At 41.5% G+C, this 72,089-nt stretch overlaps 2 protein-coding genes and 1 long non-coding RNA gene across 4 annotated transcripts in view; 2 read left to right on the top strand and 1 right to left on the bottom strand.

The window, feature by feature from the left end:
- The first annotated feature begins 18,346 nt into the window (after positions 1-18,346).
- b3gnt2b (UDP-GlcNAc:betaGal beta-1,3-N-acetylglucosaminyltransferase 2b) lies at positions 18,347-53,775 on the top strand. The gene is made up of 3 exons (XM_034100693.2): positions 18,347-18,642; positions 39,827-39,999; positions 49,876-53,775. The coding sequence occupies exon 3, from the start codon at positions 49,901-49,903 to the stop codon at positions 51,092-51,094; it is 1,194 nt and encodes a 397-aa protein (XP_033956584.1). The 5' UTR covers positions 18,347-18,642; positions 39,827-39,999; positions 49,876-49,900; the 3' UTR covers positions 51,095-53,775.
- A 4,511-nt stretch (positions 53,776-58,286) lies between these two features.
- On the top strand, positions 58,287-59,591 carry LOC139435224 (uncharacterized). Its single transcript, XR_011644508.1, has 2 exons — positions 58,287-59,272; positions 59,493-59,591. It is a non-coding gene; the product is annotated as an uncharacterized lncRNA (long non-coding RNA).
- Positions 59,592-67,382: 7,791 nt separating this feature from the next.
- Positions 67,383-72,089, bottom strand: part of LOC117459377 (putative leucine-rich repeat-containing protein DDB_G0290503) — a 5,851-nt gene continuing 1,144 nt past the window's right edge. Inside the window, exons 2-3 of one of the 2 annotated variants that reach the window (XM_034100160.2) lie at positions 69,543-71,993; positions 67,383-68,631 (exon numbers count right to left, since the gene is read on the bottom strand). In XM_034100160.2, coding sequence (XP_033956051.1) covers positions 68,527-68,631; positions 69,543-71,993 — 2,556 coding nt within the window. In that variant the 3' untranslated portion in view covers positions 67,383-68,526. The other variant, XM_034100159.2, reaches the window with a different exon arrangement.

The following is a 72,089-nucleotide window of genomic DNA, read 5'->3' as shown; positions in this document are numbered from 1 at the left end:
CACTGAGAGCTGTCAGTTTATTGATGCTTCATATTGTCTGCAGGCTTGGGGAGTAACGGATTACATGTAACGGGATTTATTCAAAATTGGGGATAACCCCTTACAGACGGATGCTACTAAAACCCTTAAAAAAAAGCATATAGATATGTTTTGAAATAATCTGATTTATTTTCTTCTTTGCAAGCTGTACTGTTCTGTAGGCTAATCATTTAAGTGTAAATCCATACGCCTACTGCCTGAATCTGATTTATGGTTTTCACTTTCTTTGTGCCCTGATGAACCTGGGGGCTGTGTTGTCTGGAACCTTGTGTTCCTGGTAGGGTCTCCCATGGCAAATTGGTCTCAGGCAAGGGGCCAGACTAAGATTGGTTCAAAAGACCTCATGAAAGACGACACAGGAAGTGAGGATACCCGGCCCGGAGGAAGCCCGGGGTCCCCTTCTGGAGCCAGGCCCAGAAGGAGGACTCGTCGGCGAGCGTCTGGTGGCCGGGCTTGCCACGGAGCCCGGCCGGTGGACTGTCCACTCCAAGTAGGGAATGAGTCCTTACCCCAAGTGAAGGAGTTCAAGTATCTCGGGGTCCTGTTCTCGAGTGAGGGATCAATGGAGCGTGAGATGGGCCGGAGAATCGGAGCAGCGGGAGCGGTATTGCAGTCGCTTTACCGCACCGTTGTGACGAAAAGGGAGCTGAGCCGGAAGGCAAAGCTCTCTGTCTCCCGGGCCATTTTCGTTCCTACCCTCACCTATGGTCATGAAGGATGGGTCATGACCGAAAGAACGAGATCGCGGATACAAGCGGCCGAGATGGGTTTCCTCCGCCGGGTGGCTGGTGTCTCCCTTAGAGATAAGGTGAGAAGTTCGGTCATCAGGGAGGGACTCGGAGTTGAGCCGCTCCTCCTTCGCGTCGAAAGAAGCCAGTTGAGGTGGTTCGGGCACCTAGTTAGGATGCCACCTGGGCGCCTCCCTAGGGAGGTGTTCCAGGCACGTCCAGCTGGGAAGAGACCAAGGGGTAGACCTAGGACCAGGTGGAGGGATTATATCTCTTCGCTGGCCTGGGAGCGCCTTGGGATCCCCCAGTCAGAGCTGGTTGATGTCGCCAGGGAAAAGAAAGTTTGGGGCTCTCTGCTGGAACTGCTACCCCCGCGACCCGACCACGGATAAGTGGGAGAAGATGGATGGATGGATGGACTTTCTTTGGTTCATTTTTCCCTTTTTAATTGAGTAGTATGTGCTCATGTGTTTCATTGTTGGTGTATAGCAGGGGTGTCAAACTCAAGGCCCGGGGGCCACATCCGGCCCGCGACTTCATTTTCTGTGGCCCCACAAGATCTCTGAAAGAATATTATATGTTTATTATACGGTCACATGGCGATTTACAGAAACACGTTGCCCATAAACTACATGTCCCACAATGCATCTCAAATTTGACTTTTTTCCTCAGAATTTGGCTTTTTTTGTCACTTTTTTCTTTCCAAAATGTCACTTTCTTTCCAAAATGTCACTTTCTTTTCAATTATTGTTTTTACTTTTTAATTTGGCTTTTCTTTTTAAATCATTTTGTGAGACTCTCACCTAAGAGACTTGCAATTACTTGCCCTAGACTTCTGCTTTCAGACGTAGTTAATTATGAAGTTATTACCCTATCAAATAATAATCCAATGCAGAGGCAATCATGTAATATAATACATTATTTAATATATATTATATATATATATGTATTTTTGATATAGTCTTAAAGTTACAACCGGCCCTTTGAGTGCAACCATAATTCCTACGTGGCCCGTGATGAAATTGAGTTTGACACCCCTGGTGTATAGGCTACTGCCTTAACATGTTTAATGAAAGGTAGGTTTTCCTGGTGGTGGCGAAGTCGATAGGGACTTGGCTTGGCAACTGGAAGGTCACCAGTTCAAGTCCCGGCAAGACCGAGTGCTGCCGAGGTGTCCCTGAGCAAGGCACCGTTCCCTACACGGCTCCCCGGGCGCCGTTCATGATGGCAGACCACTGCTCCTAACACTAGCATGGGTCAAATGCAGAGAAACCATTTTGTTACTTAGTACCTGTACTGTCTAATGACAATAAAAGTACAACAACAACAACAACAATAATATGTCATTTTCTTTTCTGATGTTACATTGTTCTGTTGTCTTAATACACATTAGCATTTGATATTGAAGTCCAAAAGTAATCAGGTTACTTAAAGGAGTCAAATGGAGATGTTTCAGACAGGGGGAGAAACTGTGTCTGGAGGGACCTTTGGGATTTTAGCCTTTGCAAACCATTAACATGCACTTAACCTCTACAACACACTACAGGAAAGAGACAACCACAAAAAGCATGATAGGGCCACTCTAATGGAAAGACGTCATGTATAAAATATAAGGGAGAGACAGAAATAGAAACAGGCGAGTCAGAGAGCTTGTGTGCTGCATTTGGAAATAGTGTGTGTTTATTCATTTGTTCAAACAGACGTCTGCTGTCAGGTGTCTGAATGGAAAATAAAAGAAATGAGTTAACTATTCTTTCTCTTTCATTTCTGCCTTTTCTGTTCTGGACGAGCACTCTAGGGATACGTGTGACAAAGTGTGATGACACACACACACACACACACACACACACACACACACACACACACGCACACACTATTACACAAGCAATGCTAAAGTCACGGTAAGTCACACACACCCCGGGGCATCTGATCATGTCCCATGACCTCGGAAGTCAAACGTTGAAGATACGATCAACAGCTTTTAGCGTTAAAGAGATCTGAAACTGACATCACACACTGTCTGGAAACACAGGTTTGTTTTCTGTGCTGAATACATGATGCTAGAAGAACACACATCACTGTGAGAGGAGTTTCTCTATCAAAAGATACTACATTATTTACACTGGAAGGACATCCTGTGCACATCTACAGTGGAGCTGCTGTCAGAGCTAATGATTAACACTTTAACTCTGTAAACACGCTTCTGCCTCACATGTTGGCCTTCTGTATTAATCTCCACACTGATACACACACATGAGCATGTCCACTGAACTCCTACTAGATGCTCTATCACTCTAAACCCTGATACATTATTACTGTGATGTGCAATTAGCCTCACATTATTCATCTTATTTGGTTAAGAAATCATGCAAATTAACCCCTTTTTCATCAGTTAAATAAACAGGTGCAGTCACACTCCCCCCCTGCATGAAACTCCTCCTTCGTTTACTTCTGTAACATAATGACATCACTATGTAACACTCACGCTTCTATTGGCCATCGCTCCAACACATTGTACGTGATAGGCTAAGGGGCGGGACATCTCTAAGCAGTTGACCAATCACAACAGAGCCGGCCAATCAGAGCAGACTGGGCTCTGGTTTCAGACAGAGGGTGAAAAGCGGTGCTGCAGCACAGGCAGTATGAGAAAATAAAGAGCTCTTTGAACCTGAAAGCATGGAGACATGGCAATCTGCTCTTTAAAAGAATGTATAAAACATACGACCTTAACATTATTGACACAATTTTAAAGCCACTCTAAATAATTACCTTTTTTAGCAATTCATTATAAAGATAATTTCTGTGCCTTTCAGTCTTTTTAGTAACTTCTCCATTTCAAATCCTCGTTTATTAATTATCTCCACTTTCCGAGGCTGCCGAAAGTCTTCTCCTTCACAGTTTTTATACTTTAACACTATAATTGAATAATCACATCCATTACTCACTTATATTAAAGGGCCCATGTCATGCTTTTCTGATTATTACCCGTCCCCTTGTGTGTTATGAAGGTTTTTCTGCATGTAAACGGTCTGCAGAGTCACAAGCCTCAAAGTACACCCTGTAGCGAGTACAACTCTGAGAAAAGACCTGTCTGTGCTGCCCCAGAACGCCTCGTTGGAGATTTCTCTTTTTCCATTGTTTGCTTCCTGGGTTCTGTGACGTGTGAACACCCAGATCAACAACAAATGACCGGATTGGCCCAAATGGACCAATCCGCGGAGCCCCTCACACACCAGGATCCCTTGGCTAACTATCAGGGAGTCCCATTGACTTGCATAGAGCTCGCTGGTTGGTAATAGATTAGTTGGGATGGCGGAGAAATGCTCTCCGCAGACCCATTCTCACAGCGTTATAAACCTTTTTCTTACTCAATATCAAGCCACACTTATTGTTTTTATTTCGGCTGTGAGTGTTTGTGTGCTCAGGATGAGTTTCGCTTGTTCTCGCTGTATCACCGACCCGGAAACCTGTCCGCTCCTCGCAGCAGTGGCTCGCAGCAACGAGCCTCGCAACGTCCCGACCAATCAGAGCACACTGGGCTCACAGGGAGGGGGGGGGGCAGGAGCTCCAACAAGCCGTTTAGGACAGAGAGTGAATACACAGACTATACAGAGATGCTGTGAGAAACCAGTGACCAAACTGCGAACCTTCGGGGACAGAGCCTTGGCAGCCCCCACCCTCTGGAACGCTCTCCCTGCGGAGATTCGCAACATCCCCACACTTGACGCCTTCAAAAGGGCCCTCAAGTCCAATCTGTTTGCCAAGGCTTTCGGCCCCTAATCGATCTGTTGTTTTGTCTGTCTGACTTTTGTTTTGTTATGTTTGTTTTTTTGCCCTACTACTTGTAAAGCGACCTTGGGTCCCTTGAAAGGCGCTATACAAATCAAAGCTATTATTATTATTAATGAGAGTTTGGAAAATTGCACAGTGTAAATCTATTCTAGTAGACCTCAACAATGGAAATATGATCAGTAGAAAAGGCCATGACATTGGACCTTTAAAGAATCAGTTGATGGATGCTGACATTTAAATGAATGCAGTTTCAAACCAAGTTCTGCAAAACCGTCCACTTCCCCAATCTGTTAATGTGAAGCCGTATTTTAGACAATCAAAAGTGTTTGAAAGAGGTTACAGATGATGCATTGATGTGTCTATCCAACCCAGTCTCACAAAAAAACGTATAATAGCTACGTTGGTCCACAACGTAGGACATAGTAGTTCTACGAAAACGCCTCTGAAATCGTAAGATGCCTACGGTTTTTTTCACCATTCATTCCAATGGCTGGCTTCTATGTCACGTGATCTTCAAATTTCTCTCTGCAGAAAAAGAAACATGGCCGACCTCCGTGAAGCCAGCCATTGGAATGAATGGTGAAAAAAACGTAGGCATCTTACGATTTCAGAGGCGTTTTCGTAGAACTACTACGTCCTACGTTGTGGACCAACGTAGCTATTATACGTTTTTTTGTGAGACTGGGTTGGTCTATCATAGCTGGTAAAGGTGGAGCTAATTACAAATACTCTGTATACTGCTGATGGATATCTTAACCTTTCACAATATACCATAGCTTCATTATTTGTGTATTTATTTATATGTTCTATGAGTAGATAAAGCAGCACAACTTACTATTATGAAGTCATGTGACAGTGTTTGTTTTAGACACATTTGACCTTTTGTACCTCTGGCAATAGCACTTACGCTTCAAAGTGGTGAATTGGCAAACACCTGTTTTGTTTTCTACAGAGTTATCTTATTTTTGGCAACCTTTCTAAAGGGAGCCCCTGCAATATCTACACAAATGTCGCCACTTTATAACCTGATTAGAGGTCTCTTAATAATTGAAAGACACCTGTGTGTTTGTGCAGAGCGTTTACAGGCACCTGCAATTAATGAATAATAGAGAGTGTATGGTTCACGGGCCAGTAGATGCAGGTCAAGTTTGCGTTCACTTTCCAACCGTCCGCTCTGATCAGTGATATGTTTTATCCGCGGCTTTGGTCACACATTGCTCTGATGTTCCCGCGCCGCTCGCAGCGACAGAGGGCTGGGATTGTGTTTGAGGAGCGAACAGACGGGACCCAACGTCACAGGACACAAGGACATCGCTGCCAGGATCTGGGCAAAGAGCTACAAAGCTTTTATTGTTGCTCAGAGGAACCTCGAGCGGACAAATGACAAAGAATTTCAAGCCCCCCCCCCTCCTCTTACATCCAACTGGAGTTTCTGCAGAAGAAAAGCAAACAAGGACTTTTGGGGTTTATCTTGAAACCATAACTTTCCTGCAGGGTTCATTGAATTGTGCACGTGTCTCTTTTTCTCCCACATGCACTATTCATAGGGTTTCGATGCAGAGTACTTGTGTATTTTTTTTTTAATGTAATCCAAAACAACAACCCTGCAATAAACTTGAGATCGGAATATCTTTTTGTAATATATAAGTTGGCTTGGTTACACTTCACAATGTGTGTTTATCTGTTTGACATTGAACCTGTATTTCATTGAAGCCATAAGTTAATTATTTAGAAATAATTAGGTTTCCAAATCCCCACACCCAGAGGATTTTAACATTTGCCTTCTATATTTTATAGTTACATCCTCCATTATATAGTGTATTGTTTCCAATAGTCAAGATGTACAGCATTAACGTTGGAGTAAAGGTTTTATTTTCGTTGCACAAAAATAACAATAGTGGTTTCCATTATACGGCATTTATATATACAGTCTATGGTGGTTTATGTTCTTCACAGGAAAAGCAAATTAACACTATTTAATTTGAAATATGTGTGTGTGTGTGTGTGTGTGTGTGTGTGTGTGTGTGTGTGTGTGTGTGTGTGTGTGTGTGTGTGTGTGTGTGTGTGTGTGTGTGTGTGTGTGTGTGTGTGTGTGTGTGTGTGTGTGTGTGTGTGTGTGTGTGTGTGTGTGTGTGTGTGTGTGTGTGTGTGTGTGTGTGTGTGTGTGTGTGTGTGTGTTGCACCGACTCCAAAATGATTTCCCATGGCCATGATTCTCACCTGTAGCACAAACAAACCATTTATACTGTTCCCTTGAGAGCGCTTAATGTAACAGTTCCAGGAAGTTTATGATTTAGCTGTGTGTGTGTGTGTGTGTGTGTGTGTGTGTGTGTGTGTGTGTGTGTGTGTGTGTGTGTGTGTGTGTGTGTGTGTGTGTGTGTGTGTGTGTGTGTGTGTGTGTGTGTGTGTGTGTGTGTGTGTGTGTGTGTGTGTGTGTGTGTGTGTGTGTGTGTGTGTGTGTGTGTGTGTGTGTGTGTGTGTGTGTTTATTTGACCATAAAGGTTGACCTAGAATAACATTGTTCCTGCTGCATAGAACACTCAGGAATGTCCCACCATAAACTTGGATGTCCTCACACCAGCGGTTTGACTTGCATCGCTCGTTGTGATGCTTTGTTTATTGTGTTTACAATTCACATTTTTAAAACTTCCTTTAGAACATGCATGTCAAACTCAAGGCCCGGGGGCCAAATCCGGCCCGCGGTGGAACTATCTTCGGCCCGCAGGATAATTTCTAATTACTATTAGATCTGGCCTGCCGGTATATTGCACACACTACTAATATTACAAATCCCACAATGCACTGCCAGTGCGTTGGCATGTCAATTGAGGGCCCGCGAGCGCAAGCCTTTGATCCACTTGCTCATTAGCAGCCTTAGTGAGCTAGTCACCGTTGTTAAAAAATGCAGCTATCCCTCTCTCCGAAAAATGACTAAACGAAAGGTGGACTTTGAAAACAGGGATTTCCAAGGCAGGAGGGAAGCAGAATATATGTTCGGGGATATAAAGGGCAAACCTGTTGCTCCTGTGTGCGGTGGATGTGTGGCTGTAATGAAAGAATACAACTAGGACGACACTATGAAACGAAACACTACGACAAGTTCATGCATGTGGACACAGAGCAGTAAAGAAAGACAGAGGACAGTATCGTAGAGCTGAGTAATCACGTTACAACCATTTCTAAAAAGGCTTAGCAGTACAGATACATGTGGGCTCACTATTTGGCAAGCAACCGGTCACAGTTGCCCTGTTTATCTCATGTCTTTTAAAAGCTTATTAAGGATTTATAAAGTGTTCACAACCTAACTAATACATTAATTGCAAACTATTCTTCAACCTTATATAAGGGTAGTCTTATTAAGTGGTACCAAAACATGTATTTAACCAACAGAGGAAATGTAATGCCATGGCGTTGTGTCACTGTGTGCTACTTTAGGTCAGGACACGCTTCACAAAGATTAGTATGTTCAGAATGTGTACACGCAGCGTATAAATAGCGAGAGTCATTTCTAAGCTGTTGCATCTTAGTTTCCTCCTGAGGGGGGGGGGACATTCCTCATGCTGACAGCTGTCATTCTCAACATTGTTTTATAAAGACAGGAAACCATCCATCTGCCATCTGTACCTGCACGTCAGCTCTGAGATATGTCGCCGCGCTGAGGTTTCACTTTTCTTATCTCATGTTGTCACAATAAGCTTTTATTGTGTAAACAAAGAGTTCTACACACCTCTGCTTTACACACAACGTCACTTTATAATGAGTGACTTCAGTATTGGTGATCACCTGCCAGCATATGAGCATTATCTCACTGACAAGATGAGATGATATCAGCCTTTATCTGCTTAGGATCTCAAACTGCAAATAGTGAGCAAGTGTTTTCTCAATTGTAATGTATGTGTGTCTGTGTGTGTGTGTGTGTGTTTTAATCGTTGCATAATAAAAATTACAACACCTGGGAATCTGTGTGTGTGTGTGTGTGTGTGTGTGTGTGTGTGTGTGTGTGTGTGTGTGTGTGTGTGTGTGTGTGTGTGTGTGTGTGTGTGTGTGTGTGTGTGTGTGTGTGTGTGTGTGTGTGTGTGTGTGTGTGTGTGTGTGTGTGTGTGTGTGTGTGTGTGTGTGTGTGTGTGTGTGTGTGTGTGTGTGTGTGTGTGTGTGTTGTGTGTGTTCCTGGCACTGGAAACACACATTGTTTTTTGGGTCTTGGCTCAGTTACCCTGCAGGCTGTAATCACACACACCATCGGGGAGGCTTCCGAGCATCGTGCTCATTAAATATACAGATGAACAAGAACCAAAGCTGCAAAAGTCTTGTAGAAATTACAACATTTAAAGAACAGTCGTCCATAACGTGCAACAAAAATAATATGCTTATACATCAAATGAAAAAAATAAAGCATCCTTTCCCAGATTTTTGGATGAAATCAAACTGAACACATCATGGGTGACCCTGGAAGTTAACAGCCTGTCCTCCTACAAAAAACGACCAAATAGGTCGATTGTTTAAGCACCTTAGATTACGACCCATAGCCACGTTTTAAAGTGTAGCACCTCTAGTGGTCGTGTAAGAAACAACATGCTCCCGTTTATTTACAAATAACCCTCTCTGGAAAATCTTAAATTGTAGAATAGTTTGGCCATTAAAATGCATTTTGATTAGATTTCTAGCGAGAAGTGTATATTGTACTTTTAGAATCCACGTCCAGTGGATGTGTAGGATATATAGTTTGATAGATATTATGAAGATGATTTGAGGTTTCGCCAGGATAACGTGTACATGCTTCCATGTAAAGTTAGCGTGGGTGCTAACACTTTTTCCGGTCTCGAAGTTTTCATAATAAAATCGGATATATTCCCCTCACTGTCAAATGATTACACAGTGATATCTGCATTACTCATCCACTAAAAAACATCAGTTTATCCTTGTTAATTACACAATATTGATTGGTTTAAATCAGGGGTGTCAAACTCAATTTCATCGCGGGCCACATCAGCATTATGGTTGCACTCAAAGGGCCGGTTGTAACTATATAAAATATACATATATATAAATATATAATATATATAAAATAATGTGTTATATTACATTATTGCCTCTGAATTGGATAATTATCGGATAGGATAATCACTTAGTAATTAACTATGTCTGAAAGCAAATAATTGCAAGTCTCTTCAGTGCGCATGTCACAAAACGAGATGCATTGTGGGACATGTAGTTTATGGGCAACCTGATTCTGTAAAGCGGCATTTAATCATATAATAAACGTATTACATTCTTTGCAAGCTCTTGCGGGGCCACATAAAATGAAGTCGCGGGCCGGATGTGGCCCCCGGGCCTTGAGTTTGACACCCCTGGTTTAAATGGTGTACAATGCTTTTGTGTTTTTAACCTTCGATTCAGAGAAACAAATAGTTTTTTAGGAGTTTAGACACTACAGAGTTTCCGAAGACACTACACTACCCAGAATCTCCAGCTATCGTTTGGGACTACAACATCCGCCTTGCTTTACAAACCCCGTGATTAGTCATCAAGCCCTGTGATTGGATGTTGGAGTGGCAGTGCGACGAGGTTACGCTGAGCGTCAACAGCTCTTTGAAATGGAATGGAACCGCGGCAGACTTTCCAAAACTGGAATTGGACAGGTCCAGCCCCCGGCCCCAGGCTCCATGTATGTAAGCTACTCTTAATATTTAAATGTTTTCATCAAATAAAACGTATTCAACAACAAAATTAAATAACGTGCTTTAACCACTAGGCGGCGCGGGTTAAAAAACCAGTGGTGTAGTTAATAAAACATAATAATATCAAACATAATATGACTATTAACTTTATTGTGAAATTAAAACAGAACGGTAAAGGTAAATACAGTTTCAGTCTCTCGATTTGAAGCTTATGCATTGTACCATGAACCTGTATAGACCTGTAAAAGGCACGTCGGCCCACCGGGAAAATGCCCGGTATGCCAGATGGCCAGTCCAGCCCATGGTCCAGCCCTGCACACGATTTTAACGCAGACTTCTGTTCCTCCATGTTTCGTTGTTACCGTTTCACTGAGCGGACCCGCCCCCTTATTTTTCAAACGCTCCCTTTTTTGGTCCATCTGCGGCGGTAATAGGTTTTGTGCGCTGTGATGATTCGGCTGTACCTTTAGTAATGAATATTAAATGTTCATTTGATCATTGGTTTTATTATGAAAACGTCAAGACCGGAAATACTGTGTTCAACCCGTAACTTTACATGGAGGCTGCCGCATACCTCAAATCATCTTCGTAATATCTATCAAACTATATATCCTACATATCGACTGGACGTGGATTCTAAAAGTACAATATACACTTCTCGCTAGAAATCTAATCAAAAAGCGTTTTAATGGCCAAACTATCCTACAATCCACAGAAAGTTGCTATCGGAAACAATGCCTGACGTGTTTTGGACGTCTTTGTTTACATTAGCAAGCCTCGCTAACACTCAGAGCTAACCTGTCCTAGAGAGCACATGTGTTTAAAAAGCAGAAAATAAAAAAGGAACTCACCTTGTGATAAACCTGCAAGAGAAAAAGCATTTGAGCTCCATACTGTTTCAGAAATAATCCTTGACGTGGTTTAAATAGGATGACGTTTTATCACAACCAAATTTAACTTTATCTCCGGTAGAATTCTGATCAGGCATTAGCTCCGCCTCCTCTTATTTAATTTTTCAAGCTAAGGACCCAAGATCCGTTTCAGGGGCTTCAAAAGAGGGGTTTGAGCAGTATGAGGCATGGCTACAATGGTGAACTGTTTGATATTTTGAAAAGGAATATTCACAGACATGTTTTGTATAGGTATGGTCCTACAATATATGTTTCAAATATAGCATGATAGGTCCACTTTAAGTATTTTAAACATTTCCGCCTGCTGTTTTAAAATGTCTTTATTGATTGTTTGTAGAGTTTCAGCCAAAATGCATATATGAAAAGGCCCTTTTCTGAATGCATTTTTATTGAGCTGTGGCAGTAAATAAAGTTTTAATTTGGGAAGTCTGTGTAGCTAAAAACATCCTTATTATGTCTCCTGCAGTCCAGTCTTTATTATGCTAATCATCAGCCCTGCTCACATCATTTGTTCCATGTTGAATCCAATATTTAGTTCTCAGTACACACTGTAGTTTTAAGCAAAGTCAATGGGAGCCATCTTAAAGTGAGTAAAATCGATACTCTTTAAAATCCCCGTCATTACTTGTCTCATCAGTTCTTGATCGAAGCTTCTGGTGTGCAGCGCCTCTTTTATTCCCCTCTCATCCTGCCCCTCATTAACAGCAGTGTGTTGGATTACACCTGATACAAGAGCAGCTGGGTGGCAGCCTGTGCTCTGCAGGCACCCTTGGGTGATCAAACACACACACACACACCCACACACACCCACACACACACACACACACACACACACACACACACACACACACACACACACACACACACACCCACACACACACACACACACACACACACACACACACACACACACACACACACACACACACACACACACACACACACACAACAACACCTCACTGAGCACCTGAGACTATGAGGTGGAGGGGGGGAGACACCTGAGTCCTGGCTGTCTGCGGACTCCCTCACACCCGCCGGTCATCCTATCCCGTCCTGTTTTACCGCCAAGATTAGCACCCTGCTCTCTGATCTGATGACACAGTGATTGGTGGAGGGCTCTCATGTACAAGGAGCCATTAACCCTCTAACACACAGAAGGGTGTGGACCATATGCACATGTGTGTGTTCATGTGTTTGACATTAATCCGTGAGATGAATTAGGCAGTTAGCGCCTGGAGGTAATAGGGTGCTGCAGGAGTCCTAATACCTCAAAATTAGTTAGCCTTCACTTCCCTTGTCTTAGAGTCCACGCCTTTTTTAACGTGTTGATTAGATGCCTTAAATGTAGCTATGTGGTTTATACGAGATTTTTAAATGTTGTTCTAAGACATAAAATACATCAGTACATTTCCGACTGGTTAATGTCTTAGTCGTAAAAACGCCAATACTGAACGTCATCATGCCAAACATTAGCCCCCTTTAGCTTATCAGTGGTAACCTGAAGTCATGTGACTGTGCCATAGCTTAACGTTAGCTTTTTACTTCAATTAGTTAATATGTTAAGGTTATCCTGCTGAACATAGCATGTAAGGATCACTAACATGTGTTTGCCACAGATCTTATATTCCGCCATATTTAAAACCATGTCACCACTTCACCACTCCATACATTCAGGAGTACTATGAGCTAATGAGGGTAACTGGAATCATCTTTTATTGAGGAGAGGGTCATTAGGTTGTGATGGTGATTCATCATATCATTAATAATCCTTGAAATATTTAACAGTATGTATTGATTCATTCTGCCAGCAGATGATCACGGAAATGTTTTAAATGTATGGCAGCCTAAGAGGGACAAATGCATCAGCCTGCTTCTGTAGTCTAGTGTGGTTTTATTTTAGCCGTTTCAGTACAGAATTAGCATGGCATGTATACTGAACAAAAATATAAATGCAACACTTTTGTTTTTGCTCCCATTTTTCATGAGATGAACTCAAATATCTAAAACATTTTCTAAATACACAAAATAACCATTTCTCTCAAATATTGTTCACAAATCTGCAAAGATCTGTGATAGTGAGCACTTCTCCTTTGCCGAGATAATCCATCCCACCTCACAGGTGTGGCATATCAAGATGCTGATTAGACAGCATGATTATTGCACAGGTGTGCCTTAGGCTGGCCACAATAAAAGGCCACTCTGAAACGTGCAGTGTTGCTTTATTGGGGGGGTCTGGGGGGGTCCGAAAACCAGTCAGTATCTGGTGTGACCACCATTTGCCTCACGCAGTGCAACACATCTCCTTCGCATAGAGTTCATCAGGTTGTTGATTGTGGCCTGTGGAATGTTGGTCCACTCCTCTTCAATGGCTGTGCGAAGTTGCTGGATATTGGCAGGAACTGGAACACGCTGTCGTATACGCCGATCCAGAGCATCCCAAACATGCTCAATGGGTGACATGTCCGGTGAGTATGCTGGCCATGCAAGAACTGGGATGTGTTCAGCCTCCAGGAATTGTGTACAGATCCTTGCAACATGGGGCCGTGCATTATCATGCTGCAACATGAGGTGCTGGTCGTGGATGAATGGCACAACAATGGGCCTCAGGATCTCGTCACGGTATCTCTGTGCATTCACAAAGCCATCAATAAAATGCACCTGTGTTCGTCGTCCATACCATAACCCCACCACCACCATGGGCCACTCGATTCACAACATTGACATCAGAAAACCGCTCACCCACACAACGCCACACACGCTGTCTGCCATCTGCCCTGAACAGTGAAAACCGGGATTCATCCGTGAAGAGAACACCTCTCCAACGTGCCGGACGCCATCGAATGTGAGCATTTGCCCACTCAAGTCTGTTACGACGACGAACCGGAGTCAGGTCGAGACCCCGATGAGGACGACGAGCATGCAGATGAGCTTCCCTGAGACGGTGTCTGACAGTTTGTGCAGAAAGTCTTTGGTTATGTAAACCCATTGTTGCAGCAGCTGTCCGAGTGGCTGGTCTCAGACGGTCTTGGAGGTGAACATGCTGGATGTGGAGGTCCTGGGCTGGTGTGGTTACACGTGGTCTGCGGTTGTGAGGCCGGTTGGATGTACTGCCAAATTCTCTGAAACGCCTTTGGAGACGGCTTATGGTAGAGAAATGAACATTCAATTCACGGGCAACAGCTCTGGTGGACATTCCTGCTGTCAGCATGGCAATTGCACGCTCCCTCAAAACTTGCGACATCTGTGGCATTGTGCTGTGTGATAAAACTGCACGTTTCAGAGTGGCCTTCTATTGTGGCCAGCCTAAGGCACACCTGTGCAATAATCATGCTGTCTAATCAGCATCTTGATATGCCACACCTGTGAGGTGGGATGGATTATCTCGGCAAAGGAGAAGTGCTCACTATCACAGATTTTTTCAGATTTGTGAACAATATTTGAGAAAAATGGTTATTTTGTGTGTATAGAAAATGTTTTAGATCTTTGAGTTCATCTCATGAAAAACGGGAGCAAAAACAAAAGTGTTGCATTTATATTTTTGTTCAGTGTATGTCATTAAACCAAAAAGTAATGCTTGTTTCATGACATTTTCTGATTTTAGTATCTTGTGGTACGCAGCCAAAGACCAGCGGTTGTAATGACTAAATAAAATAATTTCACAAATATATAATTTATATTTCTAAAGGTTCAATATTGTCTTGATGCTGTCGGGTACTGTAGATTTTGAAAAACTGAAGGAAATAATTAATTGTTTGCCGCTGTTTGGTTAGGAGACGTTTTCACTGCTTTCATATTTTGTTATGCAACTAGTGTTTTCTTTGGGGTTTTCCCCCCTTTCTTTCATAGAGATTGTTTCACTCATACCACGTCATATTTGTACAATCAACTGAACACCAGTGTGATCTTTCTGCTTTGTCCAACTGTGTAAACCCAACTTCCAGTGAGACTTCAGAGTGTGTGCATGCAGTTAATCGTGAGTGATACTATGGATTATTATTTATGAGCACAGACTGGTGTCCATTGTTTCCGCGGGTAGACCAGCTGTGTGTCTGTTCCTCAGGGGGATGTGGGGCCTGTGCAGTCTGAGGACCCCCTTTTGTCTTGGCCTTGGTCATTAAAAGGGCCCAGCCTGGAGACTGGCCTCCTGCTGTTCGGAGACCCCACACCCGTCACCACACACTCACACACAACACACACACAATGGGAGTGGAGCACAAGTATGATCTGCAGCGACATGTAAAGCGATGTTTGCCGTTTGCTTTAAAACCATGCTAAACAACAGCTCCTTCCCTGACCAGTTGTACCGCTCTGTCACAATAATTTGCCATCGTTCTTACACTCTCAATGAGCAGAAACAGGTATAACTGGCAAACAATGTGGGCTTCGTAAATAATTGGACAGCCTTCTGGGGAAAACCTGGTCTGATTAAGAGAGACGGCATTCACCCTACTTTGGAAGGTGCAGATCTCATTTCGGCAAACATTTCAGGGCTTTGTGGACGTAATCCATGACAAACTGGAGTTGAGACCAGGAGGCGGAGGCGCTTCTCTGCGCTCTCTCCTAGGCAGTCATCCATAGGAATCCCAAACCCAATAAAATACCCAATATTAACGGTGTGTGTGTCTGCCCAAGGACAATTTAAGGTAAAACCTAATAGAGGTGTCATACATAATACCTAATCAAAGTAAATGTAACAACTACTACAGTGCAACAAAACAGGAAGATTAAATGTGGTCTCTTAAGCATAAGATCTCTAGCATCTAAAGCAATATTGGTAAATGATTTAATATCAGATTATAATATTGATATATGCTGTCTCACTGAAACTTGGTTGAGACATGAAGAATATGTCAGCATAAATGAGGCCACTCCACCCAGCCATATCAATACTCATATTGCCCGAGGCACGGGCCGAGGAGGTGGAGTTGCAGCAATCTTTGACTCAAGTTTACTTATCAATACTAAACCAAAATTAAATTATACCTCCTTTGAAAGCCTCGTTTTTAGTCTTATGCATCCGACCTGGAAAACTTTGCAGCCAATCTTATTTGTTACAGTGTATCGTGCACCAGGTCCTTATTCAGAATTCTTATCAGAATTCTCTGAGTTTTTATCAACTTTGGTTCTTAAAACAGATAAAGTAATTATCGTAGGTGACTTTAATATTCATGTTGACGATGATAAAAATAGCCTTACTGTTGCATTTAACTCTATATTAGATTCTGTTGGTTTCTGTCAGAGTGTAAATAAACCAACCCACTGCTATAATCACACTCTCGACCTTGTTCTGACTTATGGTATTGAAATTGAGCAACTATTAGTCGAACCACATAATCCTGCTTTATCCGACCATTTCTTAGTAACTTTTGAAGTACTGTTACTAGACTACAAAGCATTAGTCAAAACCTCCTGCTCCAGCTTCCAGTTTGTGTTCGGGCGGCAGACACCCTATCCGTTTTTAAGAGTGCGCTTAAGACCTTCCTTTTTGATAAAGCTTATAGTTAGGGCTGATGAGATTCAGCCCCTAGTTTTGCTGATATAGGCTTAGTTTGTCGGGGGACATCTTACTTCTTCCTTCTCTCTGTCTGTACCTGTGTACTCTCATGTTCCGATTAACCCAGCTTCCCCACATTTCTTTCTTTTTGGTGTCTATATACGCCGGGATCCGGAGTCATGGATGATCCTGCGGTCCTGAGCCCTGGATCTTGAGTCGTGGCTGTGGTCCTGGATCATAGGTCCTGGATAGATATCCTCGTGGATTCATCTTCCTATTATACACACATGCATTTCCAAACATTTGGTCTACCTATGTTGCAAATGTATTATCTTTTCAATTTACACACGGCATCTATTGCACGTCTGTCTGTCCTATGAGAGGGATCCCTCCTCTGTTGCTCTCCCTGAGGTTTCTCCCATGTTCCCTTTAAACTGTGGGTTTTCTCTGGAAGTTTTTCCTTGTACAATGTGAGGGTCTAAGGACAGAGGGTGTCGTATTGTCATACTGATATTCTGTACACACTGTGAAGACCACTGAGACAAATGTAACATTTGTGATATTGGGCTATATAAATAAACATTGATTGATTGACTGGTCCCTGTGGACTTTAATACTACCATTTTAAAACAAGTATCTTTCTGTAAATAAACGCCTGAATTTCCCCAAAGGGATAAAGTTCCATCTTATCTTATCTTAAGTAAACAACTTGAGGAGTTTCATAGTCACAGCAGCATGTAGTCAAGCATTAAACATCAAATAAGATACAAATATAAAATATTCACAGTAGAAAATACATTTAGCACTGGAGTATCTAAATCAAACACAATATAGAGAAAATACTGAAGAATACATTTGACCAATTGAACAATTTCAGACGCAACAGATATATAAAGACATCGGTTAATATAAACATTCATAAGCTGATATAAGATAAGATAAGATTGACCTTGATCCCTACAGGAAAATGCAGTTGTAATGGCAGCAACAGAAGAAATGTACAGATAGTACACGTAGGAAGTAATAGTGATAGTAAAGAATACAAATAAAATAAGAATTTACATGTATCAACAGTATGAAAAATTACAACACCTGCAGTTGATTTTTATGCAAACTAATTTCGTATTACTTTCTGTTTCTGAATCTACGGATTACGGGAACCTGTGTGTGTGTGTGTGTGTGTGTGTGTGTGTGTGTGTGTGTGTGTGTGTGTGTGTGTGTGTGTGTGTGTGTGTGTGTGGTGTGTGTGTGTGTGTGTGTGTGTGTGTGTGTGTGTGTGTGTGTGTGTGTGTGTGGGTGTGTGGGTATGGTGTGTGTGTGTGTGTGTGTGTGTGTGTGTGTGTGTGTGTGTGTGTGTGTGTGTGTGTGTGTGTGTGTGTGTGTGTGTGTGTGTGTGTGTGTGTGTGTGTGTGTGTGTGTGTGTGTGGGGCTCTTGACAAAACGACCTTGATGTTGTTTCCAGCTCCTCTCATCTCTGCCTCTAATCTCTAAATAAATCACAATCTGACCGTTGTGTCATGCTGTGATTCGACCGCCGAGAGCCACAGAGTCTGCACCGACGCACAACTAGAATATTACTCCGGAAGTGTACGGTGTCTGGCTTGAGTACTTTTTGTGCGTGTGCGTGTGTGTGTGTGTGTGCGTGCGTGTGTGTGCGTGTGTGTGCGTGTGTGTGTGTGGGGGGGGGCGGGTGTGTGTCTCGCTCCTCCACTGAGCGCAACGTCATACCCATAACCGTTGAAACCGTTCAAGGAAGAGCACGGTTCTCTTTAAGGAGTTTCTTCAGTCGGCGGCGGAGTGAAAACCGGAGCAGCAACAAAACAATAAAACGTACAAAACACCACGACGTTTCTTTATTTCCAGCCGCAGGAAAAACATGAGACGTCGTATGGATGTATTGAACTTTTCCGCCATTGTTTGGGTGACGAAGGACGGCTGAAAGCAGCAGAGTTTCTGGCAGGACTTTTAAGGAGAAACTGGCGACCATCAAAGCAAACCGAGTAAGTAACTTTGTACATCAAAGTGTGATTTAACTAAGTACATTTACTTACGTACTGTGCTTGAGTACAATGTTGATACTTTAACTTGAGTATTTCCTTGTTATGCTACTACTTTGTGCTTCTACCTCACTGCAATTCAGAGGTGAATCGTTTAATTGTACTCCACTACATTGACGTATTACTACCTTTAGCTACTTTACAGATTTGGATGAATGATGTGAAATCTAATCAAGTGTTGAATCAGACTTTAGTTCCACCTGGAGTATATTCACAAGCAGTATACAAAGTCATTCAAACTAGCTGCACCTTTACCTGTTTGTATAACACTTTAATGATCAATAATTATAAAACACATCATTTACATTATTCTGAAATGGACCAATCTGCACAATAACTACTTTTACATTTGGCACTAACTATATGTTGATGCTATTACTTTTTTTCAATTAAAAGTACATAATGCAGATTGGTCCATTTCAGAATAAAATATATGATATGTTTATATTATGATGATAAATGACTCTAGGTGTAGCAAAAGTATGATATTAAGTGTTTATTTTAAATTATTAATCAAAATCTGTAAAGTATCTAAAGGTATTACATAAACGTAGTGGGGTAAAAGTACACCATTTACCTCTGAATTGTAGTGGAGGAGAAGTACAAAGTAGCAACAAATGTAAATACTTAAGTCTCTCAAAATTCCACTTAAGTATCGATCATGAGTAATATACTGAGGTTTAGTATACAGAGTTGGTAAGACATTGATTAGTTGATCAATAGTATTTGTTTAAAGCCTTTCATCAAGCCAAAATACCCAATATGTACCAGTTTCGGCTTCTCAAATGTTCTTTTTACTATATTTATGTGTCCTTTTAATCTGTTTTTAAAGTTAAATTGAAGTCATATTGAGCTGGTGTAAGTTATGATTTGTATTACCTATAATTAAATGTTTTTGTTTTTAGACTAAAACAATAGATCCATTTATGGTACCAACAAATGAATCAGCGATGAAACTAATCATTAGTTAGGTTGTCCTGGTGAGTGTAAACACACAGAGTTTACTACACAAAGTGTCAGTGAAACCTTAGAAACCAACACAAACACCGGAAGATGTTAATCCAATATGTTTAGGAGATAACTGAGAGAATATCTTCTGAATGGTGTTTTAGTGTTCATGTTTACTGCCTTTTTATTTCTGATATCTAATGCAGAGCGAATCAGCCTGTCCTCTCTTTCTGATGCCTAATGTGCTCTCCAAGATACACGTTTTTACTCACATGAGCAACATTTTCCAGCTGCACAGATGTGTCAGCACTGCTATATTTATAAGGAAAAAAGTCCAGACCACACTTTGGATGAGTGGCCTTTTTGATTACAGCCTAACTTTAATAAGATTTGATATGGAAAATATGGAAATGATTAGCTTGTTTTGGTAGTTTGACTCCTTCACTAACCACCTGAATCCATTAAATGAGCTTGGATTAATATGTGTGTTGGCATTTATGTCTTTCAGTCCTGCCTACAAGGTTGTAGTCATGATAACGACTGCGTTATTTTCATTTTGACGCACCAAGGCTGCTTATCTGTGTTACTGGATCAAGTCCCTGCCCTCCTGCATGGTTAGTAGCTTGTGACACTAATATCCTCATACAGAACAGCGTGTATGTACAGAGCATCTCTTGTTCTGATTGTCTCAGATACAGATGAGGGACGTTAAAATGACTCGGTTCTGTGCATTTGATGAAAGGTAAAGCCTGTTTGATTGTAAACACATCTTGTCTGTTACAAATACGGTCTAATTTGAATACAGCAATTCAAAGTATTTTTTGACAAAATGATCGTCTATTCGGTCACCTCGGAGTCATTTTGCCATTAGGACACAGACAAAACTCTGCATAAACAGCCACTCATTTCTCCCAGCTGTGCAGATTGCTTGTATTTAGACATCTCCTCCAGCTTAGTGAGTAATCGCAAGTTTCTGGCTCAGATTGAGGGTCACATGATGTGCACTCACCTGTTGATTACATCAAACCTGCTTTCTGCATACAGGACGTTTTCTCCGCCCATCCTCATGTATTTACCCAACCTTATCCTCTTCTGAACCCTCGACTCAATACTGAAGTCAATACTGTTCCAGACAGTGGCTGACTAACTGTTTCTAGAGCGCTGGAGAGGAAGAGGGATGAGTAATATCATCCATCCATACCCAGAGTGTTATCCCCATGTGATAAAGAAACAAATAGTTGAGTCAGGTTTATTTTTTGTTTGATGGATGTACACACAACTTAAGTGTGTGAAGGGATACACAATTTGAAAAAAGCACCCAGTTGCAGTAATTTTGACTGATAATGTTTAAGACATCATTCACATTATCATTGGAAAATATAATAATATGACCGTCGTGTGATTTTATTGAGGGTCCTACCAAACAAGGTTTTTACTTCATTCAGATCAAGGTCAGTCAATTCAGTACATCCCAAATGGGAAATCTAGACCTACAAATGGATTCTGCTAATAATGGGGGCATCTCATCAGATCTGTACTATAACCACTCTGCCGCCATTCATGTCGACACAGATATCTGTTCTGTCCTTAGAGGGACCGTCACACTATCTCGAACAGTTTCAATTTGTACTGAAATTATTGAAAATGTCGGATACAGGATATATGGATTCTCCTCACTAAATACTCAAAATACAACAAATCATACCCAAGTATACTTGTTTAAAATAACAGTACAGTGAGATATATATATATATATATATATATATAACATTCCCTTTATGAAAACCGTTGACTTTAATATGAATCACATTGTTAAATTGCCATCTTGAGACTTGACATACATGTGCCATCCCACTTCAACTAACTTTGTTTTTCTTCTACCTTGACTTTATATATACATATTAGATTCATTGAAAATAATAAAGAATTCACTCTTTAAGTGCTCCACCTTTTACAATGATACCCGCCTGCCCAAAATAACACCTTCCTCAGCTTGAAGAGTGCTACTTAAGGACAGCATTACTGAGATGTAGTAACTGAACGCTTCTGGTCAAAAGCTAGTGAGGTTAGCCACAATGACTCCTTTTCTGTTTCCACACATGTTAGATACTTGCAACTAAGCATCCTTTGTGCTGAGCCAGGCTAAATACATCCTACGCAGACCTGGTAAACAGAAATGAAACTTACATTCATCTATTGTCTTCTGAAAATGTGTACGAGATAAACAAGCTAACAGTCCTAAAATGTCAGCATTTCTGTGATACTGTTTTCCCTTATATGGACATCAGAGTATTATTGAGATTGGTGTTGCACGGTCTACCGGTACTTGATATGTACCGCGATACCCTGCCGTTAAAAACGTTACGATTCCTCCGTTTCATTAGTATCGGTACTTTAAGAATGACGGGGAAAAGTACTCCGGTGAGAAAGCGCCGTTTTAATAAGAGCCGTGTGTGTTCAGCGCTCTGCTTCCACTCCCTGCACTGCAGTCCCGCCCCTCTCAAGCACGCTCTAAGTCCCTCCCCTCTCTCGTGCACGCGCTAGCTGCCAGAGCATGTGAGAAAACAGGGAGCAAGTGGCTGCAAGTGGGAGTGCAACTGCCGCTGCGCCTCGGCTTGTTGACTAAAAAGACGCCAGAAGCGAAATTCGGAAGTATTTGAGCAGCGATATCTCTGACAGTGAGGGCAAGCCTGCGGACACCACAAGGCCTGTCTGTGAGACATGTTTCAGATCCCTGCAGACCAAGAATTTAAAGACAGACAGGTTTGCGAATGTGATAGATAACATAATTACATCATGCTCAGCCCATGCCCTCAAATCTAAGTCAAACAAGTGTAATTTATTTTGTCACAAACGAACGTTTTCGTAGTTTGACGAGGCAATTAATGGCAATGATAACTGTCTAATATGGCTATCTTTTTAGCTAGCTTACCAATGTGGCTAACATCTGCAATGTACATTGTCAATAATTATTTATATTACTGTACTATTACATGTTAATAAAATATTAATATTAACGTTATTAAAGTTACCTATCAAAGAAATCACATAAACTCAAGTATAAAGACCATGTTGTAAGAAAACACTTAACAGATAAACTACAATTTTATTGATCATGAAAATAATAAAAGAAAAGTATCGAAAAAGAATCGGAATCGCAATTCTTGACTTGGTATCGAAACCAAAATGTTGGTATCGTGACAACACTAATTGAGATACTAAGTTAAAACATCCACAGGAGTTGCTGTTTTTTAATTAGAAAAAAGGAAAGATTATAGCTTACATCGTGAATGATACAATGCAGAAATAAAACCGCAAAATACAAAGGTTTGAGGTCATAAAGCACGTGTCCCTAATAATCACTTTTCAAACATCAATGTCTGACGAAATTGACCTAAAATACCATTTAAAAACCCCTTTGTTTGCAGAGGTTAATACATGATACAGTATTAAGTATCCATGGCAGCGGATGTAGTTGACAAAGGCCTGTAGCAATACTTCAGAAATCACTATTTTCCTGCTTCCTGTTCTTAAACTCAGACCACACAAAACAAATATATTTAAAGGCTTGTTCAACCAGATTTCACCAAAGCCTTTGAAAGAGAGCCGAAGGGTTCAAACGGCTGGCTTTGTTTCCTTTCTCTGACACCAGTTATGCCTAAGTAATACAGATGCAGCTGCTGCCTTTAAAGTGCTTTGCTGCTGCCGGTTTCCAACATCCATTAACGGCAGCTTACCGGGATATAATGCTGCATGGACACAGCTAATCCATAATGTTAGTCATTTTTCCAACAGCGGTAGCTTCGGACTATGGCAGTGAGTTTAAACTCTTTACGGGTATTAAGGGGAAGATATAAACTGACACCAGTATTGCCTATAATGGCCAAAGCACACAGAGAACTATTATGTAAATGGTACCTTTCATGTACTCGAGATACTGAGCAAACTGAAGCTTCAAACCATTGAGAAGCACATTTAGACTCTTTTGTTTGGCAGAGAAGGCCGGTGGTTTTGTTCCTGATAACCGTCTGGCAGAGATAACAATGATGTTTGTGAATAAGACAAGGTGCTTGTGAAACAGGATACGACCTACAGTTTGGCGACATATGATGAGCTCTGACGCATAACACAAAAGGGGTTATTCATTCAAGAGGAACCATGTCAAGTTTCACAAGCACAATCCCTCAAGGAAATCACGCAACTAAGAAACAATTGAGTAAGAGTCCAGGAAGCTTATTTACGAATGAACAGTGTTTAATAAAACAAACGGGGGGGGTGGTGTCTACAGAAGGTCCCGTTGTGATAGACACAGTTCGGCACTAGTCAAAGTGTTGGACACAAAGAGAAATAAGTTGCTAAGCTAACCCTGGTCAGTTTTCTTTAACCTTGTTTGCACTAGGGCTGTGCAATTAATCATATTTTAATCGCAATTACGATTTTGGCCTGCCACAATTACGAAAACAACATAATCGAAATAAACGATTATTTAGCTTTGCTAGGTTGTGACAGTGCACTGCAACATATTTGCTTTTATTTATCATATTTATAGATGTTTAGTAGCTTGTTGAAGTGCGCTCCAAAAATATTTGTTGATCTTGTTTATTGGTATTTATTATTTTGATATTATTCATTTAAATATAAATATATCATTTATTTTATTTATTCGTTTTTCAGTTGAATTCTACATTCAGGGAGATCAACAGTTAAACAGATACTGTTCAAATTATTATTTTAATTTGTTTTAAAGTTCAATAAATGGATGTTTTCAAAGTCAATGAATAATCGTATTTAATAATCGTGATGTCAATTATTGACCAAAATAATCGTGATTATGATTTGTGCCATAATCGCACAGCCCTAGTTTGCACCATTGTTTGATTCTTCCTCTCTTCCTGCCCTCAGTCCCCGAGGATCGGTAACATACTTATTTAGCCGTTTATAGTCCATAATCCAGACCTGGTGCAGTTTGGTGTTGCACGGGAGCCAATCCGTCGTCTTTTACTTGTTCCCAAAGGCTTTTTCCTTTGTAGTCTTTGCCGGTTGTTGAAGGTCACGGGTATCCAAGGCTCCAGCTTAATCAAATGTAAGTTATGATCAAACTCTATTTAATCTCATTAAAACATTCAAATGTAATGCACATGGAAAATTATAATCTGATTATTTTAATGTGATTTAGTTGAGATCGAGTGCCGTTGCAGAAAGACAATAATGGATGCTTCACAAAAAAAAGAGACATGGATATCCTGTTTTTGAAATGTGGTTCGATGTGCAACTCATCGAGTCACGTTAGAATAAAGGAAGTGTCAGTTTTATCAGGGGTAGACATTAAGGGTAACAATCTACTGGCCCGGCCCCACCATGGTAACCACTGGCCCGGAGCATTCGTCCAAAAATCGACTAATAATGAAGAAAATGAACACATTTGTTGCCATAGTAATCGATGCACAACCTACATTACTACTTGTACTACAACATTTGAATAATCAGTTCTTCCTCATTTTCCTCAATTGTTCATATTTGGTTTATTCAAATAATGATATTGTGGTCATTGTTAAAAAACGTCTGCTATTATTATATATTATTATTATTATTTGTATAATGCACTTTCTGCCTTCCTGTCATTAGGAGTTAGACATGTAATGGCTATGTAATAGATTAGATTAGAACCTTCATTATCCTAAACTGCTGGGACATTTCCCTCTAGCCAATACCTTTATATTGTCTACTCTTCACTTGCTTGTCAGCATAGGTCGCCATTGATGTACAGAGCCGACAAAATACCTTGTTTATATCATCATATTGAAGCCGACTCCATCGATCAAGCTGGCTGAACCTTTCTCTCCCTCTTCTTCTCATGCTCCCTGTCACTCTCCTTTAACTCCTCCGGTGACATTCTTTTATTTGAAGATTGTTTTTTGCTTGGCTGGTTACCGGTGTTTTTACATTTACATTTTGGCGAATGGTTAGGTGGCGCGAAAGTCTGTAGTGAAGGAACGCGCTCTCGCTGCACTCCGCAGCAAAAACAGCTGTTTGCTTTTCACCCAACAACGATAACCGCCTCACAAAACGCTATGTTGTAGCGTTAAAGAACGAAACTATTTAACAAAATTGCTTGTCAAAATACCAATACCACAGGACAATGTGATTTTTTTAAATCAATATTTGTAATGTGCCGAGCGGGCAAGTGGAAAGTACGTTATGCTGGCCCGGGGTGTCTAAATAGTGCTTCTGGGCCAGCGGGCCATTTACAATGTCTAGCCCTGGTTTTACTGAGTGAGGCGGGTGTGGCTGAGTCAGCACTTCTTCAATGTTATGATGTAAGGTAGACATTATTAGGATTGTTATCAGCCAAGGAACGGTGGGTTTTGAACAATAGCTGACAAAGTCTTTGATGTTCTTGCTGTATATTAGGAAGTAGGTCCTCCCATTTTTCGAGGGAACTTTCAAATCATCACTCAATGAGACTTCCTTACGGCCCCTACACACGGCGGCGTGCGTTGCCGCTTCAACGCTTCTGCCCATTCACTTTGAATGGGGTGACGTAACGATTCGCCGAACTGCATTGTGGGAGGAAAGCGTAGCTTCTCTCGAGGTGCTCGCTGCAAAAGTAGAGCAATGTTCTACTTTTGCCGCCTCGACGGAGGCGTCAGCCAATCAAATCCCTCGTATGTAAATCTGACAGTACAAGCAGTAGCCAATCAAACCGGGTGTATGTTGGGAGAGCCAGACCGCAGTTATTTCCCATATGTCAACAAAAGGAGGAGAAAATGATCGTGGCGGTAGGGAACATACAGGGATACAAACCGGAGGAGCCAGGCATGGGGGGAGGTGGCAGAGACAGTGGGGGAAACTGGTAGGTTTTCGCTTGTTTGGGGAGTTTATATCCAGTGTATTTCGTTTGAATGGACAGCTAGCAAGCATAGACAGTATATTTAGCCAGCATGGATGTAGCATGAATGCTTTGCTTTGTATGTCCGGGGCGGGACATTCATGTGGTTGGTTGTTGGTCGGGCTGCTCGCGTTGACTCCCCAAGCTCAAGACACGCCCACCGCCAAGCGGCAACGCACGCCGCCGTGTGTAGGGGCCGTCACTGTATCAGCATTACCCCTAGTTTCCACCGTCTGCGGCGCGTTACGGGCGCATTGCGGCTGCGCCGCGGCGTCCGCAAGGATCGCGGCCACTCTAGTCAATGGGTGCTATTCCACCAGACGCGCCGCGTTACGGCCCAGAAGCGTCTCGCCGCTGGGCTCCGCTCGAAATAGGATTGAAGTCTATTTTTCGACGCGACGCAGCCGTAAGGTAATGTCCGGCAGGAAGTGGAACGGTGACAACATCCGGCCCACCCCCCAAATAAACTAATTTGCAGACCCCCCTTCACATCACTACATCATACGTTTTTATATTGGAAGTGGAAAAACACTTGATTTTATATGACGCAACAAATCTTTTTTACAAGGACAACACCAGCGTTCTCCTTCGGTTTACAGGCACTGTGTGTAAATTATATAGAATAATTAAGATGATAAATGCATTTTTTTTACCACTAAAATACAGCAACCCATCTTTGATTCATTTTGTTTTTAACTGGACTGTTACAATTATTATTAATTATGTCTGCAGTCTACAACACAACCAAATAGGAAATAACAACAATAAACACGATTTTAAACAGACACAAACATAAACCATTTAACTACGTAGCTACTTACTTTCTTGTAGAAGTACAAATGTCCAAGAAATATGCCCAAATCAACAAGAACTGCGAGCCGGCATGCACGACGCTGCGCTTCCGTAATGCTTCTGAAACGCTCGTATATGACGCCGGACCAAAACCGCGGCGCAGCCGTAACGCGCCGCAGACGGACCCGGTGGAAACTAGGGGTTAGTTGCATTATTACCGTAAACACAGCCTCTCTGTCTCTCAATTATTGACTCACACTTCCTAAATGGCCTGGCCTTATCTTAAAACAAACCTGTGGTCTGCCTTTTTCTCTTTTAAGATGCACTCAGTAATCCCCTTTGAGTTTCTCTGGTAATTGATATGCCTTCCTGTAATAACTGCTGTCATTAGCTGCAATCTGCTGGTTTCCACTGGAAGGCCGAATCGCCCACAGCTGCACAGAAGCTTCTGGTCAGTCCAATTAGATGTATGAAATTGCAGAAATGAAGCGCTGTAGAACAAGAGTAAAGCCAGAAGTATTTATTTGCATTATTGGTAGTTGCTTTCTCATCCCAAAAAGCAGAAGGGTTATTTTTGTAAAGCTTTTTTTTGGTATATTTTGTAGTAAATAACCTCCTTAGGTTAACCTGTACATTTCTTTAAGCATTCATTGTTTTTGTTGTAATATCAGTTGGTCAAATCAATGACCGTGTGTATCACAACTGGTGGTTTATAGTGAAAACAGCTCTTTGGACTTTTATTATAGCACTTTTGATATTTTTTGGGGTGTTTAAGACCTGCAACTTCATTGTTTTGTTCACTTTTTTTCATGGCTTTCCTTAGCCTCATCTCGAGCTGCATGAATCGTCTGTTCTCGGGGGTTGTTTTAAATGTATTTATCTCCCTGAACTCAATGTTCTCCCGGGTTAAATAAAGTATTCCGATCCTTACATTTTGTAGCAGATAAAAGTGAATATTTTTAACATCTGGACCGCTAAAACATTTAAAGAATTGACATCAGACTTTGAGAACTTGGGATGAACACGTTCTGATATCGAGTTGACCAAACTATAAATCGAGGAGAACAATCTGTTGATAATCCAAATCAAATTAGACGTTAAAGGAAGGACTATACGCTGTTGTACGTGACTTAAAGGTCCCCTATTATACTGTCTTTCATCAATATCTTAGAGGTCTCAGATATATCCAGAGCCTGTCTCTGATTGGCTGAAACACCAAACGGATCATTGCAGCATTACCCATAATCCCCTCTGTTTCAGCCCTGTTTCCAAAGTGCTGATTCTCTGTCTGTTACTTTAGATGAAAACAAGGAGCCCCTCCCCACGCCCCTCTGAGAGAGATTTGGTTACAAAGAACTCAATGGTGCTCTAGAGGAGATTCAGGTGATAAGGGGGGGGGGGGGTACCTTGTTGCTGATTGGCTAATGGTTACACAAGACAAAAAAAAGCGTTATTACATCATAAAGTGGCCAAAAAAAGTGTTTAAGACCCGCAACTTCATTGTTTTGTTCCTTTTTTTCACGGCTTTCCGTAGCCTCATCTCGATCTGCATTAATCGTCTGTTCTCGGGGTAGAAAAGCAGCAAGATAGCTGAATAAGTGAGAAGAAGCCTGAATGTCTGACCTGCATTTGGCTGCTCACAGAAACACCACTCCAAATGGATGTTAATATTACTCCATATTTGATAAATGTGTATGTGGGAAAGTGTTTGCTAACAAGTTTAGAAAATGGTTTCGAATAACAATACGGTCCCTGATGAGAGTGAGGGCTGTAGATTATTCCAAGCAGCTGCATTTGGACTTCCAGTGATATCCTATACCATGACCCGTAGACATTGGTGGTTGATGATAAACTGATGGGATTGCATTGATGTTACTTTAGACCAGTGGTCGCCAACCAGTCGATCACACTCACACTCGCGATCGACCGGTCTTTACCCCTGCCTATATGCCGTGAGCTGGCTATGGAGCCTTCATTGTAACAGTAATTCAGATGCAATTAGCCTATATAAAAGGCCTCAAATTGGAAGCACTGTCTGGGCCGTCTTTTTCACTAAATTCTGCAATAGGTAGATCTCGCCTTTCACCGAGGCCGAGGTCGGTGATCTTGGGCTTAAAAAAGTTGGTGACCTGACCACTGTTTTAGACCATAAGCAAAATTAATCAAATGTAGGTCAATGATGCTTAAAGGTGGGGTAGGTAATTCACTTCAGAAACACTTGTTATATTCCATGGAATGCTCTTAACATCCTGATAGCAATGAATATCTTAAATGCTTTGTCAATAAATACATAATAATAATGTGGAAGCCGTGGCGCTGTAAAAAGCACGACCAATCATCTGAGCCGGCCCGGCTAAAGTAAATGGATGGCCTACCTGCCTGTCAGCCTTCCATCTGGGCACAAACTTATCTCGTGCCCTCATTGGTCATGTGCGCGTTCGTGTGTGATGGAGGAGGGGCTCTGTGAGGAAGCCTGAAGGAAGGGGCAGATATTTTTTCGGCTGCGTACTTTCAAATTCTAGCGCACTCGAGCTGGTTTCTCCATTCTTACCTACCCTACCTTTAATACTCAAAGCTCTCCGTAGGGTTTCGTATTGTGTTGGCAGCTCATTCCTTAAAACAGATAGCTTATCATGAGAGGAAATAAGAAGGGTTTATTTCAAGTGTGTTGGGGCGGTGGTGGCGAAGTCGATAGGGACTTGGCTTGGGAACTGGAAGGTCACCAGTTCAAGTCCCCGAAAGACCAAGTGCTACCGAGGTGTCCCTGAGCAAGGCACCGTTCCCCACATTGCTCCCCGGGCGCCGTTCAAAATGGCAGCCCACTGCTCCTAACACTAGGATGGGTCAAATGCAGAGAAATAATTTCCCCATGAGGGATTAATAAAAGTTCATCTTAATCTCTTAAGTAAAACTTAGATCAACTTAGATTTGATAGAAAATGTTTTCAACTTGATTTTGTTTGAAAAGTGGGCTTCTTAACACATGCATACTGTGTAATATCTGTTTTCATCTATATTTAAGAAGTACAATACAATACGAGCACAAGTTTCATTTGTGGGCCATACACATTATACTTTTTAGTTTGGACACCCCTGCTTTAGACTATCAACATGTGTAGGTTTTGAATCTAACAACATTGTATTCATGGTGGTAGTGCTGCTTCATATTGCTAAAAATCCCAATCCTGACATTTCTTTGTATATCACTACTCTCACAGTTCTTGTTTTTAAGACAGTGATACCGTCAACTTTGAGGAATATCAGCGTCCACTTTGTATCCGTCCTTATGACATCCGTACATGACTGCAGCCTGAGAGATGTACACCATGTCTTTCCCGTCACACTGCGAATCATCACTGTCGGTATTACACCTGGCATATTTTATATAATGCATTGACATGGACTGCAACTGTGTTTGTCACACTCTAGTCACACAATCACACACACACTCTCCGACACACTGACACGTCTTTAAGTTTAAATTATGTTGAGTGTGAGGGAACATGTCGAGCCACAGAGAGATGACCTTTAGCATGCACAGTCAGTCACAAGTATTTGTTGATAATTGGAAATGCCATTCTAGTGTGTGTGTGTGTGTGTGTGTGTGTGTGTGTGTGTGTGTGTGTGTGTGTGTGTGTGTGTGTGTGTGTGTGTGTGTGTGTGTGTGTGTGTGTGTGTGTGTGTGTGTGTGTGTGTGTGTGTGTGTGTGTGTGTGTGTGTGTGTGTGTGTGTGTGTGTGTGTGTGTGTGTGTGTGTGTGTGTGTGTGTGTGTGTGTGTGTGTGTGTGTGTGTGTGTGTGTGTGTGTGTGTGTGTGTGTGTGTGTGTGTGTGTGTGTGTGTGTGTGTGTTCTTATTGCCCTCTGATGTAAGTTTCTCTTCATACTGCTACAATTCTGTATAACTTAGTGTTTTGCGCTCGGTCTAACAAGATGAATGCAGCAGACTTGTTGGCTCTGATTGTTTTGGCTACAGAGAATCAAAGCATCAGTCTGTAACGTATCTCTCGGTGTTGCTCAGGTGTCACTGAACAAGACGCCATGAGCTGGAGACACTGTGAGTCATCGCTAAAACCTGACCGAAAGCTTTCAATGATGCATCGACAGTATATATCATCTTGAGGACACACGCCTTTTTTCACACGTTAAATATATACAGCTGCAACTTTTCAGCTTGTCAATTATTTGTAAGATAAGTCATCATTTTAATAATTTGTCGGGCAAAAATGGCCAATAAAGTTTCTTTAAATATGTGGATTTCCTGCTTATTATTTTATTTATTTTAGTAAAATTGGCACTATTTAATACTATTTCATCTTTACACTTTACTTTAACTTCCTAAATGTATATCTTTATTTATGTTATGTTTTATTGCACAGACCTTTACTTGTTTTTTTGTTTAAAATGCACCTTGGTTGCTGATTGGCTAATGGTTACTCAAGCCAAAACATCGTTATGACATCATAATGTGGCCAAAATCTGATCAGCTCATTTTCAGACAGGTTTTTATTGAAATGGATCAAAAAGAGAGAGAATCTTTGTTCCTGAAACTTTCAGAGTCTCTTTCCACAGAGGGGACACATATTGATGTAGAAGAGACATGAAAAAGTGGATCTTGCATAATAGGTTACCTTCAATTTCACATCCAGTAGAGTGCCAAATACTAACCAGATGTTTATATTTAGTTTGCAGGTCAGGTTTATAAAACATGCTTTCAATAGGAGTGTGGTGTGTGTACACGGCTAATGTTATTTCCCCTTTTTTGGCTTCCTTCCTGTTTACACACCTGTTTTTATTTGATCGCAGCAGCTTAGAAAAATTGTTGGCTCTCTAAACTACTCCATCAGGAGTGCCAAGTTGAGTTTGCAAAAGGCGTCTAGCTGTGAGGGAATGAGTCCTGTTTTCCCCATGGATATTTAAATGTGAAAAGAAAATGTTTGGTCATTTAAAGGGGACCTATCATGCAACATGCACTTGTTGATGTCTTTTATACATAAGGATGTGTCCCAGGTGTGTCAGGGAACTCACGCAGCGTCAGAAAATAAAACCCATGGACACATGTTGATGTAGAAGAGACATGAAGAAGAGGGGACACATGTTGATGTAGAAGAGACATGAAGAAGAGGGGACTCATGTTGATGTAGAAGAGACATGAAGAAGAGGGGACACATATTGATGTAGAAGAGACATGAAGAAGAGGGGACACATGTTGATGTAGAAGAGACATGAAGAAGAGGGGACACATGTTGATGTAGAAGAGACATGAAGAAGAGGGGACTCATGTTGATGTAGAAGAGACATGAAGAAGAGGGGACACATGTTGATGTAGAAGAGACATGAAGAAGAGGGGACACATGTTGATGTAGAAGAGACATGAAGAAGAGGGGACACATGTTGATGTAGAAGAGACATGAAGAAGTGGATTTTGAATAATAGATGACCTTTTTAAAAGGAAGTCCGGTCATCATCAGTCAAGATGTCCGTGTCACGGTGGAAGCTGCAGTGGGACCCTTGGCCTCTGAATGCCGGTGCAGACGGTCGATATGTGGTGGGCAGACGCCACCTCTCTGGCTTTCAGCACTCAGGCTATTAATGGCGCTCGCTATTCACAACATGTTGCTGTTAGGCCCACTTTCTCTCATGTGGGCACATCCTCTTATATTCCTCCGACCTGCACGGGTCAAGAAGTGCATTCAAATATCCGTTTTGGCCATAGCTTCAAGCTCTGATGTCTCTGGGTGTGCACACAAAGATTCCTCTGTAGATATTCATGGTCCATTTTTAGGACACATTAATGCTGGCAGTGTTTCAAGCTGTTGCATTTTTAGCATGGCGTGACTTTCGGCTTGTGCCTTTTATTTCTGTTTCTCCCCGAGGACGTCACATCCACCTCCTCGGTGGAATTCAAAAAGTAGAACATGTGAGAAGTGGATCAAAACATGGCAAGATATGTTACAATTCAGAGCCAGTTATCCAACACCAGTTAAGACCAAGGTCCAAACGCCACCAATGCTTTTCCTCAATGATTGATTGACTGATTGATTGATTCCCCTCCCCAGTGAAGGGTTGAACTTTGACCTAAATGGGGCCTCTATGGTGGACACTTGCTTGTTGACTGGCTTTCTATCTGCTATCTCTCTCTCATGCACGCACACACACACACACACACACACACACACACACACACACACACACACACACACACACACACACACACACACACACACACACACACACAGCACTGTTCCTATTTTAGCTCCATGTGCCCTGTCAGGGTGTCCGCGGGGTCTTAAAAAGTATTACAAGTTGATAAATCTATTTAGCGAAAATTAAGGCTATTAAAAAATATTAAACGGCATTTTCCCAGGTATTACATTGTGTAGCTTGTCTTCAATAAGTGTCCAAAGAGGTTGTGTTCTACAGTCTGCCTGAATGTAATCATGGCGTAGGTGTGTAGTGTGATTCTGTGGAGTTTATTGATGGCATCCCGTTGGATTGGACGTCATCTGAACAGGACATCGCGCGCTCACTGCTTGATAGCGTGAAGGTCCGTTTACGCCGGTTGTTACAACATCGTTATGGGGAAATGCAAGTCTGAGTCCAAATGGTTGGAAGATACGGAGGAAGGACAATCAATACTGGATATAGTCAATGTGAGGTAAAGTGTGTCGCCAAGGTAACCGGTTAAAACTCGAAGTGGCGATGAGGTCTTAAATGTATGGAAAGGGTCTTAAAAAGGTCTTACATTTGACTTCAGGATTCCTGCATATTGACCTGTTCTGTTTTGCTTACTGTTGGCAGGTTTATAGCTGAACTGGGTGTGTGCACTTCTTAGTAAAGGGAATAGTCTATTATAATGATATTAACTGATAATAATAAAAATGCCTTTTATACCTGGGGCCTTGGACAAGACTGAGTCCTGCTGCCATTGAAGTTTGGCTAATAATGAACACTAAGCAGGTTTAGCTTTTAAGTTCTTCTTCATTCATTGTTTTTTTAGCTGCAAACACAAAATGGCAGTTAACATGATGTTGAACCTGAACGTTATTACCAGTTAGGAGCCGCTGTGTAACCTAATATGTTTTTCTCCCAGGAAGGTTATAAGGGCCTTGTGGCAACCCATAAATAATATCAGATGTCAGGAAAGCTCACACGCCTTTAGGGTTTATTTGTCATTCTTTGTGACGGCAGCATGCAAAGGATAAACTACCGTCTTATATCTGCTCCCTGATCTCTCGGCGAATTGAAAGTACTTATTGCCTGAGATCGCATGCTGTGGTTTTATTAAAAGTGCCAAGTGCTAGGACTGTCTTAGGGAAGAAAGCTTTTAGATGTGCAGCTCCACTAACTTGGAACAGTCTGCAAAAAGAATGGAAAATTACCAAGCTAGTACCACTACATGTTTTTAAAGCTCGGTTGGATGCTACACAATCAGATGCTGTTGGTTCCTGTACATGTGGTTACATGTACATTGTAATCCCTGTACATTTTGCTGTATGATGTCCTTTTGTTGTTCTGTTGTTTATGTTTTTATGTCTTCTTGTGGAACCGACTGCTGCAGGTCTCCCTTGAAAAAGAGATCATTGATCTCAATGGGATTTTACCTGGATAAATAAAGGTTTTGAATTGAATTGAAAGGAGCTGGTGAATTATTAGCGACTGCATTTTTTTTGAATTGGTACATTTCACATTTCTGATAGATTAGGTTAGTCACTTTTTGAAACCTAAACAATGATGTTGATGTGGAAACTCTGTAATTGTGATGCCGTTTCTAAATCTCATCAATCCAAGCAATCCTACTATTTGACATGGTATAAGCTAATAAAGCATTCTGCCGGATTGACCAGTCTCAGGTCTTCAGGGACTGGTCAGCTTTCTGTCCCCAGAGTCAGAACTAAACATGGAGAAGCAGCGTTCAGTTATGCTCCAAATATCTGGAACAGACTCCCAGAAACCTGCAGGTCCGCTGCAACTCTTACTACTTTAAAATCCAGGCTGAAGACTTTTCTTTTTGTCGCTGCTTTTAATTGAACTATTCACATCTTAAACTGCACTGTAACTTTTATCCATGTACTTTTTCTTTTAATGTTTCTTTTATTATCTTTTCTTTTTTAATGCTTAATGTCTTTCATTTTTTGTAAAGCACTTTGAATGGCCTTGTGTTGAAAAGTGCTATATAAATAAACTTGCCTTGAATAGAGACAGATATATGAGTTAGGTCATTGTGATTGACAGTGTGCAGAAATGTTTGGTCTTTTTAAACAAATACAATCATTTAAAAATAAATGCTACAACAATTAGATGAGAAAGTTCCCTGGGCGAGTTGATAGTGCTTTGAAATTAAGAAGTAAAAGCCACGTTTCTGAACAGGTCAAACAGACTGTTAGAAGCACTTTTCTTATATAAAGGAAACTCTAGTGAAGAGTAAAGCGTATTAAGATGAGTATCAGTGGATCCCTTTAGAAAGTATAGAGACATTCCATTGTTTATGAACTCCTCTGCTCATATTTGCTCTAACATTGTTGGATAATCATCAGTGAATATGTCTGACTGTTAGTCAACAATGCCACACAGTGAAAGGTGAGGTTCTCATTATCTGCTGACCTCTCACATCTAAGGGGAAACAATGGTTTAATGTTTTACTACCCCGGCGGTGTGTTTAGAGCGAGCGTTACACCTCAGTGACTTTACCACACGCTACAAAGATATTTCTTTACCTACCTATCAGGGTTTCCGCTAGGATTTTTTCTCGCCGGTCAAATGTCTGGGCAGAATTTATTTTACCGGACTAATTTGAAACTTACCGGTCATATTTCAATAATAATAAGAGTTGTGTAGCAGAGTTTCCGTTAGCATGTAATTACCGGACTATGAGCAGATATGCTTCAGTTTAAAACTCAGTTCACGGGCTCATTTTTATATTGCTTCAGTTTATAATCGTAACAGATCGAAAAATTCAGATTCATTTTTCAATAAATGATTCCACAAACAACAAACAACATAATTATTACATTCAAACAAACTACTTGTAGTAGATAACGTACATTATTCCAAAGTTTACATTACATTTGAATAATAACACGGGAGAAACGGAGCCTCTCTTTTCCCCTCTCCCTCCCTCTCCCTCTCTCTCCTGACAGCACGTCAGTTTCTCATGCAGCTCCTGCAGCCCGCTAAACAGAGGGCGGGGCTTCAGGTGATTCTGCAGAGCTGCGTGTCTCGGTCAGACTCAGCAGCTGATCTGATCTCTCTCTCGCGTCCGGTTATACTTCACTCGCGTTTATGTCCATATCGATCAGATCCAGCTCTCCTGGTCGGCCTTTATAGAGAGCACCGATCAAACTATTGAGAGTGAATATCGGCCGATAATGACCGGCGGCCGATCGATCGGAGCCTCCCTAATTATTACCAGACATGTTGACCGTCAGGTTTTGAATTTACCGGTTTTTAATAAATTTTACCAGCTAAAAACCGGTAATTACCGGCTAACGGAAACCCTGCTACCTATGTGTTCCCAGTATTTGGCCACTCAGTGATGTAACTGGTGGTTCATTGGTACTTGACTAATGTGTAAAGGTGGTCCCCTATTATACTGTTTTTCATCTATATATTATAGCTCTCAGATATATATGAAACATGTCTCTGAAGTGTTTGGCTTCAAACACCAAACAGATAATTGCAGCATTACCCATAATCCCCTCTGTTTCAGCCCTGTTTCCAAAGTGCTGATTCTCTGTCTGTTACTTTAGATGAAAATAAGGAGCCCCTCTGAGAGACATTTGGTTACAAAGAACACAATAGGCGCTTTCACACCGCAGTACTTTTCCCACAAAGGGTCATGAGAACTTTGTTCATCAGAACTCTTTAGTTCTCATGAACTAAGTACAGATCGCGTTCACACCGCAATGAGTCCCAGGGGGAGGATTAGGCAAATGAAGCCGCTGACGTCACTTCCTCTGCTTTGGGTTTACTGGCAGGCCGCAAACCACTTCACTGCGTATACTGCCGCCCGAAGTCCCCGGAGTTGGGGACTGGCTTCAGTAGAAGCTGAAGCCTTCAGAGTAAATCGCCAGAACGCTGACACCTCCTCATCTCCACCGCTCCCATGTTTTATTTTTTGTTGCCATAAGTTAGTCTCTCTCCGTTGGTGCGTGGGGCTAATGCTAATAATGCTAATGCAAGGATAATAAAATGGCGTCTTCACAAAAGTTTCTGGGAGTTTTACGGGGCGTGGTTTGCAATCCGCCCAGCCAATCAGACATAGGAACCTTTTTCTCCCACGAAAGTCCCTGCTCTCTAGCAGGGACTGAAAAGGGGGTAAAAAGATTCTAATTAACTAATTTTAGTTCCGGCTCTTTTTGGTGCGAACGCGACATTTCGGAACTAAAGTGGGAAAAGTACTGCGGTGTGAACGCGGCTATTGGTACTCTGGGAGGAGATTCAGGTGATACTGTCACCTTGGTTGCTGATTGGCTAATGGTTACACAAGCCAAAACATCGTTATGACATCACTTTCAGACAGGTTTTTTATAGAAATGCATCAGGACACAAAGTGAGAGAATCTTTTTACACAGAGGTTACACATGTTGATGTAGAAGAGACATGAAAAAGTGGATCTTGCATAATAGGTTACCTTCAATTTCACATCCAGTAGAGTGCCAAATACTAACCAGATGTTTATATTTAGTTTGCAGGTCAGGTTTATAAAACATGCTTTCAATAGGAGTGTGGTGTGTGTACACGGCTAATGTTATTTCCCCTTTTTTGGCTTCCTTCCTGTTTACACACCTGTTTTTATTTGATCGCAGCAGCTTAGAAAAATTGTTGGCTCTCTAAACTACTCCATCAGGAGTGCCAAGTTGAGTTTGCAAAAGGCGTCTAGCTGTGAGGGAATGAGTCCTGTTTTCCCCATGGATATTTAAATGTGAAAAGAAAATGTTTGGTCATTTAAAGGGGACCTATCATGCAACATGCACTTGTTGATGTATTTTATACATAAGGATGTGTCCCAGGTGTGTCAGGGAACTCACGCAGCGTCAGAAAATAAAACCCTCTCTCTTTTCCTCCGTACCCAAATCTCTAAAAACGGGGAACAACGGAGCTGATCCAGATTTGCGTCCGATATGACGTAATATCTGAAATGTGGACCCACGGCCCAATCAGAAACGTTGCTATCAGAAACAATGCCCGACTGCTTTGGACGTAATATGGTCGGTGTTTACATTAGCATCGCTAACACTCAGAGCTAACCTGTGCTGGAGAGCATGTGTGTGAAGAAGCAGGAAGTAAAAAGGAACTCACCTTGTGGTATAACCGGCAAGAGAGAAAGCCTTTGAGCTCCAAACTGTTTCAGAGAGAATCCTTGATAATCCATGATATGGCGTTTCATCACGGCAGCATTTAGTTTAGACGGTAGCTGCCGGGTCCCGCATGAGCACTTTTGAAACAGGAAGTGAAATTGCTTCGGTGTATAATGCTGCATAATCAAAGAAATAGAAAACATTTGTAGAAAAAGACGAAGATAGATATATTATAAAAAAACATTTACAAGAAATTGGAAATGTACAAAACCTTTAAATGCATGCCAAGTACACACAATCTGAACAGGACATTCATAACTTTCTTGTCTTCAAACGGGAATATCGGGGACATCATCAGGTCTCCGGTGATATGGGCGTTGTTTTGGACAGAAAGCAGGACGGAGCGGCATGCAGCGGCTTGTCTGCATGAGTCTGAGAGCCTCAAACATAAAGAGCCCTAAGCCTGGGAGGGAAACTGACATGGGAGAGCTCAAATGTCTGTGCATTCAATGAAAATCCATAACAACGACTATTAGAGCAGAAGAACATCTGCAACTCTGTCTGGGTCTTTCATGTTTCATGTTTCGCCCCCAGTAAGAAAGTGTAACTGTTTAAATGGTATATAAAGTGTATAGGGTTGGTATCTGTTTGTGTGTTGAATGATACCTTTGTGCAAAACTTGAGGTATTGTTGTCTTGATTCCATCTCTGGAAATTCATTTTTGTTTTAAATCAGCCCAACTCCATTTAATTTTCTGTAGTAACCTGATGTATTATGTACCATTATGTACTGACAAACCCAGTGTCATGTAGTCGCTCTGGGTGTTTAGAAAAACCTGCTTTTCAGGGCCAGATAATGTCATGTGAAACTGCTATAACTCAGAACAACAAGCCTGTGAAACCAGGTCAGTATGTGCGAGGTGGATGTCTAACCAGGACTGAAAAACAGTTAATCAGCATGAGACATCTCCTGGGTGAGGCTAGTTAAGTTGTAATGGAGAGTGAAACTAGATTGTGATCGGTTACCTAACCATCCGCTCTGTTACTGAAAGAGAGAAACAGAGTGGAGACCTGTTAACAAAACATATGAAGCTTTGACTTCTCTGCCAGCCAAAAGTGAATATGTTGCATAGGCTAACTGTTAGCATTGTCCTTTAGCCATGCTCCTCTCAGCTGTTGACACACAGTTTTAATCTGGTTTCAGGTTTGAACCTCCCCCTCCCTCCCTTCTCACCGGCCTCCCTCCCTGATCCTCCCTCCCCCCCTGATCCTCCCTCCCCATTGGCTGCTGTTCTCAAGAGGGCGGGACAAAGAATGGGGTAAGAGCTGAGAGGAGCCAAGACGACACAAGCGGAGGAAACCCCCGAACCTGCACAGGTAAGACCCTCACTCACAGCTTCAGAAACACAATGTGACACTCTCAAACATGCATAACACATTATATTTCCCAAAAGCTGTGTAATATGTGTCCTTAAAGGTGCTCACACTTAACAATAAGTCAAGTAGGTTTACACATGCTAGGAATTCGCTTTGGTGTGTAATGGTGATGTTGTATAACGGTAGAAGCAGTATAAAAACTATAATAACATTTACAAAGACAAAACATTTAAATTAGATTCAATATGTGTGAAGATGGTTGATTATGTGTTCAAGAAAACATCACACATTTCCCTTCTACCATTTTTGAAATGTGTCAGAACCCTCTGCTGAAACTCAGACACACACACACACATACCTTTTTTACCTGCCACAGCCATTGTTTTCTGTTTTCTCACACCCATCCCCCATGGGGTGAGACGCCTCCCTTCTGTTGACTTTATCAGGTGAACACAGTAATGTTCAAACACTGGCTTGCATTGTCTGGTCAATGAATGCCAGATATAATCACAGAGCTGCAGTCTCTGATGATTAATGAAACACAAAATCTGCATCAAAGTCCACCTGGCTCTCCTGCTGCTGCCAGGGTCTAACCGGCACTGTCAATGAATGGTCTGATCGTGATAATATATATATACAAGCAGATTTTTTTAAAAGATTAGGTTAGCATTTGTAAGAAAAACACCGTCACAGTTCAAATTGTGCTCTCTGAGTTGAAGCGTATTTCCCTCTGATTTGTGCTGCTAATTTTTCAGTTCTGATTCATTTTACTAAAAGAGTGCCTCAACCAAAACAAGAAGAATATTCACTTTGAAACACTAAAGAAACGAACTTTACACCATAACAGCTTTTCAGTTCCACGCGTTAATCTATTGTGATCGATTGTCGTGGAATAGTCAGGAGGCTAGAAAATGAATTAAAAAACTTTGTCTGGTAGAATGACGCGGCATATTTCCTTTTTGTATTAAGTATTTTACATTAAGTTCAGTCCATTGTGAAGCTTGGTATAAGTCAGGAATATATTGTTAAGCATCACACAAGGCCTGCATGACGCATGAGACTGCTATTTTCATAATTCAACTGGGTGATCATTCTTGATTTAAATTGTTTACTAGTCATTTCTATATTAGACTAATTTAATCCTGGCAGGAAATGGGAGTGCTTGAGTAGAATCATGAGGTACTTCACTTAACTACAGTACATTAAATTACATTGCATTTAGCTGACGCTTTTATCCAAAGCGACTTACAATAAGTACATTCGACCAGGAAGACACAACCTTGAAGAAAACAGAATCATATAAGTACATCAGGTTTCAAAGACAGTACTAAGGTTAATTTGGTTACTTACTACTGATGCATAGTTTTTGTTTTTGGCAAAAGTTGCAACTAGAAAACCACAGAAACCACAGCAGCATCGAAACAGTTTGCATTTGAATAATGGAGGGGAAACACGTTGACTTCGTGTGAGGGGGGTTGATTCAGTCAAAGATTAAAAGGCTTTATTTGTCACCATGGCTACAGTCAGGATCCTCCAACAATGCAAAATACAATAAACGTATTTATTAGGGATGCACGATATTGGTTTTTCGAAACCGATTTCGATAACTTCATGCTTCTCAAGACCGATACCGATAATAATATAATATATATATTAAATGTACCTGTAGTTTTTGCACACCTGGTGGTAAAAAAGAGACTAGTAGTGAGCAATTGACATGAGCATTACTACTATGAACAAAACAAAGCCAAGAACAGTTCTGACTCTTCAAAGTGACCATATTTATTTTCCCAAATAAAGTTCTTACCTTTTTCAAAAGCCTCGTCGATAGGTAAAAGCCCCGGTGCCTTTGCAGCTGGCTTTGGATTCGCCGCTAGTTTAGCAGCGCAGGTGTCTTCGTACGCTTTTAACACACCATCGTAGCCATGGCGATGTTTCAGGCGACTAATCGGGTTGGAAGTATTATAGCTCGTTGCCTTTTTCCCTCCTCGTGGAACTTCTGCATTGCATCTGTTAATACAAATAGCAAGCGAACTATCTAACTCTGAAACTTTGAAATAGTCCCATACTACCGACGACATGTTTGTTTACTGTCCTGGCTTCACGGCCGCAAGGCAAGGCAAGTTTATTTATATAGCACTTTTCAATTCAAAGTGCTTTACAAAAAATTAAAGACATTAAGCATTAAAAAAGAAAAGCTAATAAAATAAACATTAAAAGGAAAAATACATGGATAAAAGTTACAGTGCAGTCTAAGATGTGAATAGAGTTGCAGCGGACCTGCAGGTTTCTGGGAGTGTGTTCCAGATACTTGGAGCATAATAACTGAACGCTGCTTCTCCATGTTTAGTTCTGACTCTGGGGACAGAAAGCTGACCAATCCCTGAAGACCTGAGAGATCTGGATGGTTCATAATTTAGCAGGAGGTCAGAAATGTATTTTGGGCCTAAACCATTCAAAGCTTTATAAACCAGCAGCAGTATTAAATCTATTCTTTGACACACAGGAAGCCAGTGCAAAGACTTCAGAACAGGAGTGATGTGATCCACTTTCTTAGTGTTAGTGAGGACTCGAGCAGCGGCGTTCTGAATCAGCTGCAGCTTTCTAATAGATTTTTTAGTGAGACCTGCAAAGACACCATTGCAGTAGTCCAGTCTACTGAAGATAAAGGCATGGACAAGTGTTTCCAAATCCTGCTGTGACATTAGTCTTTTAATCCTAGATATATTCTTTAGGTGATAGTAGGCTGATTTAGTAACTGTTTTAATGTGACTGTTGAAACTCAGGTCAGAGTCCATGACTACACCTAGATTTCTGGCTGTATCTGTTGGTTTGAACATTGCAGACTGAAGCTCAGCGCTAACTTTTAAACGTTCTGCCTTGGCTCCAAAAACCATTACCTCAGTTTTATCTTTGTTTAATTGGAGAAAGTTCTGACACATCCAGTCATTTATTTGTTCAATGCACTTACTCAGTGTTTGAATTGGAGCATAGTCTCCTGGTGAAATTGTTACGTAAATGTGTGTGTCATCTGCATAGCTATGGTAACTTATTTTGTTGTTCTTCATTATCTGAGCCAGTGGTAGCATGTAGATGTTAAAGAGAAGAGGCCCCAAGATGGAGCCTTGAGGAACCCCACATGTCATATTTGTCAACTCAGATGTGTATTTACCTATAGAAATAAAGTTCTTTCTATCCTTTAAGTAGGATTCAAACCAATTTAGAACTGTTTCCGAAAGTCCCACCCAGTTATCCAGTCGGTCTAGTAATATGCTGTGGTCAACAGTGTCAAACGCAGCACTGAGATCTAATAATACTAACACTGAAGTTCTGCCACTGTCTGTGTTTAAGTGGATGTCATTAAAGACCTTTACAAGAGAAGTCTCAGTGCTGTGGTTTGGACAAAATCCTGACTGGAACACATCCAAACAGTTATTTAAATGCAAGAAATTACTCAACTGTTGAAAAACAACTTTTTCAATGATTTTACCTAGAAATGGCAGGTTTGATATGGGCCTATAATTGTTCATTACTGAAGCATCAGTGGTTTAATGACTGCAGTTTTCTGTCACAGCCAGGCATGAGTTAGGGAGCGCTGGATTTGTGAAAAACTCCCCTCTTCCTAAACCACTATTACCACAGTACTGGCAAAACGGGAGGAGCCGAGTGAAAAACAAGCGCCCCTCATCCCAATCTACCCACACCGCAGTATATTTTTACCCAACAAATATATTGTATATTATCAGGGCTATTAATACTTTTATCGGGTTTATCGGGATGACGTCATAATTCCTAATATCGGACCGATAATTATCGTGCACCACTAGTATTTATTTATTTATGTGCAAGGTCCGTTTCGTGCTGCAAAATAAAAACCTAATTTGGGATCAATAAAGAATATCTAATCTAATATGTTATTGCAGTACATAACACTCTGTATACTGTAGTATACATGGAAATAGGGTAGTATACATATATGGAAATAGGGACTATAAACAGAAACAAATGAACAGTGTATCATATTTGAATGGTGACACTTCAGGGGTTTAACTTATATCTGCTCTGTTTTACGGAATTAAAACGAGTCTGCAATAGTTTCCAACATCTTGATCCAAACACAGATGGTTACCGTCTTCTCAAACAAAGTACCTGAATCAGTGTTCGATGTATTGTCAGCACTGAGACAGCAGATCTCCAGGCTGATGCAGGTAGGTGTATGTTTGGCGCTGCTCGACTGATGCTTAATTAGACGTCGGGAAGCTGTGGTCTTGTCAACATGTTGTTCCTTTTTACAATTACCCCTCCTACCCACTCATTTCCCAGAAGTCTCCTTGTTTGTACGGGGATGCAGAGGAGAAGGAAGAGTAACCATCCATTTAGAAAAGAAAGGAGGCTGTCTGTGCTGTTCCTTTTTCCTTTTAGTCATACATACAACCCCGATAGACCATCAGGGTGCTGCTCTCTGTTTGCATGTAAATGTGAGCAACATTTAAGAGAAGAGGAGGAGAGGGGGAATAATGACAGGGAGGAAAGAGAGCAAACAGGCTCAGCAGTGCAGACCTGTTGCTAGGAGAGAGAGATGCATGATACAGAGGCAGGATGTGCACGTGCAGCGGTGCAGAGGAAGATAAACACTCTGAAGCACGAGTCAATTATACATGTGTATACCAAGATCTAAGCAACATTTTCAGTAGAAATGTTAGCATGTGAAGCTCTGTCTGTAAGCTGTTTCTCTTTGTTCCTTTTTTAGACTTTTAATATTAGTCACAATCGGAGATTTCAAATGTCAATTAGTTGGTCTGCCACCAAAGTGTTTTGCCAATGTATCCATTTGTAGAAGGAACAATAATGAATCATCATATTTTTATTTCATGGATTAATAATTTCAGTCATTTTCAAGGAAAAACGACCGATATTCTCAGCAATATGATTCCCTGCTTGTTGTTTTTATATATTCATGATAGTATATATTTCTATATGGCTCCCTTAAAGGTGGGGTAGGTAAGTTTGAGAAACCGGCTCGAGATACACTTTTTGTTATATTCCGAATGCTCTTAACATCCCGACGGCAATGAATATCTGAAGTGCTTTGGCAAAAAACGTCATCTGTGGAAGCCGTGGCGCTGTAAAAAGCACGACCAATCATCTGCCTCGGCCCGGCTAAAGTAACTGGATGGCCTACCTGCCTGTCAGCCTTCCATCTGGGCACAAACTTATCTCGTGCCCTCATTGGTCATGTGCGCGTTCGTGTGTGTTGGAGGAGGGGCTCTGTGAGGATGTGGCAGATTTTCTCCGGCTGTCTATTTTCAAATTCTAGCGCACTCGAGCTGGTTTCTCCAAAATTACCTACCCCACCTTTAAGACTGGTTTGAAATACTGTTCTTTATTCACTACTTTTTAATACATACTCGACTTACTACTAATCGTCATGTTATAGTCTTACATCAAACTGAAATATCCCAGTATTGGATGGATTGCAGTACACTGATGTTTTTAACGATCCTGACTTCTCCTCTAGCGCCACCATATGGTTGACCTTTTTGATTTTAAGTGAATAGTGAATAATAACAACTTTTGGATGGATTGTCAGTAAATGATGCTCGATGCATTCATTTCCCGACATCAGCTGTACTTTGTATTCATTTGCAAATATCAGCAACATGCTTTAGTAACATGGCAACATCAGTATGTTCGCATTGTCATTGTGAGCACGTTAACATTCAGCATCATTCTGCAGGTATCACAGGGATACTATCATGGTCGCAATCTTTTTCTTTTTTGCTAACAAGGATTTGACTTGGCAAGGGTCAAGAAGTAAAATAAATAACAGAAAATGCAATATGTATGAACATAATATCTCCCAGATGTGGAGACATTTTTGTCTGTCATAACTCGCCCTCTGGCATGTTGGCTGACAGTCAGAGCAAAAGCTGCACCTTACTACCATCCATCATATATTTCTATCACCAGTCGGATATCGTTATTTAGTTTTCTCTGGTTTCAAGATGTTGTTTATACATGACACACGTTGTTTGATGTTAATATCCTCACAATTAAAATGTGAAAGTTAGAGTAGGGCGTTGTGGTCATGAGATAAGATAAGATAAGATAGGACTTTATTGATCCCAATCTGGGCCATGTTTGTGTTGCAGCAGCATAAAAAGACATGGCATTGTACAATAACAATTAAAAGACAAGAAATAAACAAGAAAGTAGAAAATATACATGTTGAATTTACAAATGAACAACAACAAGATATAAAGCAAGGTGTTGTATATACATAAGTATGTGACGGATGGAATATTGAATATTAAACTGAATATATGTCAAATGTGTGATTTTATTACAAAAGAATATGTAGATGGTGGATGATCTTTGTTGCGTGTCTTTACTCCTCCCTCCTATTTGTTTCCTGTCTGTGCTCTTCTGAAAGCTTTCTTAAAAATCAGTTTGTTTTAATAATCGTGGCTCGTTTAACGTCTGATTGCTGGCCTAGAAAGGTTATTACCGAGAGAATTTCAATAATAATAGCTTTGATTTATATAGCGCCTTTCAAGGGACCCACGGTCGCTTTACAAGTAATAGGGCAAAAACATAACAAACAAAAGTCAGACAGACAAAACAACAGATCGATTTAGGGGCCGAAAGCCTTGGCAAACAGATGGGACTTGAGGGCCTTTTTGAAGGCGTCGAGTGTGGGGATGTTGCGAATCTCCGCAGGGTTCCAGAGGGTGGGGGCTGCCAAGGCTCTGTCCCCGAAGGTTCGCAGTTTGGTGCGGGGGGTGGTAAGCAGGCCAGAGTCTGAGGACCGCAGGTTCCGGGGTGGGGCATGTGGGTGAAGGATGTCCGATAGGTACTGGGGGGCAAGGGCATGGAGGGACTTGCAGGTAAGGAGGAGGACTTTGTAAGATATGTGGGACTTGACCGGCAACCAGTGTAGGTGGATGAGGGTGGGAGTGATGTGCTGCCACGGCTTTGTGTGCGTGAGTACCCTAGCAACACCGTGTTGGACATACTGGAGAATGATGTTGTCTATCAATGACTGAATGATATCCCTACGAGTGGCTTCTGCAAATGTAGTCTAGGTGGAAGCACGAACAAGAGGAAAGAAATGTGGAATGGGAGGCTCAGAAAGGAAATGAGGCAGAATACAGACATTTTTAGTAAGAGGAGAAAAGAATGTAGTCGGTGGATGTGTGCGCCTGCCAAGCAGAAACCTGAGGCAGACCCCCACCTCCTGAAAGGCTGTATTGTTTGTCCGGACCCTCTGCTCACATGCTGTCCTCATTTCTGTCTTTTTTTGTCCATTTGAATCGGCCAAAAAGGGGAAACCAGGGTGACAATACATCCTCAAATGACATTGAAACTGTCTATCAACCATGTTATTAAGTAAACATGGTACATCCCTAAACAAAAGACACATGGCGGTATTCAACGGTAGTGTGGCAAATGACTTAACATCAGTATAGGTTACAGTATAACTTTCATTATGGTAGATAATTATACTAATTGTTTTAGTGTATTTAGTTTGGACTGAAGCTTGACCTCCCAGTCTGTCCGTGCACATGTCCTATTGGATAACTGGACTGTTGTTGGTTTGGATGGAGTTTAAAGAATAACCCATTTGTGCCTCAATACTATATTTACAATAAATAAAGACGTTTATTCCGATTGGTCTAAAGCAGGGGTGTCGAACTCAAATACACTGTGGGCCAACATTTTAAAAAATGGTGCTAGTCGAGGGCCGGACTAGTTCAATGTTTATTGCAGAACTTATTGAAATGAACTTATTGCACATATTAAACCTGGAACTAAGAAAGCTTACATTATTGCCTATAAAAACAACATGAAACATGAAATAATCAGTTGCTTTCATTTCTTATGGCTCGATCTGCAGCTTTTCCTCAGTCATTTCTTATGAGTACATTTTTCCACAGGCCAACAACAGCTTCAAAAAAACTATTTCCCTCAAAGAGAAACCAAACATGTCCTGTTGTCGTGAGAGAGAAAGTGCAGAAGGAAACATCCATTGAACTCAGTGTGCTGCTCTGGGATGCTAGCTCAAGCTGATACTTGGCGTCTCATCTCGGGTGAGAGGTCATCAATGTGTGGGCTCAGGCTCTGAGCGGAGGAGACTCTCAGGATGGAGTGAAGGTGTGCGTGCAATATACCGGCTGGCCAGATCTAATGGTAATTAAAAATTATCCTGCGGGCCGAAATTAAATCCACCACGGACCTGATTTGGCCCCCGAGCCTTGAGTTTGACCCATGTGCTCTAAAATCTTGAAATCTTGAACAGACATACTTTGAAAGTGATAAATAAAAGGTTATATTGTGTTTATTGAATGTCTTCCATATTACATATGTTTGCAACACTTCATGGGGCTTCTTGTAGTTTCTGAGATGCAGCCATTTTCTTATCACGCTATATTTAGTCTTTGGAAGCATGGGTGTTCTTTCTGAAATACTATTAAATATAATAAACAGAAGTTATGCGTGTCCAACAACCAGATATAGTATAATGAGGAAAAGTCCCCTTTTCTACCAGACGTTTTAATGGATTTATTGTTATTTGTATATATTCGTATGGTGTGTGTTTGGTTAGGAGAAAACTTCCACAAAATGGAAATCTAAATTTCACTTGGAAGCACAAATTGTTAGTGTGTTTTTAATTGGTTAACTTGACCAAAAGCAACACGTTAGTGGGATTGTATTGCAGAAATACTGGACAGAATATTTGTGATCTAACTCGTGGCTAACAGGTTCAACCCCAACCATCACCTGTCTGACGTGTATTAGAGACAAACCCGCTTCTGTTAGAGAAAATACGAAGTTGATTCCAGATATTTAGTCTCTTCCTTAGTTCCCACCAGCATTTTTAATCAACGTGTCCATGCATCCTCATGACTCTGTGTCACAGTGGTCTTGTGGTTAAAACACATTTTCCCTACTTCCGTTCTCAAAGAGATAAGTGATGGAACTGCACACTTCCCCATCGCTCCAGCCCTGACTGAGAAACGGAGACTTTCCCTGAAATGGAAAGCGCATGATCATTACCGTGAGCATCGATTTCCCATCAGGGATTCCTGTCAGGACTGACCAAGCTCCTAAAAGGCGTGGATGCATGACATATCTTCGACAATCAGGTCTTCACTGACAGTTAATGCGACACAGCGCTGTGACTGGACAGCCGTCGGTTACAAGGAAGTCATTAAATGGACTTATTGTTGATGCTGTAAAGGAAGTTATGCATGCAAACTCTTTGCATTGCAAACCTTAGGAGAGACGGGTAACTTTATCGTCTACTTCCCATGACTCCGTGCATGTGACAATTATTCAAATGATTTGATTTGTTTGCTTATTCAGGTCAGCAGCTGCTTTCCATGCATTTGCACCGTCACCCTGCTGTTGTGTTTGTGGACAGTACGTTAATACCGTGTGTATTCTGAAGTGTTTTTTATTGATCTTTTTTCAAAAATCTAATCTGGTGCATATGTTATTTCTAAGAAGCGCAACACAACCAGTATCCAAACTGTTTAATTTAAGGACCTAGAAATTGTAGTCTTCAGCCATCTCAGCCGTCAGCTCTCGAGGTCCAACGATAGCCTTGAAATTAGAGCCGTGACTCCCGAACTTCACGCTGATGACAGAAAGCAGCTCCCTGTATGGCATGTAATAAAAAAGCATTTGAAACTTGTATGTATAACCACACAAACTTGAAATACAACTTCTACAGTAAAGAGTCCATTTTGTCCACGAGAAACCAGACAAAAGTCCTTCCGGGTTATGAAGCCACCTTGATACGGTTTAATGCAGCGAGCTAGGGACCCAAAGTATTGTCCTTCTCCTCATCTTCTTCGTCTTTCTGTGTCTCAGGTGGTGACGGGTGCAGGACTCTGTCATGGCGCTGCTGTGGAGGAGGTTGAAGCTTCTGGTGACGGTGATGATGGTCAACCTCTTCATCTTCATCATCATCTCCCGACAGAGCAACCAGGACAAAAACGACCGCAACAAAGTCCACATCCCCTCCAAACCCTTCTGGAGCAAACTGGCTCCCAGCGCTGCGTACTGGAACCGGCAGCAGCAGGTCCTGGACCTCCAGAACAACCCGGTCCTGGTGGCCAACTACAGCTTCGCCGACACACCCGAGTGGTTAAATGAGACCGGGTTGATCTCCGACCCCTGCCAGGCTAACGTCAGGGTGACCACGCAGGTGAAGGACTACAACTCCCTGCCGGGGCGCTTCAAGGACTTCCTGCTCTACATGCACTGCCGCTCCTACCCTCTGATGGTGGACCAGCCGGCCATCTGTAAGCAGCCGCCCTTCCTGCTGCTGGCCGTCAAGTCCTTAGCGCCACACTTCGACCGCCGACAGGCCATCCGTCAGTCCTGGGGCCGGGCCGGGCTGATAGCCAATCAGACGGTGGTGACCATCTTCCTCCTGGGCAACGCCACGTCGGGGGACCACCACCCGGACCTCTCGGAGATGCTGCGCTACGAGAGCACCCGCCACAAAGACATCATCCAGTGGGATTACAGGGACTCCTTCTTCAACCTGACCGTCAAAGAGGTGCTGTTCCTGGAGTGGATCCAGACGCACTGCCCCGGGGCCAAGTTCATCTTCAAAGGAGACGACGACGTCTTCGTCAACACTTTCCGCATCCTGGACTTCCTCAAGGGCCTCTCGGAGCCCAAAGCCAGGGACCTGTTTGTGGGCGACGTGATCACAAACGCTGGGCCGCACCGGGACAAGAAGGTGAAATACTTTATCCCGGAGAGCATGTATGTGGGGATGTATCCTCCGTACGCAGGAGGCGGGGGGTACCTGTACTCCGGGGACATCGCTGCTCGCTTACACAACGCCTCGCAGCACGTGGCGCTGTACCCGATAGACGACGTCTACACGGGGATGTGTCTGAGGAAACTAGGGCTGGCCCCCGAGAAGCACAAAGGCTTCAGGACCTTTAACATAGAGGAGAAGTACCGCTCGAACCCTTGCGCCTACAAGAGCTTAATGCTGGTTCACCCCCGGACCCCGCAGGAGATGATCCAGATCTGGGCCTGGCTCAGCAGCCCCGACCTCAACTGCCAGTGATGATACTAAAAAGACATTTTGAGGATGGTTCAAAGACAATTATTTTATTTTGAACAGGGTCGCGACTTAAGAGTTGGCAGCTTTAGTTCAGATGTTATTAAAATGGTCACATGGTTAAAAGTCGATGCCTCTAGAGGAGAGGAAGGATGTGATGCCACCAAAGTATTTTGACTCGATGTCAGGCGTACGTCGACCCTAACCCTGCTTCACTGTCGAAACGAGCTTCACCAAAAGTGACCGCGTCTTTCTCTGCGTGCACATATTTATCGCAACTATTTATATGGCCTTTGTAAAGCTTTAACACTGTGTGTGTGTGCTCTGCGACGGGCCGTCACACACTGTCCAGTTTGCAGCACTCTCGACTGTATAAACGTTTCCAACGGTAAATGAGACCGAAGCTGAAGTTGCTTAAGTCACGTTTATTGCTGGAGGAGAGTGTGAGGCGAACACGCCCTCGTAACTGTTGCTGGAGGATTAGTTTCTGCTGCTATTCCCATCCACACTCCCTAAAGTATTTCCACGTGGATCGCTTCCACTCACACAAAAACTAGTTTGCTTTACCTTAACTCCATCTTTCAGTTTCGGTAAACCCCAAACGGTTCAGTCTGTATTTGATGGACCTGCAACCATTATGTCGAGCTGTGTCTCGTTTCTTTTTAACTGGTAGATAATGTTGCAGCAATGAGTCCGTAGAGCTTGAACCCGGTGTGCTTTGAGGAGTGGATGCGCGCTTTGCTTTCAGGGAACAGGAATGTGAGTCCGGCTCTGTGCAGCTCAGCAGGTCTGGGCTTGGTTTTGAAATCCAAATGCTGGTTAATTCTGCGTCAGGTTCTCGTCTTACACAAAAGGACAAAGCTCATATGCACCCAAGTGCTTTTCTCTTCACACTGCTGAGCATCCGTCTGTGAGGGAAGTGTTGGTAAATGTTGCTTTAATGTCAGAGAATCAGAGGCTTAACATCATGTCCAAGTCTCTGCAGCGTTCACTGATCATTTAAAGGCTTCATTTTAAAAATGTTACTGTTTTATGGAGGAAATGATGTCTTGTTGTCTTCGTGTTGTTGGTGAATGTTCAAAATGGTGGATATTATGTTAAGGCTCACTACTGTACAGTCTTTAATAAGAGAAGTGCTGCACATATTCAGCTGTATGTGAAACAGTCAGTGAGAGGTTTCAGACGCACATTTTTAGATATCTCAGTGAAGGAGATGCTTCTGTCCGTTCTCAACCCCATCGGAGAGATCTGTCACGTGAATGTATGTCTGTACACATATCTAAAGCCAATCCTCTGATTTATGTCAGTTCAAAAAGTGGATTTTCTTCAGTATTTCTTCTCCAAATGTCCCTAGACCTGACCTATGACCTTCAGTGTGAATCTGGTGGAAACACTTTAGATCCTCGGCCTCTGTTAGAGCGCCCCCTGCTGGTCAGGAGGGTGAACGTGTAAGACTATTAGCTTTACACACACTGATCAACTCCATGACCCAAAACTGGAGTGCTCGACCTATTTCATGCATATAATGTTCAAGAATCACATTCATTATGTCTATTTTTGACTCCTCTGAATCACCAAATGATCATTTCGAACAACGTATGTCTCCATTTTTGTGTTTTTTTTTTTTCCTATATCGTTGTCAGACATTTCGGTTTGGCTTTACAAGAAGTTAAGACAATCACGGTGAGGTTATTAAAGGTTATTTGTGTAATTTGGGTTGTGTTTAATAGCTGCTACTCCAGTCCGTACACAATATAGGATTAAAGAAACCCGAAAAGGTAACGAGTGCAAACGAGAGCTAAGAACAGACTGAAGGCTTAAATGACTCTCTTCACACACCAGTAATAGATTACATTGTGCTGCACACAGTTTGTGGCTACTTGAAATGTTTACATGCTTTTAAAAGTAATCATCACTTCATAAATGTTGCTTCTGTCTGATGATTGGCTGTAGAGGTCATTCCTCGAAACGTGTTGTGTATGTTTCACAGTCTGACGTTCACTTTGAATTGAATGTTGATATTCAACATTTATCAGTCACTGCGCTTTTCGTTTGGAATGTAGCTTCCCACAGTTTCATTTGAAGGACCTTCTTCCTGTGTGTACACACTCAGTGTTTCTCTGCGCTCAGCAGCCAGGATGTCATTTGGTTGAGCTTCTGTAGCTGTTGTTTCAGTAAGCTAAGTGTAAACAACATATTACCATCTATGTGCATAGAAATGTAACTGAAGCTCCAGGATTGTGGAGGGTGATGTATTACTCAATACGACAGGGAATTGTAAATCAAAAACAAAATGGCAAACTAGGGGGGAAATATCCAACAAAAGAAGAAGTTATCATGCTATAAAGTGTTTTTAATTAGTCAGGATTTATCTCAAGTCCATCCTTTTGAAGAACTTTGGCTAAATCCTTTCTTTAAAAACCATTAACGCATATTTACAATTGTTCAGAGGACTTGTAATTGAATAAAGCGTTTCCGTGTTACACCAGTCCGAGGTGAATACCAAATCTGTGCCTGATGTTTGCTTGTGCTGTAAGTGTAAGATTCATCCACGTTCAGTGTGATCGCTTTTTTTTTATACCTAGAATGACTTGATAATTTCAATAAAGTAATATTTGCTGTTTCTGTATATACTGTTCTATGCATTTTTATTGTGAACCAAATAAATTATGTGAAGTAAGCGTGAAGACGGTTCGTTCATCCATTTTGTTGTACAATTACTGTTTTTTTTAATTGTATATATTTTATAATAGTCATATTTTTCTGAAAACCGTCTATTATTTTACATTCCAGGGTTCTTACGGTTATTAAAAACCTGGAAAGGTCATGGAAAACAATATTTTTCCCAAAGTTTTGGAAAAGTCATGGAAATGTAACTAAAGTCGCATCAAATATAATTAATATTTTATCTAATCGCCAAAATAGTAATACTATAACGATAATAAATACTGTATCGTATAGTAACGAAACGTAAAATGGCATTTAACTGATGAGGTATTTTGCTGGTGAGAGATTTTAGTTGCTTTAGCGTGTAGAAGCTAGTAAGCCTACTATTTGATTTGTATTAGATGGGCAAAACATGTTTCATGTTAAAATGAACAATTTTCAGTGGTACCGCTGAGAAAGAGTAATTTTTTTTGGTCATGGAAAATTAGGTAAAAGGTAATGGAGAAGTCATGGAAAATCATTGGTGAAAAAGTGTATGAACCCTGGTTTTCATATACTCATTTTGAAACCAACTAGAAATATATCCACATCTTTTTGGAGTTATTATTGAAGAAATAATTGACACTTTTTTTTTTTTTAAAGGGACATTTATGCTAATTTGCAAGTCATTTAGCAGCAAGTAAACCAGTGAATTTCATCTTTATTTTGGCATGTGATACCTTACAACAAAGCAATGTCTGCTTTTGAAAGACTATCACCCCTACATGTAAATAGTTTAAGCATAGGAGGATTTGTTCTTCTCTGATTGATTTATTTTGAAGATTTTGAAAGAGATGCTCTGTGTTACATGAAAACAAAAAGATGCACAATTTTTTCTGGCAATGTATACAACTCGAGATGACTTGTGGAGGATTGGATTGTTGCTGACCCATAAAAGGGTTACATATGTTATAAAGAAAGAAGAAAAGTAGTTAATAAAAACTGCATTAACTTCTCAAAATGTTATTTTCTGTCTTGCAGTGAACACATTTAAACAGCAGAGGGCAGCAGTGTGCTTTAGAACAGACTACAAAGACTCCACATGTACTGATTATGTATATATTGTAAATACAGTATATTGTGTTTAGTAGTGTAACTGGAAATTAGAAATCAAATTAGCCAAGTTTGTCTTTATTTTCTATTTCATTTTGGTAAGTATCTCCTATAATTTGAGTGCTGCAGGTGATCATCACTCCTGACTCACCGCTGCCAGGAAGACAAGATGACAAACCGAGCTTCAGTTCTCGGAAATTGACAAGACACACGCACGCACACGCACACACACACACACACACACACACACACACACACACACACCTGTATGTCAGGGTCTCAGGAGGTTTCACTTCCTCGTCTGTCATCTAAATGGATGCAATCTCTATCTGACTATAGAAGCAGCATCTTATTGTCGACCTCACACATCTAAAACACACGTTCAAACCCAGCGTATTCATTGTTTAAAGCTTTCGGAAAGCCTCTGGCATCAACTGCAGATCAAATGAAGAAAAGCAGTTATTCAGGCTGAAAGGAAAGAATTAGTAAATGTCCTAAATAAATCCTGTGGCACCAAACAGAAATAAAAGGAGAACAAAAAAGGACATTTTGTATGACTTTGTGAAACCAAAATAAGTGTGAAATATTACCTGTGCACAATTTCATACTCAAAGTAACTGAACTATAGACTCAAGATTCAAAAGCTTTGTTGTCAGATGTTTTATAGATTAAAGACTAGTTTTAACAGTACAACATACAATATACTCAAGAACTACAATACATTCAAAAAATTGTGAAAAAGTAAAATGTAGAAATAAGTAAATTAGATAGAAGTAGAGTTGTTGTTGTTGTTGTTGTTGTTGCTTCATTTGTTGTTCCACCATCCCCCTTTCTGCTTATTTCCTGCAGTGGGATTTATAAAGGGTTATTTTATCTGATTTATTTTCTACTGTTTGTCACGTTTACTCAAAATGCTTTTAAGCCAACGTTTGACATTTTGCGTTGAAGAAACGTTCCCCTAATGACAAACAGCGTCTCATTCCTGCAAACAAAAACGCTGGAAAGTTTTCCCTTCTTTTTCCGAACTGGAACAGCGAGGAGGAAACAGTGGTTCTCAGTGAGGAGGAGGTCTGCCTGCTGGAGGCTGTGAGGTGGAGAGACTGAGTCACTCGGATCCAAATCTCCACTTTCCAGTTTATTCACCCAAATGCAGGAAATGTCTTCCTGTTCATGTTGAAATGCCACAATACGACAGGTAGTGGTTTTTCAGCCAATAAATACAGTGTTTGAGATGTTCTGAGATGTTCTGACCGATATAAGTGTGAATGTAAATGAAAAATAGCGTAACGTGTTTCCATACATTGTGTTTCCTTGTTCTTCTGGATTATCCAAAGGCCTCAGTGTTAGAAGCTTTTGACCGAACATTTTGTTCATACTGGAAAAGTTGACTTCCAATATGATGTCTGGTTATATAAACAATCTGTCTGGTTAGTAGCAAACTAAACCTTGTGAACAAAAGTGACAATGACTCAAAATGTAATGCCGTTTTGTTATTACAAAAACGCTGGAAAATTACAAGCTGCACACATGGCTACGTGTGGCCAACAAGCCTAATTCCATTTTTAAGATGTATTTTTCTTCAGAAAGGTTCATTTCTGTCACTTCTCAGTAACATGTTATTTGATTTTAAGTTGTTTTATATGCTCAGGTACTGGTCAATTTAGAGACAATGCAGCAAATGCATTGATTTAAATTGTAAGAGTACATATTAGGCCTACGTGTTTTTACGTTACATGTTACTTGGTCGACGCTTTTATCCAAAGCGACTTACATACTCAATACTGTGGACAATCCCCACAGGAGCAATTTGGGGTGAAGTGTCTCAGGGACACAACGACATGCTGACTGCAGTGGGGTTTGAACCTGTGACCCCCTGAACCCAACACCAACCCAAAACCCACTGGACCACACGCCTCGCCTATGTCTGTCACATAGATGACACAGATCGAGAAACAGAGGATGACATGGGGACAACTGCAAGAAATACATCAGAAAAAGCATGCAATATTCTAATTAATGCCTTAAAATCAACAGAAATAATAGTGAACATTTTTTTCTACTGCTCCACACTCCAGGCCAGTAGGTGGCGTTAATGCATTAAATAGCTGGCTGAAAACTGCTAATTAACCTGAAACAAAAGGGGCTTTGCTCCTCTGTGGAGATGGGTCTGTCTGCAGACCGCAGCAAGGAGGCGTTTCCTATAGGGGCGTTTCCTATAGGGGCGTTTCCTAACTTTTTTTATCCAGCTGCTTTTATAAATCCTCCCAGAAGAAGTCATTGTTCTAGTGATGGAAATTCAGGCTCTTCTTGCTGAGCCAGATCATTTGGCTCACCAAGAAGAGCCGGCTCTTTCGGCTCCCAAAGGGCTCTTCAGTTTACCACATATTATACCTTTTAATTAAATCAAATGTAGCGCTGTTTTGACTAATGATTTATACGTGTACACATTTATCACTTAAATTATTCAAGACATCCTTTGTACTAAAGTATTCAAAAGTAAAAATGACATGTTTAATATAAATTATTTGCTGTGGCCAATTGTTTTCATTGCATTTACAGACCCGTGTAACTCTCTGATACCACCCAATTAATGCATTGACTTGCTTGTAGAACCACGCTACACAAAACAGATGGCAACACCTATAAAAACTATTTAAAAAAAGGGGCTACTGTATCAACCTATATAAAGTATATAAATATAGTTTTTCTCCCTGCAGGAGAGGGGAGCGTGCTTTGAGATCAACTCAGCGGTCCAGACATAGGCGACATATATTCAGTTGCCAGTTACTTTTGGCATTAGGGCAGGGATATCTTTCAAGGTTTGACATAATGAATTGTGCTACTTTTAAAGCAAGCAACGATGTTTTCAAATCTGTAATCAAAAAGCTCCTCAAAAACACTATAGAAGCAGTTCCTGCCGTTGTTACGTTAGTTCAAACAGTAACAACGGACTACTTTTCTTAGCGGATGCATGTCAATTTAAATCAATACAAAAAACTATTTTTTAAATCAATAAAATATTTTTCTAAATCCATAAAAGCATTTCAATTATTATTGGGAGTCATGTCGTTACTTTGTTGAGAATGTGGCCATGTGTAATAAGCGGGATAATGTCCACATTGCACATTGCATAATGTGCCTTCATGCCGATCTAGATCCCTCCGCAAAAACAAAACAAAAAACGTCTCGTTCGCGGGCGAGAGCCGGCTCCCGTCGTTCACTATAGGAAACGCCCCTATAGAGAGGCGAAGTCACGCCCATCTACTTCCGGCCCATGGGACCCCGGAAGCGAAAAATTAACATTGAATTCAATGGAGAGAGAACACGTATCTTTTGATCCCGTTTGAATTGTGCCAGGAACTACACATATGATGTTTGTCAATCTTAAACAATCAGTTCCATGTCAAAAAAGTCACATTTTGTCGTAAAATTGTTGAAATATAAGACTATGAAAAATACGCGACTACAAAGACTACAAATCCCAAATCCCATTCTGGCTCGCATAAGTGATGTCACAGGCGATAATGCTCCAAGTGGTTGCGACTCGTAATTAAAGCGAAGAAGAAGATCTCATAACTGATTTATTCCCTCCAATAAATAAGAGATTGCTAAAAATAAATTCACTTTTACAAGATGCCTGTGTGCTTTGTACCAGGTTGCAATCACATAAGTGATCATACTTATAGATCATAGCTCGTTCTATCGCTTCCCGTCTGATGAAAGGACCAGGAGTCGCTGGATCAGAGATCTCAGGTAATACACATGTTGTGCATGGAACACAGTCAAGCTAGCTACATAGCTAGTAGCGAGCACGTTAGTTAGCATCACATTACTTAGCCTTGTCATTTGTATTAGCCTTAACATGAAGTGAACCCAAATGTTAAACAGTAAGAGTAGTCATGATGTTAAGTATTTTCTGAAACATTTGAAGAGGAACCTATCGCCAGGTGCTAAGGGGGCGGGAGGTAGGCTAACGGCAGATTAGCATCTGCGATCTTTTCTACTTAATGCTATCTGCTCAAATGGTTAACATTGAACATTAAAAGATCAGGCAGTTCAGGGAGTCGAAGGAAGGAAGGAAGGCAGGCAGCTTTGCATGACATGTATTTATTTATAGAAGGACCATGCATACACAAACATTAATCTCAGCAAAGAGAAGAGATGCAATATGCCAGATTATAGCTAATAGCTAATTTCCATCTGTGGTCCATTCTTCTGGACGTGTTTCATTGTGATGATAGTGAGTCAATCTGTTTGTTGGAAAGACAGTAGTTGAGTGATTACTGAGAGAACATTATTAAAAGAGATAATTATTCAAAGTGTTGTTACTGACCTTTTTCTCTTTTATTTTCTTTACCTCACCTGTAACTGCTGAGACCCTGAGGAACATGCACACTGACCTGCTCTGGCAACCTGATTTCCACTGTACGTAATAGTATTTGGTTATGGTATATTATTTATATACATCAAAGGCACAATGCACCCCCCAGAGACACACATGTATTGAGTGTGATATTGTGCATAGGTCAAGTGAAATCATCTTTACACACTAGAAAACTGTAGGAGCGGCAACTTGTTTTGAAATTGAATTTTTAATATCCGATAATGAAGTTGATCTGTTTTCTTTATTCTTCTCTCTTCCCAGCTCCATCCATCACCGTGCTCTGTTCCTGCAGGTCCTGCTTGCTAATCAATGCTTTATTTTTTTACACAATTACAAATAAAGTCAATGTGTTGTATGACATGAAGTTGTGCTTCATTCGGAGTCAATAATAAATTCATTCTGCCTTCAACTGCACCGACATCCATGTAGCTGCCCCCCAGTAAGATGAACCAAGCAAAGAGGGTCAACATCATGCCTAAAGACATCCAGCTGGCCCGCCGCATCCGCGAGAGAGGGCTTAGACTGACCTGAGACCAGCACACCCAAACACAACGGCTCTTTTAAGAGCCACCTACAGTTTCAAAGAGTTGCAATCCTACGTTATTATAATTATTAAACTGGTTCATGTGTCACTTAGTTTACTGAACCGTGATGAAAGAAATGAGTGAGGTCGTGGTTTACTGAAGTTACAAAGACATTAGTATATGAGTAACTGGTCAGTGTAAACACAAGCTTCTGTCAATTATGGATCACTCAAACTATTTATATAAAAATATGTAATAAAGTTCTAAAACAAGTATTAGGTATATTCCTTGATAGCTTTTGGAGAAGGTTGTTTTTAAGTTTACTAAAATCTATCGTTTCAACTGTTTCACTTTATAAAAAGGAACAGGTGAGTAGAGCATCATTGAGTTTCTTATTCTGTCAGTAAATTATCCAAATGAAATGTTTATCATTATTTTATTCAACTCTAAACAAATTGATTGTACCTTTTTAATAATGACCTTACATGGTTAAGTTAAATTAACTTCAGAAAATCAAATCTGTTCTGAGAAAAAACTAATAAATGTTTAAAGATAGGAACTTGCCATCCCACTGAAAAACAGTCCGTAGAGATTTAAAGGCGTAGTTGTAGTTCAGTCCAACGTTTCATTTGGATTCATTTCTCCAACAGTCAACTATTTTCATAAAGAATATATATATTTATATACAATAAAGTCAACTTTATTGTCAATCTTACTCAGTTTGTGTTTATAGACAGAGATCAAAAATACTTTTAAATCAAATAAAATTATACAATTTACAGATATGTATACAAATATATATATATATATATCCTATATAATGATGGTGGACACTTCACCTCCAGCAGGGCAGATGGCTGCACAAGTCCATCGGGGGATGCTCCCAAAACACCGACTCACTCACAAAGAGACCAGACTCGAACACTGTCTCCTGAGAGGCCTGCACAAAAGCCTTCACCCCTTCGGCCTCGTTTAAAACCCCCCAGTTGATAGCCATGACTCCGTCCAAGTTGTACCCCCCGAGCACCCTCTTCATGAGGGACGCGCATGGAGTGGATGAAAGTCCCGACCGCAGCACAGAACCAAACTTGCTGGCTGTCAACCTGCCCCGCCTGTGTAACTGCCACTTTGTCCGCTGTCCTCCGGTGGCTGTCTGGATGGCAGCTTGCTGGTCTCTGCTCAGTCGCATTGAGGCAAGAATTGCCTCAAGCCCCCGACCCCCTTCACCAGCTCCGGCACGGTGACAATGGCCTGATGTTGAGGCCGCGGCTCTGGCTCAGGTGAAGCCATGCCATGCCACACTGTGCGCCCCTCAGTGCAGACCTGAACCAGTCTACATCCTGAGTGGCGATGTCTCTGGCCAGTGGGTTGTATGTCTCCTCTCACTGTTGGTAGAGTTGAGACACCGGCTGGACTACTTTGGAAGTGCCAGGCTTCCTCCACTGGCACTCAACATCTGTGGAGCGATCTGCCACATGGCACATATTGCCAATGCTGCAGCGTGGCTGCATTTGTACATCCCCCGTGCACAATCACAGACAGCGCTCTGCATCGCGCCATCGCCTCCCATGCAGATCTGTACAAATAAAGTAAGTACCATGTTTGTTAGCATGCTATAATAGATTGAATGAGCAATAATACAAGGATGGTCCGGATCTGGGGGTGGGAGGGGTTATTTTTCCAGAGTTTTGTCTGATTGTTGTTATTGTTTTTTTTTTGTAATTTGTGTTGTACTGGTTGTGATTGTACATTGTATTTTTCTAAATGTGTATGAATACATTTTTGAAAAACATTTGATCAACAATAAAAAAGGACTTGGTCAGGATCTAGACTCAGTGTGTAGTTTATTAATTAATCAATGCTCTCTAGATTAGGAAAACACATACCAGTGTACCCGAGGGAGTCACGCACAGCTGTGCCTGGATAACCAAACAAATTGACAAGATAACCAAAACCCTTGAATCTACACACAGCAAATAAACTCAAACGACACAACGAGATGTAAAAGGAGATCACACATACAGTATAGTCGATATAAAACTGGCCGTTTCAATCTGAAGAGCAACTAAAACAAAACACGGGAGTATACCTTGTTCTTGTGAACACTAATGTTATCCACAGCATACACAGAGACCACGAAGTTCTAAAGGAGAACACTAGTTACTGAAACAAAACACGTTAGTGTACCTTGTTAGCTAATGTTAGCTAGCTGACATTGACGTTACACATTGCACTCATATTACTCACCAACATCTTGTAAAGCCGGTCCCGCTGCTCTTACAGAACCGAATAACCCCCCTTTCGTGTATGTACAGCTCTCAACGTGTCCAGACTTGTAGTCACCTCGTTTTATACTTTTATTCTCATTCTGAAAGAAACAGGTGACATTTGCTAACGTGACGGCCATCTTTGTGATGGTGACGCGTATTGTGCGAGACCAAGAGACCTGTAGTTCACTCAGCGGTTTCACACAAAAAAATGTGTAACTTCACAGTTTTACGACACATTTTAATTTTTTTGACTTGCAAAATATTCTTTTAAATTGACAAACATCATATGTGTCATTCGTGGCACAATTCAAACGGGATCAAAAGATAACCTTTCTCTCTCCATTGACTTCAATGTATAATTTTACGCTTCCGGGGTCCCATGGAGGCTCCCGGAAAGGGAGGGACTTCGCCTCTCTATAGGAAACGCCTCCTTGCTGCGGTCTGCAGACAGACTCTATTGCCTCTGTGTGGGGTTAATTGTGCGATGATCTGCTAGTAATGCCTTGGAACTCCTGAAGGTGTCTCGTGCTGATGATGTGTGTTGGTATTCATCCCCCTCTGTTTAAGGTAATTATCTTTTTAAAAGTACTATAGACTGTTTGGTTAACTTATTTTGTTTGTATGTCATTAGCATTTAAGCTAGGCCTTGTTAAATATATGCTGGTGTGCGTTGTATCACTGTTAATTCACTGTTCATGTAAAATGGGTTAAAAAGTTCAAATATATTTCATAAGTAAGAGTGAATGCTTTGGGCTAAATTGAGAAAATAGTTGAACAAATATATTTTTTACCAAAACTGCCTGATCATTTGGATTGGAAGTTATGTTGCACTTGTGGTGACGAAAAACATTGCTGCAAAAAGTATGCGTTATTGTCCGATTTTATTTAGTATTATGTAAAAGCGATACAGCTGTTAGAACAACTTAAAGCCACACATGTTAACAGGATTACATTAAAATAACAGCTTAAGAACGAGTCAATCTGAGAGGTGTATTGTTGAAACTGTATTCTCTCAATTAAAACCTATTTGTAATGAAATAAGAAACAGTTTGCTCAAGAAACACTGATTCTAGTAGTAAAAGTAACGATCCGGCGTAATCTCAAACCCTTGAGACTAACACTTTCTGCTCACTGGAGGGAAAGAAGAAGAGTCCTTTACTGAAACCACGGTGTCCTGGAGAGGAGGGAGTTATGATGGATGATCCGGCTCCTGGCTTTAATGATCATATAGTACAAGCTGTGTCTCACAGGGAGGAGGTTGTGCTCTAATTATCTGCATCCTTTGGGGGGGGGGGGAGAGACATGATGAGGGAAGGGAATGAAAAGAGGATATCATCACCCGGACTCAGGAATAAAAGGATATTAAAATGCAAAGATCGCAGTTCCCTGTCGCTGCAGCAGACTAACAATCTGTGTTTGACTCCTCTGCAGCACACAGGAGAGGAACCATTAAATACTGCGGGAGATTGGTGCCTGTCAGAGTGGGTTTGCTATTGAAATAGAAGCTAGAAAAGTGGTGCAGGAATGATCTGAAATAAGGTCTGTGGTTAACACAAGATTTTAAAGTTTAAATACTCCACTGCATAACATCTGAAGCTTATATGTGTTTTAAAAACGGTTGCTAACAAGAAACAAATTGATACCTCTCGATGTCATCCTGCTGAACATTAGTCCCCTTTTAGCCGAGCTGTGACCATGATGTAGTTTCTCAATAGTCTAACATTAGTTTTTTTGAGTGATTGAGGATATGTGGAGATTATATAGCTGTACAAAAATGTTTTAGTGTCATAAACATGTATCTGCAGAGCCAATTTCCAGCAATAACCCCAAAGGATCTTGTCCTCTGGGGTAACCAGAAAGAGGCTAACATTCAAGTCTCCCACAAACACGTCATCCCTGCACCGCTCTAATAATAATAATAATAATTATGGGTTCCATTTATAAAGCACTTCATATTTGATTTCAAATCCCGAAGTGCTACAAGTAGTGAGCATGAACAGTATAAATAAACATTACACAACACGGTAGAATAAAAAAAAAAAGAGCAATGCAAAAATAAAAAGTAAATAAAAGGGTGATAAAAAGGTCTAGGCAAAGGCTCTTTTGAAGAGATGGGTTTTGAGGCCTTTTTTAAAAGCCTCCACGGTCTGTGGTGCTCTCATTTGGTCGGGGAGAGCGTTCCACAGACTGGGAGCAGCCGAGCAGGAGGCCCGGTCTCCCGTAGTACGGAGCTTGGTCCTGGGGGGTTTGAGGAAGTTGGAGCGGGTGGTCCGCAAGGAGGTATGGGGGGTGAGGATGAAGCAGCTCAAGGACTCGTTCAACCCGGGAACATGTACTCATGATCCAGGATGTTCTCTTGAGATAAAAGGCAGGTGAAATGTTAAAGACTGTGTGACCTCTGCTGGATGATTCATTACCTGCGTAATAAAAGTAAAGAGTGATGTAACTATTATATATGGCTGTTGAGTTATCGGTAATTACACTTTTTTATCAAGATTTGATTACAAAATATAATTCAAGCACACTGTTGCATTGTTACATGGATCGGATTTCGAGGCGTAGTCGTGGGGGAGGGGGTCTGCAGTTCGGTGGACTAAGGATTGTACGACTGCTTTTTGCAGATGATGTGGTTCTAATGGCTTCATCGGTCTGCGACCTTCAGCACTCACTGGATCGGTTCGCAACCGAGTGTGAAGCGGCTGGGATGAGGATCAGCACCTCCAAATCTGAGGCCATGGTTCTCAGCAGGAAACCAATGGACTGTCCACTCCAAGTAGGGAATGAGTCCTTACCCCAAGTGAAGGAGTTCAAGTATCTCGGGGTCTTGTTCTCGAGTGAGGGATCAATGGAGCGTGAGATGGACCGGAGAATCGGAGCAGCGGGAGCGGTACTGCAGTCGCTTTACCGCACCGTTGTGACGAAAAGGGAGCTGAGCCGGAAGGCAAAGCTCTCTGTCTACCGGGGCGTTTTCGTTCCTACCCTCACCTATGGTCATGAAGGATGGGTCATGACCGAAAGAACGAGATCGCGGATACAAGCGGCCGAGATGGGTTTTCTCCGCAGGGTGGCTGGTGTCTCCCTTAGAGATAAGGTGAGAAGTTCAGTCATCAGGGAGGGACTCGGAGTTGAGCCGCTCCTCCTTCACGTTGAAAGGAGCCAGTTGAGGTGGTTTGGGCACCTAGTTAGGATGCCACCTGGGCGCCTCCCTAGGGAGGTGTTCCAGGCACGTCCAGCTGGGAAGAGACCAAGGGGTAGACCTAGGACCAGGTGGAGGGATTATATTTCTTCGCTGCCTGGGAGCGCCTTGGGACCCCCCAGTCAGAGCTGGTTGATGTGGCCAGGGAAAGGAAAGTTTGGGGCTCTCTGCTGGAACTGCTACCCCCGCGACCCGACCACGGATAAGCGGGAGCAGATTGATGGAAGGATGGACTGTTGCATTGTGGTACAAAAACTGAACACACAAACATGAGCCACACAATTGCACATGGTCATATCTTGTGTTATTGAAATGAACACACACACACACTGGTTTACAGTATTATGCACCATCCTACTTACTCCTGTTTGCGTAACGTTTGCAAACATGTGCAGAGACGATTATTTGAGACATCATAAAGCATTTATTTTTTAATAAAAAAATCTGCTACCTGTATTTTATATAATATATATATCTCTAATAAATAAAAATTGGATTTAGTGCCATAGACTGGGTAGGAAAGTAAAGAAATATTAGGAGACTGCCATTCAACATTTCTTCTTGGAATAGCTCCATTTATTTAGTAATGAATAATTTAGTCATATAAGATTCTAAAACCTATTGAATCTCTATTTATTTTTAATTTATTCATAATCATTGACCAAATGCAGGAAACGATTGAGTCTGCATTTGACATCTGAATGTGTCTTCAAATGAAAATAAATCAATTAGTTGAGTGACAGAAAGTTAATTGGCAACTATTTTTGACAATCAATTATTGGCTTAAGTCACTTTTCTTGCTAATCAATTAATTGCTTATCAATTGTGGGGAAACATTTAAATATGTCATGGGCTTCAAAAAATTATTATTTTTAAATAAGTTTTAATGGCAGAGAAAACAATATGCAATCATTAGTGGCGTGTACAATTGTAGTGTTTGTGTTTTATTTTTCTATAGAGAGTTTCCAAATACACTTCAAAATGTCACTTATAGTTTTATGCTTTTAATATTTCACTATCCAAACCAAACATTATCAAAAATGACAATAATCAGTGATATAGCTCCTCAGCAAGCCCCCCTGTGTGTGATATAACCTGGGGAAAGTTGTCTTTTTTATCATGGGAAAAGCATGGTGTAGATGTTCTCTACATAAAACCCATAACCTCTAACTGAAGATAATTTATACCGCTGCTGTGGCATTGTGGCCTACAGAGCCTTTGTGAGGCGGCACACAACACATCTTCTAAAGATGTTTGCGTTTCGTGGGATATAAATTGTGATGTTCGTCTGCGTTCCAGCTCTATATCATATTCGGATAGCTTGTCGGTGCCACTGCGGTGGTGAATGGCGTCCAGAGGCCCAGCCACTGGCGGGTGGTCTGACACAGAAAGGTTAAATATGGTTCAGCCACGGACACTCTCAAAGGGCCTTGCTTTTAAAAAAATAAGTTATGTAGGTTGTATGTCTTCGCGCAGTCAGGAAATTGACAATACTGGCGCAGTGAGGCACAAGGCTGTGTCAGGGCTGAACTTCATGCTTGACCGTCCAATTGGAAAAAAGAGTCACAACATCACTTGTTTCCGACGGATTTATTGATGGCTCATCAAAGCCCTGGCTAGACGAGAGGTGTAAAACACAATGAATATGCATATTTAATGCCTATATTCATCTTCAACTTCTTTGAACTCAACACTATGACAATAAACTTGAACTCTTTAGTGAAAGCAAAATGTGAAGATGTAACACTTACATCAAATAAATGGTTAAAACATTAACAAGCTTCAAAAGCCGTAAACAATAGGAGAGACATTTGATAATAGAGCACGCACGCACGCACGCACACACAATTGTACTGCTGTCTGCTTCTATAGTTAATTGATCATTTAGTTATTTATGTTAAATGTTGCCCAAATGACTAAAAAAGCATATATTCACATATTAACAAGTTAAAGATCCTCTAATCCTATATTTTTTTAATGTTTGTAAAATGTGTCTTCTGACCGTGATGGAGGTCCTCACACAAATGAATCCTGTTTTAGTGACAGTGTGGTCAGGTTGAAGGCTGAACTGATTTTAGGAATGGTTATTTTTTTATCTCCAAGGGTGCAGAGGTACATGTAAGTGTTACGGTGAGTGAAGCAAGCAGGACCCAAATGCAGATAATGCTGAAAAAAGCCTTTATTTCAAGGATAAAATTAAAATAACTTGGACAAAACAGAACTCTCACCGGTGAACTCATTCACAAACAAAAGACGAACCAACACTGAACACAAGACGAGACCAGACTAAATACAGGGAGGGGTAATCACAAGACGAGAAACAGCCGGGCAGGGGAGGACAAACACAAGGGCGACAGGTGAACACAATCAGACACACCAGGGACACTAACGACAGGGGGGAAACACAGGAAGAAGGACCAGACAATACACAAGGAGGAAAATACCCATAAACAGACATACAAAACTACAAACGTGACAAATCATAAGAATCCTGACAGTAAGCTGTACATCTTCTACTTGAAAACTTTTTTAAATGCATGTTTTTGGCCCCTGAGATACCCGTTCACTCAGAAATTGACCTGGCTGTAATGATCTGCCACTAACTTCTTTCCTACCATTGAAAAAACAAAAGGGCCAAAAGGGCACAGCTTGACAGATAACCAAACTAAGGGAGGACTCAAAAGGAGTCTAAAGGCATACAGGTAAAATAAATACTAATTTACTAAATACTGAACGAAACAAAACCTCACTTCAAGAGTGGTACAACTAACAAAGGGAGTCTACACAAAACACACAGCTAACCTAAAGGCAACAGTCACAAATCCTAACAATACTCTAAACACTAACTAACCTACTCTACACTCTACTAACACACAATATCACACAGAGATAAACACACCAGATTAACCACAGAATGATGAGCAAAATGCGAGAGGCGTCTGTTCACTCAACAGAGCCTCCAGAGTGATGATTGTCCCCAGCTTTGTAGTCCTCTCCAGCAGGTGTGCGCTGGGCTTGCACAGGGATTGGAGAACGTCGGGCCCGGCGTGCTCCAATCAGTGTCCTCGGAAGTGGACCAGGAGAAGGCAGCCAATGATGTTGGGGCAACCACACAGCTCATTTGCATAATCCCACACACAGCTAAAAACAATCAGGCAGATTAATGAGCAGACAAACAGCATCCGTAACAGGGTGCGATAAAATAGTAATATCGGTGCAATAACAGTGTAATGTGGGTGTAATATGTGTGTGATATGGGTGTAATAATAGTGCAATAGTAGTGTAATATGGCTGCATTAACAGTGTTATATGAGCCCGTCTCTGGAGGTACTAGCTGTGGCTCGATGTAGCTGCCTCCTGAGATGAAGTCGTCTCTTCCACCCTTTCTTTTTTTGGCTTTTGGGAAGCATCTGAAGAAAAAAGTATGTATTATATTTTTGCTTTCTGATTTAAATGAATTGAATAGCAATCTGAATACAGCTAGCCAGTGAAAGTGTGGTCCAACATTTTCGTTTGTTATCAAACTCACAGAGTACTATCGGCTGTGCTTTTAAAAACTGTAAAGTTGAAAGACAGATGTCATCTTAAGGAAGATATCAGGGTGTTTAAACCCTAACCGAGGTGTTGGGAAAACATATTTGAATACAGGAAAACAATTGTGTCCTCCTGCTTATAATAGCATCAGATAAGAATACCACATATTTTCTTCTACTCCAAGAGATAGATGAAAATATTTATTTTACACTCATGTCTGTGTTTAACACAACAGCTAGAACTGCAAGACTATCTAAGTTTAGCATACATTCTGGAAGTAGGTGGAACCAGCCACAACCTCAAAAACCTATACAGTATCAGTACATTTAAAAATCCCAAATCAAAACTTCTCACACCCAAGTCATCGCTGCTGTTTCCAAAGAAATTGTTTCTGTAATGCTTATAATGTCTTTAGATAAAAAAGCCCTGGTTTTCAAAAGGGGGTAAGTAGGATAAAACCGCTAGTCTAGCTAGCTCTTTTTAAAGAGGGAATTTGTTTGATACTCTTATTTGCATTTTCCCCAAGACTTCAATACTTATGCCTGTTTTTGACGGAGCTAAAACTGCAACATTAGCTTAACTTAGCATAAAGTCTGTAGCTGTTTTCACCTACTCATGTTCAAACTAATATAATATCCTAAAATGTGAATTGAAAGTAGAGCAGTCATAACTGCAGCTGCCTTTTCTCTCTGATTAGCCGCTGGATCTCCTCCTCCAGTGCGCTGGTCCTACATATGCCCTCTGCTTCTTTTTGGAGCAACAACTTCTCCAGTTTGTTCCTGCTCACCATCTCTGCCACTCTTCTTTGATCGCTGTTCTCCTTCTCCGTCAGCTCCGTCTCGTAGGTTTCTTCCAGGGCCTCGTGTTTACTCTCAACGCTCTTCTGGCTCTCGTGACTGTCTGCAGATGCTCTCATTTTATCAATCAAGCTGGAGATGAGATCTCCTTTTGATTTAATATTCTCTTCCAGCTCTTTAAATCTCCCATGCCACGCTTCCTTCGATTCCCTTAATGTTGTGGCAGCTTCCTCCTCTGTGCCTCGGACCACCTCTCTCCAGTGATCCACAGTGGCAGAACTGTCCTGTATCTGAATGCTGAAACTTTCTTGAAGAAATGTGATTTCTCTCTCTGCTTCTCTTCTGCTATCCAAGAGCTCCTCCTTCAGATCGTCGATGTTTGAATGAGCATCTGACAGCTCCATCTTTAAGCTTGTCTTCTCTTTTTCAAATTCCTCCTCCATCTCATTTATCTTGGCCTCCAGCTCCTCATTCTCCTCATTGACTTGGGTCTGAAGGTCAAACAGTTTGTCAAAGGCTTCAGAGGTGCTGTCATCCTTCATTGTCAGCTTGGCAATTTCTTCCTTCAGGTGGTCGATGTGTGACTGAGCATCCAACAGCTCCGTCCCTAAGCTACTAATTTCTTCAAGCCGTTGGCAGTTCAGATCCGACCAAGTTGTTTTCTCTTTATTAAAGTCCTCCTTCATCTGATTTATCTTGGCCTCCATCTCCTCATTCTCCTCATTGGCTTGGGTGTGAAGGTAAAACAGTTCCTCAAAGGCTTCAGAGGTGCTGTCATCCTTGATCGTCAGCTTGGCATTTTCTTCCTTAAGGTGGTCGATGTGTGACTGAACAACCGACAGCTCCGTCCTCAAGCTTGTCTTCTCTTTATTAAAGTCCTCCTCCATCTGATTTATCTTGGCCTCCATCTCCTCCTTCTCCTCATTGGCTTGGGTGTGAAGGTAAAACAGTTCCTCAAAGGCTTCAGAGGTGCTGTCATCCTTGATCGTCAGCTTGGCATTTTCTTCCTTAAGGTGGTCGATGTGTGACTGAACAACCGACAGCTCCGTCCTCAAGCTTGTCTTCTCTTTATTAAAGTCCTCCTCCATCTGATTTATCTTAGCCTCCATCTCCTCCTTCTCCATCTTGGTCTGGGTCTGAAGGCCCATTAGCTCCTCAAAGGCTTCAGAGGTGCTGTCATCCTTGATCGTCAGCTTGGCATTTTCTTCCTTAAGGTAGTCGATGTGTGACTGAACAACCGACAGCTCCGTCCTCAAGCATGTCTTCTCTTTATTAAAGTCCTCCTCCATCCGATTTACCTTGGCCTCCATCTCTGTCTTGGCCAGGGTCTGAAGACCCATTAGCTCCTCGAGGTCTTCAGAGGTGCTGTCATCCTTCATCGTCAGCTTAGCATTTTCATCCTTCAGGCGGTCGATGAGTGACTGAGCATCCGACAGCTCCGTCCTTAAGCTTGTCTTCTCCTTTTTAAAGTCCTCCTCCACCTCATTTATCTTGGCCTCCATCTCCTCCTTCTCCATCTTGGCCTGGGTTTGAAGGCCCATTAGCTCTTTGAAGGCTTCAGATGTGCTTTCATTCGTCATCGTCAGCTTAGCATTTTCTTCGTTCAGGTGGTCGATATGTGACTGAACAACCGACAGCTCCGTTCTTAAGCTTATATTTTCTTTTGTCAAGTCCTCCTCCACCTCATTTAATTTCCCCAACAGCTCCCTCTTCTCCATCTTGGCCTGGGTTTGAAGGCCCTTTAGCTCCTTGAAGGCTTCAGAAGTGCTGCCATTCTTCATCGTCAGCTTGGCATTTTTTTTGTTCAGGTGGTTGATGTGTGACTGAACAACCGACAGCTCCGTTCTTAAGCTTATCTTTTCTTTTGTCAAGTCCTCCTCCACCTCATTTAATTTCCCCACCATCTCCCCCTTCTCCATCTTGGCCTGGGTTTGAAGGCCCTTTAGCTCCTTGAAGGCTTCAGAAGTGCTGTCATTCTTCATCGTCAGCTTGGCATTTTCTTCCTTCAGGTGGTCGATGTGTGACCGAGCAACCGACAGCTCCGTCCCTAAGCTACTAATTTCTTCCAGCCGTTGGCTGCTCAGACCCGACCAAGTTGTCTTCTCTTTATTAAAGTCCTCCTCCATCTGATTTAACTTTGACACCATCTCCTCCTTCTCCATATTGGCCTGGGTCTGAAAGCCCATTAGCTCTTCGAGGGCTTTAGAGGTGCTGACTTGCTTCAGTGCCATCTTGGCAATTTCTTCCCTCAAGGCGACTTCCTCAAGGCTCTGCTTCTTGATCTCCTCCTCAGCGGAGAGAAGAACTTGATCCAGAGGCTGCAGCGAGGATTTAGGAGACATGGCAAGATCTTCTCCATTGTTGTGACCCTGCACAACATCTGTATGTGCAGATGCAAACATCGGCGCATGCCACGAGCCAAAAAAGGACTGAGAGCTTTGCTGTTTGGGAAAATTAACAATATGATCAGCAATAAATTGACATAATTTAAGCCAAGAAACATATGCACAGACTTTTAACATAATATTATATACATT

Source organism: Pseudochaenichthys georgianus, chromosome 15 (assembly GCF_902827115.2).
Source record: "Pseudochaenichthys georgianus chromosome 15, fPseGeo1.2, whole genome shotgun sequence".
NCBI lineage: Eukaryota > Metazoa > Chordata > Actinopteri > Perciformes > Channichthyidae > Pseudochaenichthys > Pseudochaenichthys georgianus.
This window is presented reverse-complemented; position numbering and strand designations above follow the sequence as displayed.

Bases quoted from the DNA above. Each gene is read 5' to 3' on its own strand.
- b3gnt2b (XM_034100693.2), top strand. From the start codon at position 49,901: ATGGCGCTGCTGTGGAGGAGGTTGAAGCTTCTGGTGACGGTGATGATG.